The sequence below is a fragment of the Urocampus carinirostris genome, chromosome 4 (genome assembly GCF_059441175.1).
Source record: "Urocampus carinirostris isolate Australia breed hairy pipefish chromosome 4, RoL_Ucar_1.0, whole genome shotgun sequence".
Lineage (NCBI taxonomy): Eukaryota > Metazoa > Chordata > Actinopteri > Syngnathiformes > Syngnathidae > Urocampus > Urocampus carinirostris.
This window is the reverse complement of record NC_142352.1, coordinates 2,471,891-2,543,979: the sequence shown is the minus strand read 5'-3', so window position 1 is coordinate 2,543,979 and position 72,089 is coordinate 2,471,891. Positions and strand designations below refer to the sequence as shown.

The window sequence follows — 72,089 nt, the reverse complement described above, 5'->3', positions numbered from 1 at the left end:
TTGGGGGGAAGGTTTGGATGCTACTGATAGGCACAGGTGGGCATTCTCCAGCCACTCCCCTCAATGTGGCGCCCTCTAGGGGCAAAATGAAATGAAGGCACTTGACAATTCAGGTCAACTACACTCAGCTGATCGTCTTGTTTTTTTTCATGCCAGAAACATTTTCTATACAATAATCAACAATAGCGTCAATTGTTGCCTAGCAACCAGTGAATCGATAGCCTGCCCCCCCAAAAGGTCAATTCTGATTGGCCGCGTGATGATCTGAACAAACCGGCGTTGTAATTAATGACATTAAATGCTAAATCGTCTGCTTCTAATTCGATCAGAATCAATTAAAAATGATTCATTAAAAAAAGGGGAGGGCCTAGCCTGGCCACTCCCCCTATTTTGTGCGTTTTTTGCACATTCGTCAGATTTTTCGATTTTTTTTTTAAAATCAGTATATAATGTTTAGCAAAAGTGTTGCGAAATTTACCCGGAATATAAATTATTTTATTAAATAATTCACTCTATCTCTCATCTTATTAGCTACACCGCTTATCCTCAGTAGGGTCGCGGGAGTGCAGGAGCCCATCCCAGCAATTATCGGGCAGTGGGCAGGGGACACCCTGAACTGGTTGCCAGCCAATCGCAGGGCACAGACAACTCACTCGCTCATTCACACCTAGGGACAATTTGGACCGGCCAATTCACCTGAAACGCATGTTTTTTGGAATGTGGGCGGAAACCGGAGTGCCCGGAGGAAACCCACGCAAGCACGGGGAGAACATACAAACTCCGCGCAGGAAGTCTGGAGCTGGATTTGAAGCCACGCAGGAGGTTCCCATGACATGAACTGTGCCGCACATGCGCTAACCACTGCGCCGCCGTGCTGCCTAGATGTCAGCGAGTGTAATTATTAAAAACAACCGCTTGGTTTGGATTAGCTTGTGAAATAACAACCTTCCCCTGGCCAGCTGATAGGAGTTTAGATGTCAGGCCGACTTTGTGTAACTTTGGAGAATCGAAAGTGGACGAAAACCTTCTGAAAAAACATTGTCAATTCCCGGAAAGCATGCAAATTGAGAAAAAAACGAGTGCGTCATCACGAGGGGATGTGTTAAGTAACATGAGATGTTGTCTGAGGGTATAAAAAAGCTGATTGTCTCTTAGACGAATGAGAACTCTGTTTTGGACTCGGATGAAGGAAATAAACGGCTTCTCCCTCTCCCGCCAAGATCTCTTCGTATCTTGTTTCTATATTTCGAGGCAATAAGGTCTGCTCCGAAAGGTTATGGTTCAATGAAGGTTAAGTCCCAGTCTTAATGTCCTCTGCAGTCGAGCGGTGAGGAACTTTCAAGGCTGGAGACGCACTTAGGAAGAGGGCCACGAAATGCAGTGTGTTGGCTGCTGGTGGCTTCAGACACTCATTTAGCCTCTTGTAAGACCTCTTGTCCGCTCGCTGGCTTCTTTCAAACTGAATTGTGAGGTGTCTGGTACCTTGCTCACGGCTCCGGCCTACCAGGGGCATGAGCCTCCCACCCCTCTCACAGACCGGTTTAGTGTTTCCCACATGCAAGATAGCAAATATCCCGTGTTATCAGATGACTCGGTCACTGTGAATAATTGAATTAAAGGATAGTATTCAGTTCACATGTACTGACATTGTTTCAACATTTTTTCACATCAGCATTGTCGATGACAAATGAATATATGTTTAAAATATTTTATCGGCACCAAAACTATGAATTCATAGTACCAACATCAACGTATCGGGCTTTTTGTGTTTAATACCCCGCAGATTTTTTTAGAATGCAAAAAATGAATGTGAATAAGTTCTTTAAATTTGAATCATGTGCGCTTTGTCGTGCGGAATTTACGGTAATTGATGACATGAAAGGCTAATTGCCTGCTTCGAATTGGATCGATTCAAAAATATAAACCAAACGAAGGGGATGACCTAGCAAAGGGGAAGTCAGGGCGGGAGGAGATGGAAGCCCTCTAGAACGAAGCGTGGTCGGAGATCGGAACAAGTCGGGCAGCAGGGACGAAAGAACAGAGCATGGTCGGAGATTGGAACAAGTCAGGGATCGGGGATCGATACAGGAAACAGAATCAGGATACAGGTAGCCGGGACATGAGAACGGAGCTTGGATTGGGGATTGATACAGGAAACAAATCGGGATCAAAACGGAAGCCAGAGTCATAAGTGCTTGCCTTGTATGTGCTGAGGTTTGCTGACGGACTGACCAAGAGTGAACAAGAATGTTTAAATAGGGAGAGGACTAATTCGGGAACGAGTGGCAGCTGGGGCTGAACGAGTGAGCGCAGGTGAGCGTAATTGGCAAATCATGACAAAAACGTGGCACGTGTTACTTTTCTGTTCTGGACATTACCCTGCTGATTTTTTAAGAATGCAAGAAATCGATGTGAATGACTTCCTTGAAATTGCACATATGGCTTTTAATCAGGTGCTCACAGTTTCATGATTACTGATTCGGGGGCAACAGCCGCGGGACCTGATTGGCCGTTGGACTCTTTTTCAACTCCTGTTTTCCGGAAGGAACCCGTCAGACCGTCGGCGAACCTATGCTCTCAGCTAGGCAAGCTTTTGTACTCTCCGACAGGATCCTGCCCTGTTTCCTGTCTGATACCTGTTGCCGACCTCTTTTCTGGACCTGTTTCTGCTTTTGCTCCTCCGTCCCAGCCATCGACCTGTTTTGCCCTGTTTCCTGCCTGATACCTGTTGCCGACCTCTTTTCTGGACCTGTTTCTGCTTTTGCTCCTCCGCCCCGGCCATCGACCTGTTTTGCCCTGTTTCCTGCCTGATACCTGTTGCCGACCTCTTTTCTGGACCTGTTTCTGCTTTTGCTCCTCCGCCCCGGCCATCGACCTGTTTTGCCCTGTTTCCTGCCTGATACCTGTTGCCGAACTCTCTTCTGGACCTGTTTCTGCTTTTGCTCCTCCGTCCCAGCCATCGACCTGTTTTGCCCTGTTTCCTGCCTGATACCTGTTGCCGACCTCTTTTCTGGACCTGTTTCTGCTTTTGCTCCTCCGCCCCGGCCATCGACCTGTTTTGCCCTGTTTCCTGCCTGATACCTGTTGCCGACCTCTTTTCTGGACCTGTTTCTGCTTTTGCTCCTCCGCCCCGGCCATCGACCTGTTTTGCCCTGTTTCCTGCCTGATACCTGTTGCCGAACTCTCTTCTGGACCTGTTTCTGCTTTTGCTCCTCCGCCCCGGCCATCGACCTGTTTTGCCCTGTTTCCTGCCTGATACCTGTCGCCGACCTCTTTTCGGGACCTGTTTCTGCTTTTGCTCCTCCGCCCCGGCCATCGACCTGTTTTGCCCTGTTTCCTGCCTGATACCTGTTGCCGACCTCTTTTCTGGACCCGTTTCTGGACAGAGAGTGGGAGAAAAAGGGGTGAGAGAGAGAGAGAGAAAGAAAGAGAGAGAGAGAGAGAGAGAGAGAGAGAGAGAGAGAGAGAGAGAGAGAGAGAGAGAGAGAGAGAGAGAGAGACGGGGCGGGACAAAGAAAGAAAAAGAGAGAGAGGGCGGGAGAGCGTGAGAAACAAAAGAGATAAAAAGAGAAGTCATAAGAGGGGGGGAAAGAAAGGGAGAGGAAGAAATAAATCCAAAGAGAAATAGAAAGACAGAAGGAGAGAACAGAGAAAAGAAAGCGCAATGGGTAGGAAAAGAGAAAGAGAAAAGGAAAAAAGAAAGTTAGAGCAAAAAAGGTTAAAAAAAGAGACAAAAACAAAAAGGAAGACTAAGCCTATCCTGCTTACTTTCCTTTGAGCCAACTTTGCAAATTCATCAGCCCGGTTTTTTCAATTTTCTGCAGGAAAGCTTGTCATATTTCAAGCCAAACAAACGCCGCGTCAGCACGAATTCAAACCGGGTTCCGATAAGGGCGCGCTCGCCAGCCGTCGTTAGCTGTCTGGTCGCTAGCACGATAGCGCCTGCCGCGTTATGCAAATTGCTCATGTGACAGGGTCAGGACCAATGTTCCCTCTAAGCTGCGTGCGTTTGCAATTGCGCACTAGTTTTTTCCGCGCACAAGAAAATCTCGCCAGCTCACAAAAACCAGGGCCCAAAATTGCTAATTTAGAAGCAAATTAAGTCAAAGTTACAGTGCATGAAGGTCAAAATACACGGGTTCCCCTGACGTTGTGTCCTTAAAGCGGTATTTTGAAGTCGAGTCGAAGTAGAACGAAGTCGAGTCAAGTCAGTAGAGTTTTTCGAGAACCGGCTTCTTCGGCTCGGCTCACTAAAAAGAATCGGCTCTTTCGTGTCCCAAACGGCTCTTCAGGTTGTTTTTGCTTCTTTCATACCTACACGACCAAATATGCACAAAATGACAAAATGACTTAAAGGAAGGGTGGGGGGGAATAGAACAAAAAAGAAAAAGTAGTGAAACGCTGAGAAAAAAGAAACAGAAGGAAAAGAAAAAAAAAGAGCAGGAAAATTTCAGAAAAAAGAAAAGAAAGTAACAAAGGATGTCTTGTCCAGCATGGTTGCCGTGGCGACCGTCTGGCCCCGCCCCTTTGGCACTGGCCGTAGCAGATTTTCTAATTTGCGCGTGCGCTTCTTAAGGGGCGGGTTTGGGGGATTGCCGGTGGCGGTTTCATTGCATTACTTTGCATTATTCTGTTCTGTTTGACTTGAGGAAACTTGTACTTGCCCGTTCTGAGTAAAAGCCCAGTCTGAGTTCCTGTTTGCCTGTAAGCCTGTTTTTGTTTTTGTCCCCGAGTGTTGGACGACTTTTATTTCCTTAATAAAAGTAACTGATCGTTAACGCGAATGAGTTCCCCCTTCCTGCCTCCGATCTGGTCCGGTCCCGTGACAAAGGAAAAAAGTAAATAGAGAACAAAAAGAAAAAAGTAACAGCTAGGAAAAAATAAACACAATGAGATTTTTTTAAAGGAATTAAAAAAAATAGAAAAATCGCATATCGCCACTGTCACCGGCAAAAGACTTATCTTAACCAGTTTTTTCAGGGATCGGACGGGTGCTTGAAATCCTTGAAAATGCTTAAAGTGTTTTCAAGGTCAGGAAAATGCTTGAGATTGTTGCTAGTATTGCAATGTTTCTTGGCATTCTGACTATAGATTAAGCAATAAACGAAGAAGAAAAATGTTAAAAGCCTTGAAAGGCACCAGGTGACGTTGACCTGTTCTGAAAATGGCTCAGCAATGCTGGGTCATTGTAATTTTCGAGTAAACAAATTTTGGGGGGATTTAACGGAGTCTATCATAACATACTTCACACGGGTTTTCTCTTTCTTTTTCTTTTGTCATGTTTTTCTCTTGTTTTTTTCTTTCTCTTCATTCTTTTTTTCTTTCTTTTTTACTTCTTTTTCTTCTTTTCTTCCTCTCTCTCTCTCTCTCTCTCGATCTTTCTTTCACTCTTTTTGTCTCTTTCTTACTCCTTTTTGTCTTTCTTACTCTCCTTATTTCGTTTTTTTCTTTATCTCTTTCTCTATCTCTTTATCCTTTCCTCTCTCTTACTTTGTTTCTTTACTTTTTTCCTTCGCTCTCCCTTTCTCTTTCTTTCTTTCTTTCTTTTTTTTGTTTCTTTTTGCTTCCCTGTTTCTCTCTCTCTTTCTCCCCTTCATGATCATATTTTTTTAACTTTCTCCCTCTCTTTTTTCTCTGTCCTTTCTTTCTTTCTCTCTCTCTCTCTCTCTCTCTCTCTTTCTTCCTTTCATGAAATGAAATGATCTGCATTTATGATCATTATTTTTAACTTTCTCCCTCTCTTTTTTCTCTGTCCTTTCTTTCTTTCTTTCTTTCTCTCTTTCTCTCTTTCTTTCTTTCTTTCTTTTTCTTTCTTTCTTTTTGCTCACCTGTTTCTCTCTCTTTCTCCCTATCATGATCAATTTTCGTTAACTTTCTCCCTCTCCTTTTTCCCTTTCTTTCTTTTTTCTTTCTTTCTTTTTTCTTTGCTTTCTTTCTTTCTCTCTTTTTCTTTCTTTTTTTACTCTCTCACTCTCTCACGATCTTTCTTTCACACTTTTTGTCTCTTTCTTACTCATTTTTGACTTTCTTACGCTCCTTATTTCTTTTTTCTTTATCTCTTTCTCTATCTCTCTCTTTCTTTCTTTCTTTATCTTTCTTTTCTTGCTTTCCTTCTTTCCTTCTTTCTTTCTTTCTTTCATTAACCTGGCAATAACATAGCAACAACATAGTACGTAGTACAAGTTGTTATTTTAGAAATGCAACCCAAACAGTAAGTATCAAGAAGTAGCTCCTAGCTTGAAAATCGTAAGAGACCAATGCACCAGAAGAACCAGGATGAACATTCATTAGCAGGTGTCTACAAAGGAGAAGGAGGAACATGCTTCTCATTGAAACACAAAGGATTCCAATTCCAGGTTTTACGTGTGCGGGACGTATCGGAACGGGCGCTCCTATTGTGAGCTCCCCGTCGTCCCGCCGTCTGGCAAGAACGCGCAATTTGACACACAGGCGACGTGTAGAAAGACACAAACATGCCAACCTAAGACACAACACAAAAGAAAGCGCCTCCTTTCCCAACCTTCTCTCGCACCTCCGAAAAAAGACACAATGGAGATGTTAATCTCGGCCGTGTCAGAACCAGAACAGGAGGAGGACCCAGATGCGTGACGTTTTTAGACAAGCTTTATTTAAAGGGAAAGGGGCAGTCATGCACGTGAACTCAAACGGCGTGGAAAAACAAGAAGCCAGAAGCCGACGAGATCGATACCAGATACACGAGCAGATACCGGACAGGACGGGACAGACAGGATCGATTCCAGATACAGGAGACTGGAGTCAGATATAAGATAGGACAAGACAGACAGGATCAATACCGAATACTGGAGATTGTAGCAAGATATCAGAAAGGACGAGACCGACGGGTTCGATACCAGGAACACAAGCAGATACCGGACTGACGGGACTGATACCGGACAGGACGGAACAGACAGGATCGATTCCAGATACAGGAGACTGGAGTCAGATATAAGATAGGACAAGACAGACAGGATCAATACCGAATACTGGAGATTGTAGCAAGATATCAGACAGGATGAGACCGACGGGTTCGATACCAGGAACACAAGCAGATACCGGACTGACGGGACTGATACCGGACAGGACGGAACAGACAGGATCGATTCCAGATACAGGAGACTGGAGTCAGATATAAGATAGGACAAGACAGACAGGATCAATACCGGATACTGGAGATTGTAGCAAGATATCAGACAGGACGAGACCGACGGGTTCGATACCAGGAACACGAGCAGATACCGGACTGACGGGACTGATACCGGACAGGACGGAACAGACAGGATCGATTCCAGATACAGGAGACTGGAGTCAGATATAAGATAGGACAAGACAGACAGGATCAATACCGGATACTGGAGATTGTAGCAAGATATCAGACAGGACGAGACCGACGGGTTCGATACCAGGAACACGAGCAGATACCGGACTGACGGGACTGATACCGGGCAGGACAGAACAGACAGGATCGATTTCAGATACAGGAGACTGGAGTCAGATACAAGATAGGACAAGACAGACGGAATCGATACCAGATACTGGAGATTGTAGCAAGATATCAGACAGGACGAGACCGACGGGTTCAATACCAGATACACGAGCAGATACCGGACTGACGGGATTGATACCGGACAGGACGGGACAGACAGGATCGATTTCAGATACAGGAGACTGGAGTCAGATATCGAACATGACGAGACAGACGGGTTCAATACAAGATACACAAGCAGATACCGGACTGACGGGATCGATACCGGACAGGACAGACAGGATCAATTTCAGATATACAGGAGACTGGAGTCAGATTTAAGAGATCGATACCGGACGGGATCGATACCGGACGAGACGGACAGGTTCAATACCAGACACTGGAGACTGGAGTCCGATATCAAACAGGACGGCAGACAGAGGGGTTCAATACCAGATAAACGAGCAGATACCGGACTGACGGGATCGTTACCAGACAGGACGGAACAGACAGGATCAATTTCAGATACAGGAGACTGGAGTCAGAAATCAGGCAGGACGAGATAGACGGGATCGATACCTGATCAATACCCGATACTGGAGTTTCACTCAATGCTTTATTAAGGGATTGGCGAAGTTCGGGCGAGAGGAAAAAGACAGCGATCTGATCCCGGCTGGGCAGGAGGAGGGGAAGCCCTGGCGAACGAAGCGTGGTCAGAGATCAGAACAAGTCGGGCAGCCCGTACGGGAGACGGAGCGTGATCGGAACAAGTCAGGTAGCAGGGACGAGGGGGAAGTCTGGGATCGGTGATTGGTACAGGAAACAGAATCAGGATACGGGTTGCAGGGACAGGAGAACGGAGCTTGGATCGGGGATTGTAGGTTCGAAGACGGACTGACCATGAGTGAACACGGATGACGTGCTTGAATATGCACTTTCATGTACTCTCTCTCGTTTTTCTCTCTCTCCCTCTCTCTCTCTCTCTCTCTCTCTCTCTCTTGCGTTATATCATTCTTGTTCAATCTCTCTCATGTTTTCTTTATCTCTGTCGTTTTCTCTCTCTCTCATTTTCTCTTTCTCTCCTGTTTTCTCTCTTCTGTTTTGTCTGTCTTTCTCTGTATGTAAATACTGTAAATACTTGAAGACAGACGTACAGGAAACTCCATCACTATACATCTGTACTTAAACCTGACGGTATTCAACCTAAAATGTTTATCCGATGTTACATTTTGTGACTCGTAAATTGTGATTTACTTTAAGATAATGTGAGACAGACTGTAAAGTAAGCTTAAAAGTATTCGCTCAATGTGTGTATTTCTAATCAGCTTGATGTTCCCTTATGGTGTCAAAAGCAAACTCGTAACTTTCTCCATCAGTAATACCTCAGCACTCAGACAACTCATCATAAATTATATGTTGTATTTTATAAATTGGGATTAACTTCAAAATACTTTAGGTTGGATGTACAGCGAACTCCTAATGACATATCTGTACTCAAACCAGTTTGACGGTATTCAACCTAAAATGTTTATCCAATGATACATTTTGTGACTCGTAAATTGCGATTTACCTTGAAATAATGTAAGACGGACTGAAAAGTAGGCTTAAACGTTTTTGCTCAAGATGTGTATTTTTTATTAGTTTGATGTCCCCTTTTGGTGTCTTTTAGTCTTCCTGTCTTTGTTTGAAGGTGTTGGTAACTTTCCAGGGGGAAGGGGGTGATCTTTTATTTTTGTCTCCGTCTCAACATACCAGTACTATTCCATGTCTTGTGATCTCAATAAAACACAAAGGCAGGCTGGGGAAAGCCAGAAGGTTCGGGCCAGCGAGTAAATGATCCCCTCCTCCTGCTCTTTCTCCAACTGCAGTTGTAAAAATTGACAACGTCTACTCACCTCTGCTAGCTATCGACTCATTCCTGATCCCGACCACGTTTTTTGCTCTCATGTCCCGGCTACTGACCCGTTTTTTCCGTTCCCGACACCGCCATCGCTCGCCACGGAAGTCCCACTTCCGCGTTCAGGGCGACCTGCTCCCCGCGACCAGCGATCACCGGTTCGTGGGTTCAAAACCCTTTCCTTTCTTCCAATAAAACCGAGAGAAACGTCACGCAAGTGGATCCTGTGTCCGTTCTGGTCTTGACAAATATGTGAAATAACAATAATACCCAAGACTGTTTCCCCTATCAATAATAAACCACTTAAATATCTCTCACGGTTACTTTAAAGTATTTAGGCTCATTTGTGTCCTAAAAAATAGTTTTAAAACAAGGTGCAAGCAAAGTCCTTTTGTAAAAATGTCACAAAATTCTGCAAACAATAGGCCTATCATCAGATTTAGCTCCGGAGCAGACTGCACTGAACTAGAGAGAGAAGGGAGTGCCTTGGGTTGTGTACCCAATCAAATTGCTCTGAGTGGTTTTCTGGCATTTGCAGGTCATTGCAGTTTGTTAAGTGGGTTTTCATCATAAAGAGAAGCGCAACGCAAGTGGGTCCTGTCTCCGTTCTGGTCCTGACAATTTTCAAGTGGGTCCCTGCGTTGTTTTCAAAAAATGCATCGCGTATCATACTATCTGTTCGTATCGTTTCGTAATCAGAAAAGCTTCGTAACTTTATTGTTTCGAAGAAAAAAGGCACAAATCCAGATTGCAAAAAAACAGTTTCCCTTTTTAATACTTCAGTAAAAAAAGAAGGAGGTCGTTATAATCGTGATAATAACAATAACAACAACAATAGGAAGGTTTCATTGTCAAGTACAACATTGAGGGAAAAGAAAAGGGCGGCTCGTATGCGTTTGTGTGCTCTTTACATGCTTCACAATTTATATATTTTTTTCAGTTATTTACACGCCACTAGGGGGCGGGCTCGAAATTGTGGCATCCACAAGCCCCGCCCCCTCATCCACAAAGGTAAAGCTGCATTATGGCCGCGAGGCCGAGTCAAAAAGTAAATTATAGAGAAGAAAATTACAGGAAGCAATGTCGTTTATATTCATATTTAAAGTTATAGAAATACGAGTTTGTCGTTTTAACAAAGAGCGGTAACTCGCTACTTGAACAACACTTTCAGTATTCCACCCGAAAAATGTTACATTTTGTGACACATTTTGTGATACCTAGACCAAAAAATTAATGGTAAGTTACATTTAGTGACTCGTAAATTGTGATTTACTTCAAAATACTCGAAGACGGAAGTACAGCGAACTCGTAAGTTGCTCCATCAGTGATACCTCGGTACTCGGACAACTCTTTTGGTTTTCAACCCAAAAACTTCATAAATTATATGTTGTATCTTTTAAATTAGGATTAACTTCAAAATACTTTAAAACGGATTTACAGCGTACTCGTAAGTTGCTCCATCAGTGATACATCAGTACTGGGACAACTCTTTTGGTTTTTAACCCAAAAACTTCATAAATCATATGTTGTATCTTTTAAATTGGGATTAACTTCAAAATATTTTAAGACGGATGTACAGCGAACTCGTAAGTTGCTCCATCAGTGATACCTCGGTATTCTGAAAACTCTGTTGGTATTCAACCCGAAAACTCATCATAAATTATATGTTTTATCTTGTAAATTGGGATTAACTTTAAAATACTTTGAGACGGATGTACAACAAACTCGTAAGTTGCTTCATCAATGATACATCTGTACTCAAACCATTCTGAGAGCATTCAACCCAAAAAATGATCACCAGTTACATTTCGTGACTCGTAAATTGTGATTTACTCCAAAATACTCGAAGACGGACGTACAGCGAACTCATAAGTTGCTCCATCAGTGATACCTCGGTACTCGGACAACTCTGATGGTATTCAACCCAAAATGTTTATCATAAGTTACATTTCGTGACTCGTAAATTGTGATTCACTTAAAAATACTTCAAGAAGGATTCACACCGTACTCGTAAGTTTAAGACGGACTGTAAAGTAGGCTTGAACGTATTTGCTCAAGGTGTGTATTTTTTATTAGTTTGATGTTCCCTTTTGGTGTCTTTTAGTCTTCCTGTCTTTGTTTGAAGGTGTTGGTAACTTTCCAGGGCGAGGGTGGTGATCTTTTATCTTTGTCTCTGTCTCAACATACCAGTACTACTCCATGTCTTGTGATCTCAATAAATCATAAAGGCAGGCTGGGGGGAAGCCAGAAGGAGCATGGCCAGCGAGTACATTTTCCGCTCCTCCCGGTCCTTCTCCAACTGCAGTTGTAAAATTACAAAACAAGTCTTTGCCTGAATTTCCTCTTACGGTTAGCCAATAAATTTTTTTAGCTCTCCCGTATATGTGTGGAATTTTCAAATGTGGACTGTATTTCAAATATAAATAATAAAAAAAACAAATCATTTGCGTACGTTCTTTTTGATTAAATACGATTTAAAAAAAAGTCATGTGCAAAAAAAATTCTTTACCTTTAACCAGTAGTTTGTTCCTTCCTCTTTTTTCTCAACATTAAATTCAAAATATAGAAACAATGTATAATGTACTCCGGAATGAATAGTTCAAGGTTTTTTAACTTTATATATATATATGTATATATATATATATATTTACATATTGTACATGAATAAAACAAAGTCCCTGAATAAACACACGCATTTTTTTTTTCCCAAAAGAGAAAAAACATAAAATGATGTAAAACAATTGCATCGGAAGTGCTTTTTGCGTATTTGGAGCAAGATGGCCGCTCTGATGGATTTTTATCACTCGAAAATTACATTTAAAAATTAATATTTAAAAGAAAATGATAGAAAACTAGGAATTTTATGACTTTATTTTGAAATAACTTAAATAAAATAACAAAAACATTGACCTGACAAATTTGCATCATTTAAGGATGAAATTTAAATTAAAAAAAATTAAAAAAATGTGACCTGATAAAATGGATTGACTTGAACATTACATTTAAAAAATAATATTTTAAAAAATGATGAATTTCATGCTTTTTTTTTAAATAACTAAAAATAATAATAAAAACGTTGACCTGACAAATTTGCATCATTTAAGGATTACATTTGAATTAAAAAATATTTTTAAAAATGTGACCCAATAAAATAAAATGAGTTGAAATAGAAATATAATTAAAAAATACATAAATAAAATAATAACAAATTTGATCCGACACATTTGCATCCCTTAAAAACTGAATTTCAATAAAAATAGAAAATGTGACCTGATAAAAATGTTGTGACTTAAAAATGAAATTTCAAAAAAAGAAAATAAATAAAATAAAAGAAAATGTCACCTGACAAATTTGTATCACTTAAGGATTAAATAAAAAAATAAAAAAATACAAAAAAGTGACCTGATAAAATGGAATGACTAAAAAATCAAATTTAAAAATTAATATTGAAAAAATATAGAAAATATCGCATGATGAATGTTTATGACTGGAAATAAAAATATGATAAAAAATACATAAATTTGCATCACTTAAAAATTGAATTTAAATGAAAAATAGAAAATGTGATAAAAAAGTTGCGACTTAAAAATTAAATATAAAAAAAAAACATAAATAAAAAAATCGAAAATATCACCTGACAAATTTGCATCACTAAAAATTAAATTAGAATTTTTTTTTTGATGATGCTTTTTAATCCCTTGAAAATGAAATATTAAAAAACATAAATAGAAGAAAATGTTCCATGTCTGAATTTTATCTCTTGAAATATTAAATTTAAAAATAAAATAGAAATTGTATTTACTCAAAATTTAAATTAAAACATCTTCGGAATAAAATGAAAAAAATATTGTAACTGTTTTAAAGTTTTCTAAATAATAATACAATTTAACTTTGATTGTATCGCGGAAAAATACATAAAAAAATAAAAAATAAAATATCGAAAAAGGTGACCTTGCAGATTTTTATTGCTTTGGAAATAAAATAAAATAAAAAAACACAAAGGAGGTCAAAATCACTTTTAAATAAAACTGAAAAAATAAACCAATAATAGGAGATGTGCAACTATGGAATTGAAACCATCAGGAATTTCATAAATTACATTTAAGAAAATGACATAAAATGTGACCTAATGAATTTTTTTCATTAGATACATAAATAAAAAGCATAATGGAAAACGTGACTTGGTGGATTTTTAATCACTTGGAAAATTGGAAAAAAAAAAACAGTTAAGTATCATGCAACTCCAATTTAAAAAAGATCTAAAAATGGATGCAAACGTCAAGTGAAATCCAACAGTAAATTTTGGGATTTTTCATTTGTTATAGTTTCATATTTACTCCTTAAATCCTGCTTCATTGGAACTCAACATATAGGTTTGATATACAGGGTTGGGTAGGGTTACTTTAACTGGATTACTTTCATCGACTTTTGATTTACTCCAATAGCAAATATGCTAATAAAGACAAAATAAACTAAATATGAATAAAATGATCACTCACAACACGTGGTAAGCTTTCTCTCCTGGCTTTGATCTATTTGATCTTCGGCAAAACCAGGGTTGGGTAGGGTTACTTTAACTGGATTACTTTCAATGACTTTTGGATGACTCCAATAGCAAATATGCTAATAAAAAACAAAAGAAAGTAAATATGAATAAAATGATGACTCACAACACGTGGTAAGCTTTCTCTCCTGGCTTTGATCTCTTTGATCTCCGGCAAAACGAACATCAAACGCCACAGAAACAAAACGAAAATCAATCCAAACATTTTATTCCTATTTAGTTTCTTTTGTCTTTTATTAGCATATTTGGTATTGGAGTCATCCAAAAGTCATTGAAAGTAATCAAGTTAAAGTAACCCTACCCAACCCTGGTTATTAAATCTGCTGTATTTAGTAGTTAATTGGTTATCAACGAAGTCATTGAGTCATTCAGTTATTGAGTCTGTTAGTTTACAAATCAGTTAAGTGGTTAGCAGGGTTGGGTAGGGTTACTTTAACTTGATAGGTTGGTTGGTTGATGGCTTGGTTTGTGGGTTAGTATCAATTATTTAGTTGCCATCTCAATTATTTATTCATTTAGTTATTTAGTCGTCCAGTCAGTCTCTTAGTTAGTGAGAAGATTTTGTGATCAGAAACAAAGTCAAACCTACTTAGTTTTTGAATTATTGAGTCAGTAAATCATTGACTTAGTTAGACAGAGTTAGTAAGTTGTTGCGTTACTAAGTTAGTTAGTTCCCTCTGTTGGTTAGTTACTTGGTTGCATATCCAATGCCTAGTTAATTGATTAATTAGTTACCTCACAGGTAATTAAAAGTAATCATGTTAAAGTAACCCTACCCAACCCTGGTTATTACATCTGCTGTATTTAGTAGTTAATTGGTTATCAACGAAGTCATTGACTCATTCAGTTATTGAGTCTGTTAGTTTACAAATCAGTTAAGTGGTTAGCAGGGTTGGGTAGGGTTACTTTAACTTGATAAGTTTGTTTACGGCTTGGTTTGTTGGTTAGTATCAATTATATAGTCAATTATTTATTTCGTTTTTTTAGTCGTCCAGTCAGTCTGTTAGTTAGTGAGAAGATTTTGTGATCAGAAACAAAGTCAAACCTACTTAGTTTTTGAATTATTGAGTCGGTAAATCATTGACTTAGTTAGTAAGTTGTTGCGTTACTAAGTTAGTTGGTTCCCTCAGTTGGTTAGTTACTTGGTTGCTTATCCAATACCTAGTTAATTGATTAATTAGTTACCTCGCAGGTAATTGAAAGTAATCAAGTTAAAGTAACCCTACCCAACCCTGGTTATTAAATCTGCTGTATTTAGTAGTTAATTGGTTATCAACGAAGTTATTGAGTCATTCAGTTATTGAGTCTGTTAGTTTACAAATCAGTTAAGTGCTTAGCAGGGTTGGGTAGGGTTACTTTAACTTGATAGGTTGGTTGGTTGATGGCTTGGTTTGTGGGTTAGTATCAATTATTTAGTTGCCATCTCAATTATTTATTCATTATTTAGTCGTCCAGTCAGTCCCTTAGTTAGTGAGAAGATTTTGTGATCAGAAACAAAGTCAAACCTACTTAGTTTTTGAATTATTGAGTCAGTAAATCATTGACTTAGTTAGACAGAGTTAGTAAGTTGTTGCGATACTAAGTTAATTAGTTCCCTCTGTTGGTTAGTTACTTGGTTGCATATCCAATACCTAGTTAATTGATTAATTAGTTACCTCGCAGGTAATTGAAAGTAATCAAGTTAAAGTAACCCTACCCAACCCTGGTTATGAAATCTGCTGTATTTAGTAGTTAATTGGTTATCAACGAAGTCATTGAGTCATTCAGTTATTGAGTCTGTTAGTTTACAAATCAGTTAAGTGCTTAGCAGGGTTTGGTAGGGTTACTTTAACTTGATAGGTTGGTTGGTTGATGGCTTGGTTTGTTGGTTAGTATCAATTATTTAGTTGAAGACTCAATTATTTATTCATTGAGTTATTTAGTCGTCCAGTCAGTCTGTTAGTTAGTGAGAAGATTTTGTGATCAGAAACAAAGTCAAACCTACTTAGTAACGCAACAACTTACTAACTCTGTCTAACTAAGTCAATGATTTACTGACTCAATCATTCAAAAACTCAGTTAGTTCCCTCTGTTGGTTAGTTACTTGGTTGCATATCCAATACCTAGTTAACTGATTAATTAGTTACCTCACAGGTAATTGAAAGTAATCAAGTTAAAGTAACCCTACCCAACCCTGTTGATATGCTGTATGTATGTATTTTTTGCTTTTCAGTGCGGCCAGATCTGAATGCACACAGAGAAAAGTCAAAATGAAAAAAAAACCATAACCCCCAGCAATCTCCAGCCAATCCCACCCCATGCATGAGTTTCATTGACACAAAATCCGTACTCCATTCGTAGGATCAGTTTGTTATTTTTTTTAAAACCTTCGCAGTTTTTTACATGTCCTTAGCCTCCAAAAAAGAGATTTTAAAAAAGGGAAACAGAATCAGAAGTCATTCGTCGGGCGGAATGGTGTCAGGTCCCATAATCCGCGGGACTATTTGTCCAGCTCGCAAACGTACACCAGGTGGTCCTCCGGGGACTTGCCGTGAGTCTTGCTGAGGTGAAGCTTGACGGCGTGCTTGCTGGCAAAAGTCCGGTTGCAAAGTTTACACTGCTGGGCGGCGGCCCCGCCGCCCTCGTCCTCGTCGGGGGACGCCGCCGCCGAGTCGGGGGTCGGCAAGGACGAGGGCAGCGCCACCGGGAAAGACGGCAGGGACGAGGGTAAAGGACGGCTGGACGGGTGCAGGTGAGCCAGGAGTTTTTCCGAGAGTCCTTTGTGGAGGCGCTGCTGGGTGACGTGACCCAGGAAGTGCTCGGCGGAGAGCTTGGCGAGATCTCGGAGACGGAAACCCAGGTGCGCCTCCAGGTGGCTGACGTAGGTGGACGGGGATCGGATTTGCGAGGCGCAGTCGCTGCAGAAAAACACCGGGTGGCCCGAGTCCAGGTTTTTGAGGAACTTGGTGCCGCCGGTCCTGCGGAGCTGGTACTTGACATTGGCCAGCCAATGGGAGATGGTGGTCATAGAAAGGCCGGTGAACCGAGAGATATGCATCCTCTCCTGCGGGCTCAGGTCCGACATCATGTACTTGCCGTCGGTGGTTTGCCTCAGGCTGGAAGCAAACTGGGCCTGCAGGATGAGGAGGTGCTGGGGATTCCAGTTGGATTGCCTGCCTTTGCGTTTCTGGGCGGGTGACACCTCCTCCGTCTCCTCCTGGGTGGCCCCCTCTACGTCGGAGCGCTCCGACAGGGTGGTGGGTGTGGTGGCCTTGTAGATGGCCTGGCTTTCTGTAAGGTTTCTAAGCATGTCAGAGATGTCAGAGAGGGCGTTTTCTTTCAAGGGCGACGAGGACATGAAAGAAGCCACCGCGGCAGAAGCTTTGGTCACGCCTTTCGTGGGGGATGGCGACACGGTCTTGTCGGCATGCTTTCCTTTGGTGAGATCCATCGGTTGGTCGTTGCCGCTGAGATTGGGCTGGTACAAGTAGCGGTCCAGGTGCTCTCCACTGGATTTCTTGACATGGACCGGTGGCGTGGAAGCTGCTACCGCTGCCTTTTCGGCCAGGCTGTTGCTCATCTTAAACAGCATGCTCATGGGGTCCAAGGATGGCAGGGCGGGTTTGGCGGCCTTACCCAGGTGGGCGTTCATGACCGACTGCAGGGCGCTAAGCGGGTTGACAAAGGGCTGTTCTGGGAGAGGGTGGTCTGTGATGATGGCTGTGCTGCCACATAGGGACACTGGCTGAGGCGGGATCATGGAGGACTCCATACCGTTTTCAGGAGGTTCAGTCAATAGACTGTCCCCGTTTGTCTTCGGGCCGCTCATCACGTTGTCGGAAGCTTTAGAGTTTGGCATTTTGGTGTCCTTCGGTAAATCTCCTTGCTGGGAGTTGTCCTCCTCAGTTTGGCACGGGGAAGGTGTAGTCCTCATTGGGGAAGACCTTCCGTTGGCATTCGGCTCCCTCGTGTTCTCCTCTACTTTGGTCACCTTTTCCGTCACCTTTTTTACGAGCTCCTCCATCGCATGGAAGTTGTTTTTGGAGAGAGGGGAAGTTTGGCGACCAGGTGGAGACCCCAGGGAATTTTTTCCAGTCGGGAACAGGATCTCCGCCCCGGGGAACATGTACTTGAGTGGGGAGCGTTTCCCTGAGTTCCCGAGTGAAAGCTTCATGATGTTGGGTAGTTGGTAGGCTGCGTGGATGCTGGGGTAGCCCCCCCAGCTCGGAGCTCCGTTCTGGGCTTTGTTGATGGCAGAGGTCACGGTGTTCTCCAAGGATTTGAGAATGTCCAGACCTCCTTTAGGACTTGCGTCCAGGTCTTCCTCCGTCAGATAGGTGTACTTGGACGAGATATCAAACTTCTCCTCGGTTTCCTCGTCGGACATCTTGTTCGAGTGGCTGTTGACAATTAACTCTTTTGTACACTCCTCTTCCTTCTCTTCTTTTTTGATTTCCACAATCATGGCATTCGGAGATAAACTGGCCGTAGGCGGAACCGGGGCAGGTGGGGGTGAGAAAGTGGTGGCGGCCAGGGGGACCGACTGAATCTTCTCTTCAAAGGTCGGCGTTGGCGTCGGACTGGGCGTGTCCAGGATGGGTTTTCCCCTCTTGATGGCCGAGTTGGTGACTTTAATAAAGTGTCCGGTCACCATCATGTGGGCAGTGAGCTCCTGCAGGGTGTCGTGTGAGCTGCCGCACTCCATGCACTTGAGGATCTGTGACTTCCGGGACTCGAACTGCCACGCGTAGCTGGCGCCGTTCTGGTGGCCGTAGCGGTTGTTGGGTGTGATATACGGGTGGGCCGTTCTCTGGATGAGCTCGCTTGCATCGGTCAGGTGAGTCGGTTTCGGCGTGGCCCTTCCGTTGGAGTCTGGCGAGCTGGGAAGTTCCAGTTCCAAGGGGGCTCGCTTTCGGGCCGAAATGATCTTAGCTGCCACTGGAGTCACAGGCTCCTTCAGAGGCACTTTTTGGTAGTGTTTTGTCTTGATCATGTGGACGCTTAGGTCCTGGAGAGACTCAAAGGAATGTCCGCAGTACATGCACTTGAGAACTTTCTGCGCATCCTCCTTGCCTTCCATCTCCAGCAAGGAACGTTTCCTAGGTTTGGACCAGCGCTTGGTACCTTCGCTGTCCACTTCGTGGTTATCGTCCCGGTAGTGTCCGGTTTCGTTCATGTGGACCGTGAGCTCCACCAGGGTGTCGTAGGCCGCACTGCAGTCTTTGCAGCGGAATTTGCTGGCGCCGGTGAAAATGGAGCCGTAGAGTTTGGAGCTCTGGCGGTAGAGCTGCACGGTGCTAAAGAGGCTTGGCTCCACCGAGGGCGCCGATACAATCCCCGTGGGGTGCTGGGCCAGGGCCAGTCGGTTTGTGTGGTTATGTGACGGCTGTTGGAGTGTTTTTGCAACGGCTGTCTGGTGCCAGTCATAACCGGCGCTACCGCAGCTACTGCTACTACTGCTGCTACTGCTGCTACTGTGGCTGCGAGGGGGCTTCTCCTGAGGTGGCTGGCTCAGGTTTAGGTTTAGGGTAGACCAGTAGGAGTTGGTCAGGAACGACGTGTATATGGCTTTCATCTTCTCTAGACTGTCAGTCACGGAGGCAGAGCTAGCCAGCACGGAGCCCGAGAGCACAGCTTCGTCACCGCTCCCCGGCGTGGCGGCATTGTCTTCTGCCATCATGGCCGCAGAGGTTAGCGACAAAACACTTGCCGGATCCTTAAAAAGGAGAACGTCCTCCTCTGTTTTCATCGCCGGGCTCTCAAAATCGGACATTCCGTCACTCGATTCGCTGAGGTGGGACTCACTGTCCATCTCCTGGCTGGAGAAGTCGCCTGCTGGAGAGTCACGGAGGTCGGGTCCGGAACCCGGCCCATCCTGGCACAGGAACTTGGAGGCTGGTTCTTCTGCTTCCTGTGCTGAGTCCTCTCCGTCCAGATCTTCTTCCAGTAACGCCGCTTCCTTTTCATCTTCAGGGACGTACGCTAGGAGGAAACGGAGAGAAACCTTGTTAGAAAATATGCTCGATGGTGATTGTCCTGTTCTAGAAGACTAAAGTCTATCCCAATTCGATGTGGACCGGACAAAAAAAACTTTGAGAACCTGTTGCTCCATTAGCCAGAATCCCGTCTTTGTTCTGCACTACCAATCGTTAGCGCCGAGAGAAGCTAGCTGTCAAACATCAGACGCCACCTTCTTCTCCCTCTCAAGGGGAAACAGCTTGAAATTAAAAGTAAATTTGAAATTAATGAAGCACGTTGCGGCGCTTTCAGAAGTCATAAATTACTTGTATCAACCTCGGAGACGGCGCTTCCTGTCTGTCAATTAATAGCGAGCGCCGCTAATACCTCGGCGAACAGACACCCTCGCCGTTTCAATTAAGCTAGCCTCCTCACTCATTACGCCTCTCAGCCCGCCTCGTAAATAAAAATCAAGGCTACGTGCGACAAATCTCCAAGCCGACGCCGACGCTACGCTAAGAGCTATTTGCTTCAATTACGAGAGATTAGAAAACTTTGCTGTTATTATTTACAGTTTAGCCGGCGGCTCCGGGCTTTCGATTCGGATTAAATATGGCCGGTTAAGGGAGAGCTACGAGTAAAAATCAAGACGAATGGAAGCGCAGCGAAGATTGCCGGCATCCGGGATTAGAGAAGTTTTTGTGAGGTAGAACACGCCGCGATATCGTTTCATTGTTTGCTACATTCATTTACATGCGGTGACGATTAGCATTAGCATTGGGAATAGTCTAAGGAAGAACACGCTGTGATAATAAGTTATTATTTGCCTGAGCTGCATTAATTCAGCTTGTCCGATATGGAAATCAAGACAATTAGCATTAGCATTATGCATTTTATTAGAAGGAACACACCGTGATAATATTTTGTTTGACTTAGTTGCATTAACTTGTTCTGGACCAGAAATACAAGACTGTGACAATTAGCATTAGCATTAGCATCAGCATGGAATATATTATGAGGAAGAACCATGCCGTGGTATTATTTTATTGTTAGCTTAATTCCGCTTTGTGTGCTATAGAAATGCAGGGCGTTAGCAAGATGAATATTTAATTTTTTTCTCTTAGCTGCATTAGCTCTGCTTCTCCGCTATGGAAACAAGACAGCCACAATTAGCATAAGCAATAGCATCAGCATTATGACTATTGTGCGAAAGAAAACGCCACATTATTTGAATGGTTGCTTAAGTTGCCATTAGCTCAGCTGGTCTGATATGGAAATACAAGACTGTGACAATTAGCATTAGCATTAGCATCAGCATGGAATATATTATGAGGAAGAACCATGCCATAGTATTATTTTATGGTTAGCTTAATTCAGCTTTGTGTGCTATAGAAATGCAGGGCATTAGCAAGATGAATATTTAATTTTTTGTCCTAGCTGCATTAGCTCTGCTTCTCCGCTATGGAAATACAAGACCGCCACAATTAGCATAAGCAATAGCATTAGCATTATGACTATTTTGAGAAAGAAAACACCATATATTTTGATATTGTGGGAAAGAAGACACTGTGAAATTTGATACATCCTTTATCTGCATTTGCTGGTCCCGGAGGTCTTCAGTGACTTGAAAATTGCATGGAGACCATTGTCACGGTTGCCATGGCGCCCAATCGGCCCGGCCCGTGCGCCGCCAGCAGCAGCTTGTTGACAGATTAGCTCCCTGTCAGTAATTAAACTCTGTCCTGTCAGTCCCCTTTTGTCGGTCCGTCTGCGAATCTCTGTTTTTACACGTCAAGCCCTTTTTCGTTTTTTGCTCTTGTTTGTCTCCCGTTACGATCTGTTTTGATCTCGACCACGTCTGCGAATCCGTCCCAAATGACGACCTGTTTTGATCTCGACCACGTCTACTCTCCCGTCCCGATTAACGATCTGTTTGGATCTCGACCACGTCTGCGAATCCGTCCCAAATGACGACCTGTTGTGATCTCGACCACGTCTACTCTCCCGTCCCGATTAACGATCTGTTTTTGATCTCGACCACGTCTACTCTCCTCGCCTGGTTTTCGACTTGTTTCCGATCCGATCACGTTTTTGCTCTTCTATCCCGGCTACTTACCCGTTTTTTCCGTTCCCGACACCGCGACCACCAATCACCGGATCCTATGCGCAATCCTTTCCCTTCTTCCCAATAAAACTGTGAGAAACGTTACGCCAGTGGGTCTTGTTTCCCTTCTGGTCCCTGACAGACCATTTACAATTTATTCACTATTTCAAGCACCCAAACGAACCCTGTTAAAACCATATTGAGTATCGCACAGAGACAACCCGGGGAAAATACCAATCGGCTAGTTAGCGCTCATCTATTAGCGCTCGGTTGCTAGGTGATAGCGGGAGAAAGCCGATAGCTTAGACGGGGACGGAGGGTCCCTCACTCTACGCTTTTTCACCTGCGACCCGATAATTTATCAAACGGCAAAATAAGAAAGATCATTAAAAAGATAGCCGGGCTACGTTGGGTTTGTGGTGGCTAGCGCCGACTATAAAAGAGCTAGCGTTTGCCACATAATAAAGTGGATATTTCTTAAATACATTTACGTTGACGTGGGCTCACAAAAACTGTTTAAATCAAGGCTACGATAAGACAATAAAACCCCCATTCTTTATCCTCGCCTATGAACCCAAAACACATAATACAGACATAAAACAAAATCGACAGGAATAGAAATTAATAGTGATTATGACCTAGCACAGACTAACCATCTAAGGAAATGGATGTGAGGGAGGGTTATCCACACTGATAGGGATGGCAGCAGATGGCCTCAGGATTTTCAGCCATTGAACCCCACCCTACCAGTGTGGAGTTCCAAAATGAGGAAACGATGAAATATACAAATGTAAATAAGCAAAACTGCAGAACAAACCATAAACATCCAAAGTCAAAGTCAAAAAGTATAAAAATGATCGGTTCAAGACCATATTAAAAAAAACTGGGTCTTGAGCCTACACTTGAAAAAGAAAGCAAATCAGACGGATCGGATGCCAGGAACCAGAACAGGATCAGGACCCAATCGCGTGACGTTCTCACACAAGCCTTTTATTTTACGGGAAATGGGGAGTCATGCATGTTCGGTAGCGGTTTGGCGTGGAAAGACAGGAAGCCAGAGACCGGCAAGATCGATTCCAATTACCCGAGATGATATCGGACAAATGGGGTCGATACCGGACAGGACAGGACAGCCAGGATAGATAATGAATCAGGATATCAGAAATAAACAGGACAAACTAGACAGGAACGAACACTGGAGAAAATAATAAACAGGACAAAAATAGACGGAAACAAAACTGGAAACCAAAATTAAACAGGACAAACATAAACGGGAACAATACCGGACATGAAATACCAACAGGAACAAGACCGAGTCAAAACCCACAGCTTGGGGCAGAGGTTCCTCGACGGACTGACAAAGGAAGCGTAAGAGCGCCGAGCTTAAACGGACAGAAAGCCAATCTCTTAAGGCAGCTGGCGCCATATGGGCGGGGCCAATTGGGCCCCATGGCAACCGTGACATCTGATGGCCCAGGACCGTTAAGACCTTCAAAATCTAGCAAAATCCCTTTAAACCTGACCCTCAAACTTACAGAGAACCAATGCAGCGATTTTAAAACTGGTGTCATGTGACCCCAGGAATCACACATGCTGCTGAATCTTGTAGCAGCTGAAAACTGGGTATGTTTTTCAAGGGAAGACCAGAGAGCTTGGCATTACAATATGACTGGGAAGCTATAAGAGCATATAGGCGGACCTGAGCTATACTCTTAAGATAATAAAGCCAATAGTTTGTTATATTTTCGATATGTGGAATAAAATTGAAAGCAGAGTCAAAAATAACTGCCACGTTTTTAACGCAATCTCAAGGTATTACATTTTGTAGTTTTGGTAAAAGTTTCTCTCTCTGACTTTCAATGACTTCGTCCTGGTTTCTTTTTAGGAAGTTCTCTGCCATCCATGACTTAAACTCTAAAATGCATTTTAAAAGGATATCTAAAAGAGGACACGGCAATGTGGAGCTGGGTGTCGTCAGGGTAACTATGGAAATTGACTTTGTGTCTGATGACATCTCCAAGGGGAAGCATATACAGATTAAAACATACCGGGCCTAGAACAGAACCTTGGGGGATGCCCCAAGGGATACATGATAAGCGTATATACCTTGTTTGATATTATCTTGGAATAGAATAGAATAGAATCTGAGGTTTAAACAATTTTTCTCGACAATTTTAACAGCAATTAAGCATATTCACAATTTCGTTATATCTGACAATATGACGTTTTAACAATTTTTTCCCACAGAGTGTCAATAAAATTCTTCAAACCAAAAAAACAAAAAGAATAGAATAGAATAGAATGCCTTTATTGTCATTACACAGAGTTTCACGAAACTCAAAGTTTACACGGACAGTGCACATAATATTCCCCTGATCTACAACCTACATGAGGGCAAGGAAACACTCAAAACCTCAAGTCAAATCAGCCATGTTTATTTGTGACACCCTTAATCACAAAGAGTCTCAAAGTGCTGCACAGACCACAGACTATTACAAACTACAGACTATTGTGACACCATCCCCTGATCTAAAACCTACATGAGGGCAAGGAAAAACTCAAAAACCTCAAGTTAAATCAGCCATGTTTATTTGTTTTGCCCTTAATCACAAAGAGTCTCAAAGTGCTGCACAGACCACAGACTATTACAGACTACAGACTATTATGACACCATCCCCTGATCTAAAACCTACATGAGGGCAAGGAAAAACTCAAAAACCTCAAGTTAAATCAGCCATGTTTATTTGTTTTGCCCTTAATCACAAAGAGTCTCAAAGTGCTGCACAGACCACAGACTATTACAGACTACAGACTATTATGACACCATCCCCTGATCTAACACCCACACGAGGGCAAGGAAAACTCAAAAACCTCAAGTCAAGTCATGTTTATTTGTTTTGCTCTTCATCACAAGGGGTCTCAAAGTGCTGCACAGACCACAGACTATTACAAACTACAGACTATTACGACACCATCCCCTGATCTAAAAAGGAAAATCTCAAAAACCTCAAGTCAAATCAGCCACCTTTATTTGTATAGCCCTTAATCACAAAGAGTCTCAAAGTGCTGCACAGACCACAGACTATTACAAACTACAGACTATTGTGACACCATCCCCTGATCTAAAACCTACATGAGGGCAAGGAAAAACTCAAAAACCTCAAGTCAAATCAGCCACCTTTATTTGTATAGCCCTTAATCACAAAGAGTCTCAAAGTGCTGCACAGACCACAGACTATTACAAACTACAGACTATTATGACACCATCCCCTGATCCAAAACCTACATGAGGGCAAGGAAAAACTCAAAAACCTCATGTCAAATCAGCCATGTTTATTTGTTTGGCCCTTAATCACAAAGAGTCTCAAAGTGCTGCTCAGACCACAGACTATTACTGACTACAGACTATTATGACTCCATCCCCTGATCTAAAACCTACATGAGGGCAAGGAAAAACTCAAAAACCTCAAGTCAAATCAGCCATGTCTATTTGTGATGCCCTTCATCACAATGAATCTCAGAGTGCTGCACAGACCACAGATTATTGGAAACCACAGACTATTATGACACCATCCCCTGATCTAAAACCTACATAAGGGCAAGGAAAAATTCAAAAACCTCAAGTCAAGTCATGTTTATTTGTTTGGCCCTTAATCACAAAGAGTCTCAAAGGGCTGCACAGACTACAGACTATTATGACACCATCCCCTGATCTACAACCTACATGAGGGCATGGGAAATCTCAAAAACCTCAAGTCAAATCAGCCATGTTTATTTGTGACACCCTTAATCACAAAGAGTCTCAAAGTGCTGCACAGACCACAGACTATTACAAACTACAGACTATTGTGACACCATCCCCTGATCTAAAACCTACATGAGGGCAAGGAAAAACTCAAAAACCTCAAGTTAAATCAGCCATGTTTATTTGTTTTGCCCTTAATCACAAAGAGTCTCAAAGTGCTGCACAGACCACAGACTATTACAGACTACAGACTATTATGACACCATCCCCTGATCTAACACCCACATGAGGGCAAGGAAAACTCAAAAACCTCAAGTCAAGTCATGTTTATTTGTTTTGCTCTTCATCACAAGGAGTCTCAAAGTGCTGCACAGACCACAGACTATTACAAACTACAGACTATTACGACCCCATCCCCTGATCTAAAAAGGAAAATCTCAAAAACCTCAAGTCAAATCAGCCACCTTTATTTGTATAGCCCTCAATCACAAAGAGTCTCAAAGTGCTGCACAGACCACAGCCTATTACTGACTATAGACTATTATGACACCATCCCCTGATCCAAAACCTACATGAGGGCAAGGAAAAACTCAAAAACCTCATGTCAAATCAGCCATGTTTATTTATTTGGCCCTTAATCACAAAGAGTCTCAAAGTGCTGCTCAGACCACAGACTATTACTGACTACAGACTATTATGACACCATCCCCTGATCTAAAACCTACATGAGGGCAAGGAAAAACTCAAAAACCTCAAGTCAAATCAGCCATGTTTATTTGTGACACCCTTCATCACAATGAGTCTCAAAGTGCTGCACAGACCACAGATTATTGGAAACCACAGACTATTATGACACCATCCCCTGATCTAAAACCTACATAAGGGCAAGGAAAAATTCAAAAACCTCAAGTCAAGTCATATTTATTTGTTTGGCCCTTAATCACAAAGAGTCTCAAAGGGCTGCACAGACTACAGACTATTATGACACCATCCCCTGATCTACAACCTACATGAGGGCATGGGAAATCTCAAAAACCTCAAGTCAAATCAGCCATGTTTATTTGTGACACCCTTCATCACAAAGAGTCTCAAAGTGCTGCACAGACCACAGACTATTACAGACTACAGACTATTACAGACTACTGACTATGATGACACCATCCCCTGATCTAAAACCTACATGAGGGCAAGGACAAACTCTTTAACCTCAAGTCATGTTTATTTGTGACACCCTCAATCACAAAGAGTCTCAAAGTGCTGCTCAGACCACAGACTATTACTGACTACAGACTATTATGACACCATCCCCTGATCTAAAACCTCCATGAGGGCCAGGAAGAACCCTTGAAAAGGGTCACTGGGGTGCTGAAGCCCATCCCAGTCATTTTCTGGCAGTAATATCATATTCAGTTTTTTATTTTCTGATTGAGTAGTAGTTAGACCTCAGCGACCTTGTCCCCACAAAAAGAGAGACCACGTTATTGATCCTCGCAACGGCATTTCCCATTTGTGTGTCAAGTGCATCTTTTTTTATGATTATTATTATTTTTTTACGAGCTTAATAAATCACCTTTGTTGTCAATCAAGCGGCAGTGAATAATTGGATGCGGCCGGCAGGCCCAGCGTGATGGATTATAAATCATTCCAGATGAAATTAAAAGATAATGCGCAAACTTAATGGTTTGTGTTTAGCATTCTAAATTGCCTCCCAGCGCCCGGCCTTTATTGCCCTTTTCTTCCCCCCTTTATTGCCCGCTTTCTCCGCTCCGGCGCTTTTAGAGACCTCGGCCGAGGCACAGTAGTCTTGTCGGAATTTCCTTCGTGATTTGTCTACTGTGCCAGGCTTTGTCGGTTTTCTCTTGAAACAGTCTTTCCAGAAGTATATGGAACTCATCGCCAAAGAATGTATAGAGAGTCTGAAGAGACCCCCGGCGAGGCACAGTAGTCTTGTCAGTATCTCCCCCTTCGTATTTTATCTACTGTGCCAGGCTTTGTCGGTTTTCTCTTGAAACAGTCTTTCCAGAAGTATATGGAACTCATCGCCAAAGAATGTATAGAGAGTCTAAAAGAGGGTTCCGGTGAGGCAGAGTAGTCTTGTCAGAATCTCCCCCTTCGTATTTTATCTACTGTGCCAGGCTTTGTCGGTTTTCTCTTGAAACAGTCTTTCCAGAAGTATATGGAACTCATCGCCAAAGAATGTATAGAGAGTCTAAAAGAGAGTTCCGGTGAGGCAGAGTAGTCTTGTCAGAAACTCCCTCTTTGTATTTTGTCTACTGTGCCAGGCTTTGTCGGTTTTCTCTTGAAACAGTCTTTCCAGAAGTATATGGAACTCATCGCCAAAGAATGTATAGAGAGTCTGAAGAGACCCCCGGCGAGGCACAGTAGTCTTGTCAGTATCTCCCCCTTCGTATTTTATCTACTGTGCCAGGCTTTGTCGGTTTTCTCTTGAAACAGTCTTTCCAGAAGTATATGGAACTCATCGCCAAAGAATGTATAGAGAGTCTAAAAGAGAGTTCCGGTGAGGCAGAGTAGTCTTGTCAGAATCTCCCCCTTCGTATTTTATCTACTGTGCCAGGCTTTGTCGGTTTTCTCTTGAAACAGTCTTTCCAGAAGTATATGGAACTCATCGCCAAAGAATGTATAGAGAGTCTAAAAGAGAGTTCCGGTGAGGCAGAGTAGTCTTGTCAGAAACTCCCTCTTTGTATTTTGTCTACTGTGCCAGGCTTTGTCGGTTTTCTCTTGAAACAGTCTTTCCAGAAGTATATGGAACTCATCGCCAAAGAATGTATAGAGAGTCTGAAGAGACCCCCGGCGAGGCACAGTAGTCTTGTCAGTATCTCCCCCTTCGTATTTTATCTACTGTGCCAGGCTTTGTCGGTTTTCTCTTGAAACAGTCTTTCCAGAAGTATATGGAACTCATCGCCAAAGAATGTATAGAGAGTCTAAAAGAGGGTTCCGGTGAGGCAGAGTAGTCTTGTCAGAATCTCCCCCTTCGTATTTTATCTACTGTGCCAGGCTTTGTCGGTTTTCTCTTGAAACAGTCTTTCCAGAAGTATATGGAACTCATCGCCAAAGAATGTATAGAGAGTCTAAAAGAGAGTTCCGGTGAGGCAGAGTAGTCTTGTCAGAAACTCCCTCTTTGTATTTTGTCTACTGTGCCAGGCTTTGTCGGTTTTCTCTTGAAACAGTCTTTCCAGAAGTATATGGAACTCATCGCCAAAGAATGTATAGAGAGTCTGAAGAGACCCCCGGCGAGGCACAGTAGTCTTGTCAGTATCTCCCCCTTCGTATTTTATCTACTGTGCCAGGCTTTGTCGGTTTTCTCTTGAAACAGTCTTTCCAGAAGTATATGGAACTCATCGCCAAAGAATGTATAGAGAGTCTAAAATAGAGTTCCGGTGAGGCAGAGTAGTCTTGTCAGAATCTCCCCCTTCGTATTTTATCTACTGTGCCAGGCTTTGTCGGTTTTCTCTTGAAACAGTCTTTCCAGAAGTATATGGAACTCATCGCCAAAGAATGTATAGAGAGTCTAAAAGAGAGTTCCGGTGAGGCAGAGTAGTCTTGTCAGAAACTCCCTCTTTGTATTTTGTCTACTGTGCCAGGCTTTGTCGGTTTTCTCTTGAAACAGTCTTTCCAGAAGTATATGGAACTCATCGCCAAAGAATGTATAGAGAGTCTGAAGAGACCCCCGGCGAGGCACAGTAGTCTTGTCAGTATCTCCCCCTTCGTATTTTATCTACTGTGCCAGGCTTTGTCGGTTTTCTCTTGAAACAGTCTTTCCAGAAGTATATGGAACTCATCGCCAAAGAATGTATAGAGAGTCTAAAAGAGGGTTCCGGTGAGGCAGAGTAGTCTTGTCAGAATCTCCCCCTTCGTATTTTATCTACTGTGCCAGGCTTTGTCGGTTTTCTCTTGAAACAGTCTTTCCAGAAGTATATGGAACTCATCGCCAAAGAATGTATAGAGAGTCTAAAAGAGAGTTCCGGTGAGGCAGAGTAGTCTTGTCAGAAACTCCCTCTTTGTATTTTGTCTACTGTGCCAGGCTTTGTCGGTTTTCTCTTGAAACAGTCTTTCCAGAAGTATATGGAACTCATCGCCAAAGAATGTATAGAGAGTCTGAAGAGACCCCCGGCGAGGCACAGTAGTCTTGTCAGTATCTCCCCCTTCGTATTTTATCTACTGTGCCAGGCTTTGTCGGTTTTCTCTTGAAACAGTCTTTCCAGAAGTATATGGAACTCATCGCCAAAGAATGTATAGAGAGTCTAAAAGAGAGTTCCGGTGAGGCAGAGTAGTCTTGTCAGAATCTCCCCCTTCGTATTTTATCTACTGTGCCAGGCTTTGTCGGTTTTCTCTTGAAACAGTCTTTCCAGAAGTATATGGAACTCATCGCCAAAGAATGTATAGAGAGTCTAAAAGAGAGTTCCGGTGAGGCAGAGTAGTCTTGTCAGAAACTCCCTCTTTGTATTTTGTCTACTGTGCCAGGCTTTGTCGGTTTTCTCTTGAAACAGTCTTTCCAGAAGTATATGGAACTCATCGCCAAAGAATGTATAGAGAGTCTGAAGAGACCCCCGGCGAGGCACAGTAGTCTTGTCAGTATCTCCCCCTTCGTATTTTATCTACTGTGCCAGGCTTTGTCGGTTTTCTCTTGAAACAGTCTTTCCAGAAGTATATGGAACTCATCGCCAAAGAATGTATAGAGAGTCTAAAAGAGAGTTCCGGTGAGGCAGAGTAGTCTTGTCAGAATCTCCCCCTTCGTATTTTATCTACTGTGCCAGGCTTTGTCGGTTTTCTCTTGAAACAGTCTTTCCAGAAGTATATGGAACTCATCGCCAAAGAATGTATAGAGAGTCTAAAAGAGAGTTCCGGTGAGGCAGAGTAGTCTTGTCAGAATCTCCCTCTTTGTATTTTGTCTACTGTGCCAGGCTTTGTCGGTTTTCTCTTGAAACAGTCTTTCCAGAAGTATATGGAACTCATCGCCAAAGAATGTATAGAGAGTCTAAAGAGACCCCCGGCGAGGCACAGTAGTCTTGTCAGTATCTCCCCCTTCGTATTTTATCTACTGTGCCAGGCTTTGTCGGTTTTCTCTTGAAACAGTCTTTCCAGAAGTATATGGAACTCATCGCCAAAGAATGTATAGAGAGTCTAAAAGAGACTTCCGGTGAGGCAGAGTAGTCTTGTCAGAATCTCCCTCTTTGTATTTTGTCTACTGTGCCAGGCTTTGCTGGTTTTCTCTTGAAACAGTCTTTCCAGAAGTATATGTAACTCATCGCCAAGGAATGTATAGAGAGTCTAAAGAGACCCCCGGCGAGGCACAGTAGTCTTGTCAGTATCTCCCCCTTCGTATTTTATCTACTGTGCCAGGCTTTGTCGGTTTTCTCTTGAAACAGTCTTTCCAGAAGTATATGGAACTCATCACTAAAGAATGTATAGAGAGTCTAAAAGAGACTTCCGGTGAGGCAGAGTAGTCCTGGTGGAATCGTGTCATTTGTATTGTGTCTACTGTGCCAGGCTAGTTAGCTGTTATGTCAGTTTCTTTGTTAAATAATTGTTTGGAAGTATATGGATATTTGGCAAAACCTGTATTGGAATCTCTGCCAAGGCATTGTTGTCATGTTGGAATCTCGTCATTTTTATTTTGTCTACTGTGCAAGGCTATTTAGCTGTTATGTCATTTTTTTTTTAATAATCTTTTCAAAGTAAATAGAAATAATCATCAGAAAATGTGTAAAGAGGAAAGATAGACCTCTCCCAAAGAAAAGGTTTGAATATTTTCATTTGTATTGTGTCTACTGTGCCAGCTTACCTGACCGTTATGTCAGTTTTAGTATTAAATCATCTTTTCAATGTATATGGGAAGAATTGTCAAAAAAAAAGAGGAAAAAGGGAAAAAGGGACCCCGGCAAGGCATAGTGGTCTTGTCAGAATCATGTAATTTGAATTGTGTCTACTGTGCCAGGATAGTTAGCTGTTATGTCAGTTTTTTTGTTAAATAATTGTTTAAAAGAATACAAATATTCGTCAAAACGTATAAAGAGAGGAAAAAAATACCTCTGCCAAGGCACAGTAGTCCTGTCAGAATCACCTCTTTCGTATTTTGTCTACTGTGCTAGGCTAACTGGTCGTCATGTCGGGTTTCTCTTTAAACAGTGTTTCCAGAAGTATATGGAACTCATCACTACAGAATATATAGAGTCAAAAAATACTTCTGCCAAGGCACAGTAGTCCTGTCAGAATCACCTCGTTCGTATTTTGCCTACTGTGCCAGGCTAACTGGCCGTTATGTCGGTTTTCTCTTTAAGCAGTCTTTCCAGAAGTATACAGTATGGAACTCATCACTAAAGAATGGATTGAGAGTCAAAAGAGACCCCCGGCGAGGCTCAGTAGTCATGCCGGAATCGTGTCATTTGTATTGTGTCTACTGTGCCAGGTTAGCTAGCTGTTATGTCAGTTTCTTTGTTAAAAAATTGTTTTGAAGTATACGGATATTCGTCAAAACGTGTAAAGGGAGGGAAAAAAAGACCCCTGCCAAGGCACAGTAGTCATGTTGAAATCTCGTGATTTTTTTTTTTCTATTGTGCCAGGCTAGCTCGCTGTTATGTCAGTTTTATAAGTATATTGACCTTATAGATTGTATATTGTATATAAATACATTGACCTTATCGCCAAAGAATGTATAGGGAGTCAAAAGAGACCTCCGGCAAGGCACAGTAGTCCTGTCGGAATCGTATCATTTGTATTGTGGCTTCTGTGCCAGGCTAGCTCGCTGTTATGTCAGTTTCTTTGTTAAATAATCGTTTGGGAATATACATGTATGGATATTTGGCAAAACGTGTATTGGAAGGAAAAAAAGAACTCTGCCAAGGCACAGTAGTCTTATTGGAATCTCCTTGTTCGTATTTTGTCTACTGTGCCAGGCTGTCTAGCTGTTATGTCAGGTTTTTTTTAAACAATCTTTTCAGAAGTATATTGACCTTATCGCCAAAGAATGTATAGGGAGTCAAAGGAGACCTCCCGGAAGGCATAGTGGTCTTGTCAGAATCATGTCATTTGAATTGTGTCTACTGTGCCGGGCTAGCTAGCTGTTATGTGAGTTTCTTTGTTAAACAATCGTTTGGAAGTATACGGATATTTTTTAAATCGTGTACAGAGAGGAAAAAAAAGACTTCTGCCAAGGCACAGGTGTCCTTTCAAAATCTCGTCATTTGTATTGTGTCCACTGTGCCAGGCTAGCTCGCCGTTATGTCAATTTTTTGTTTTGTTTTTAAAAATATATTTATATATATTTTCGAAGTATATGGAAATAAACGTCACAGGTGTATTAAGAGGAAAAAAGACATACGGTTCCTATGTTACTAAGGTCATTAAGTCAGGTTAATTCATTTGGCCCCATGCTGTCTGCTGCCGACATTTTTGACATAGCAAACATAACGTTCTTTGCTCGTCTCCCTCCACGGTTGCAGTGAAGTGCTATCGGAGGAGACTTTTGTCTCTTCACCGTGTCTCTCTTCACAGTCTACACTTGCTTATACTCTGTGCTATATGAACTGCGTGGAGACCGAATGTAAACAACTGCCACTGAGAACGCCACTGCCCCCTAATGGAGTGGAATTGCAATTGCACTTTATTCCGGGAAAGTTTTAAAAAAAAAAAGTTCCCCAAAGTAGCCCACCTTGTTGGAGCCTGTCACCCTCCCAAGGGGCCCGCCCCACCATTTGAGAACCACTGGAGTAATCCAATCAGGTTCCATTACTCCAATATTATGTCACTGGTTACATTCTTCATCAGTAACCGTCCCAACCCTGTTCATCAATGACGTTTAAGACAACTCAATTCACAATAAATGCTGCCCAGATATTTATAATTTCGCTTTTATTTTGAAGGGCTGGCAACAGAACTGAAAGCAGATCCCCGAAACATGTGCTAAAGGTCGACCGAGCACAAATATTTCAGAATTTAAAGGAAATCGGTATCAGCATTTTTTTTCACAATGCAGCCGAGGCTTTTTCTGATTATTATTGTGAATCAAAACTCATCAATCAACAGATTTTAAATAGTCTGTCCTAAACAAGACAGTTCTTGAATAATATATCTATATACTGAAGCCATATCCCTCTAGTGACTAGTCAAAAACACACTCACCTCCACCAACCATTCGTTCCACTTCGCTCTTCCCAACCTAACACTGAACATGAGGCCCACAGGACAATAAGGGGTGAGTTACTGTGCCATGCAACCTTTCATTAGCAGAGAAACTCAACAGCATACACTGGTTTATGTCATGATTACCAATGTAAATCCCCTGTTGTCAGTCCGTCTGCGAACCTCTGTTTGTACAAGGCGAGCCTTTTTCGACCCTGACTCCCGCCTGTCCCGTTTTTGCTCCGGTTTTTGCCCGCTCCTTGGGTGCCAACTGCCTTGGACTCTGATTGGCTCCCTGTCCCTATCTGTCCCCTTTGTCAGGCCGTCTGCGAATCTCTGTTTCTACACAGCAAGCCCTTTTTCGACCCTGACTCCCGCCTGTCCCGTATTTGCTCCCGTTTGTCTCCGCCAACGACCTGTTTTGATCCCGACCACATCTTCTCCCCCGTCCTGGCTTACGACTCGTTTCCGACCCCGACCACGCTTTGCTCTCCAGTCCTGGCTTACAACCCATTTTTGATCCCGACTACGTCTACTCTCCCGTCCTGGCTTACGACTCGTTTCCGACCCCGACCACGCTTTGCTCTCCACTCCTGGCTCCCGACTAGTTTTTCTGTCCCTGACATGCCATCGCTCGCTACGGAAGATCCACTTCTGTGTTCGGATGACAGTCCAAGTGCGAGAGCGACTTGCTTCCCGTGTCAAGCGAACACCTGATCGCGGACGCAGCCCTTCCTCTTTCTTTCAACAAAACTTGTGGTAAACGTTACGCGATTGGGTCTACCCTTTGTGCTGATCAGACAGTTTCATGCTCTGAATTTGTTAACATGTTTTTATGGAAACATGTTCAAGTGGAGACTGATTCTCTATATTAGCTCTTATCATAACATGAGCTCATCAATCAAGCTTGTATGTTTGTGATTGAGATAGAGCATAAAAAGTGAGCCAAAGAGCACGGTAGTCCAACAGGTGGCCCGCAGGCCAAATCAGGCCCGCTAAGGGATTGAATCCGGCCCGCGAGGCAACACTCAGAGAAGCGCAAGAGAAAATCGAGCTGCAGGTTGAAATATGTCAACTTGATGTTGCCAAAGCCAGGTGCCTCGAACAAAGACACTGTCACATGCAACTCTCTCTCTCTCTCTCTCTCTCTTTCTTTTTTTCCCATCCCTTTTGTCCCACTCTCTGTCTCTTTCACTCTCTGTGTCTCTCTTTTTCTCTTCCTTTGTTGCTCTTTGTCTCTTTCTCTCTCTGTGTCTTTTTAACTTGTTTTGCTCTCACTTCCTTTTTTCCTTTTCTCACTTTTCTCTTTCTCTCTTCCTACCCTTTGCGCTTTCTTTTCTCTTTTCTCTCCTTCTGTCTTTCTATTTCTCTTTGGATTTCTTTCTTCCTCTCCCTTTCTTTTCCCCCTCTCTCATGACTTTTTATCTCTTTTGTTTCTCACGCTCCCTCCCTCTCTCTCTTTTTCTTTCTTTGTCCCGCCCTCTCTCCTTTTCCCTCCCTCTTTCTGTTATTTCTTTATCCTTTTTTTTCTTTCTCTTTAATCTACTAGTCCGGCCCCCGACAGAATGTTTGTTCTATCGTGTGGCCCCCGAGTTAAAATGAGTTTGACACCCCTGCCAAAGAGGAAGGTTGGGTGATTAGCTGTTACCATAACATTAGTTTAGCAATCTGTCTCTAAAACAAGAGGCCGATAATACTAATAATTGATACCGGTCCCGAGAAAAATCCATATCGGTCGACTTCGAGCTTGTACACACGTGCAGAAGCAGGAAACGAGGAGAGACCGTTTCGGGACAAAGGCAGGAAGCAAAGGGTCAGAGTCAATCGGGGAGACCCAGAAAAAAAAGGACTTTGCAAATAAAAGACCTCATCCAAAGCTGACGGTTGCATTCCGAAATTGTTTTCGTACAATGGGGGGCCAAAAAAAAGCCCCCCTGCCAGACTTTGATCCGCGTTGTTTTTGGAGCTTCAAAAGATTTAAATAAACAACTGTTTAAGTTGGGTAGAAGTGTCAGCAAGACTTTGTATGTTACTGAAGAATCCAATGCTAGTTTTTCCCCGGGGTAGGGTATTACTTCTATGTATGTAATATTTTTGGATAGAATGAATTATTTTATCACATTTCTTGCCATAATTGCAAAAAAACTGCCTCTGGGCCTGTCCTGATAATAGCTCAGCGGTGATGGATCATTGTGATTTTCTAGTATAATTATTGTTTTTGTTTTTAACTCAGTATATCTTAACCTATTTCACACTTGTTTTCTCTTTCTTTCTCTTTTGTTGTGTTTTTCTCTTGTTTCTTCTTTCTTTCTTTCTTTCTTTTTTTTTACTTCTTTCGTTTGCTTTCTCTCTCTCTATTTTCTAGTTCTTTCTCTCTCCCTCTCAGTCTTTCTCTCTCTCGTTCTTTCTCTCTCTCTCATTTCTTCTTTCTTTCTTTCTTCCCTTCTTCCGTTTGCTTGCTCTCTCTCTCTTCTCTATTTCCTTCTCTCTACCTCTCAGTCTTTCTCTCTCTCTCGTTCTTTCTCTCTCTCAGTCTTTCTCTCTCTTGTTCTTTCTTACTTTCTCTCTTTCTTTCTTTCTTTCTTTCTTTCTTTCTTTCTCTTTCTTTCTTTCTTTCCTTCTTCTGTTTGCTTGCTCTCTCTCTCTTCTCTATTTCCTTCTCTCTACCTCTCAGTCTTTCTCTCTCTCTCTCGTTCTTTCTCTCTCTCAGTCTTTCTCTCTCTCGTTCTTTCTTACTTTCTCTCTTTCTTTCTTTCTTTCTTTTTTCTTTCTTTCCTTCTTTCCTTCTTTCCTTCTTTTGTTTGCTTGCTCTCTCTCTCTCTCTCTTCTCTCTCTAGTTTTTTCTCTTTCCCTCTAAATATTTCTCTCTCTCTCTAGTTCTTTCTCTCTCTCTCGTTCTTTCTCTCTCTCTTGTTCCTTCTTTCTTTCTTTCTTTCTTTCTTTTTTTTCTTTCTTTCTTTTCTTTGTTTGCTTGCTCTCTCTCTTTTCTCTCTCTAGTTCTTTCTCTCTCCCTCTCATTCTTTTTCCCTCTCTCGTTTGATCTCTCTCTCATTCTTCCTCCCTCTCTCTCTCTCGTTGACAATTATCAAGCTAAATTTGGGGCTTTTTTAGCTTTCTATCTGGCTATTTAGTTGACTCTTTACTTTTTTAGCTATCCATCTACCTCTCTTATATTTTTGTACCTATTTACCTTTCTAGCTAACTATGAAGCAAAATTTGGGCTGTTTAGCAAGCCATCTAGTTAAGTTAAGTGACATCAAAATGGATTTCCTTCGGGCTAATTGGTAACAGATATTAGCTTAACGCTTAACGGTACAAAAACAAAAAAGCCAAAATAGAGTTATGTTTTTACCAGTTAAGTGTCTTGATACACGGCAACAACCGTGGGCTCGCCCCCGGCTAATGAAGGTATCGCCGCGGGTGCTCCCTGTTTTTGATGTCTGCGTCCGATAAGCGCTAAGCTAACGAGCTGGCGGACGGGAATGTCGGGCGGATGCAATTATTGACAGATGCCTTTCCTTCCTTTTGCGCCGCCGCCGCATCCATCGCGGCTGGCTAATGAGCTTGAGAAGTGCCAGCGTGACAGTCGGCTAATGAAACTGACGGGGGAGGGGGCCCGCGCTTAGCTAGCGCTACATTATTTTCCCTCTTCAACTGCTCACTGCAGATGTTAGCCCGGTCGGTGCTAGCTAACGGACAGACTTCGGTTTTTCAGCACCGGAAAATTAGGACGGGGGGTGAGAAATGTTGGAGTGGGGGCCGGATTAGAGTGGGGCCCCCCAAGGGGGATTTTGCCGGTTCTTACCATGCTAAATGTTCAAACCTTAAAGAGCAAAAGTCATTTGCTGTTGAAAATACCATACTAGGATTTTCATTTTATGTCTGGTCTCAGGGGCGTATATCGGGGATGGGGCAGAGGTCCATCTGTGGACACGTTCTGCCCACCCCAAAAAATTTGATGTGGTGTTGTGGGCCGTCTGAAAAATAATAAGAAGAAGAAAGAAGGAGAAAAAAAAGATACAAGCAGGAAAAAACAATAAAAGATCATTAAAAAGCTAGAGACTGACTCCAACCTGTTTTTTGCTCCTGTCCGTCCCCCAGCTTTGACCCGTTTTGGATCTTGACCACGTCTACTCTCCCGTCCCAGCTTTCGACCTTTTTCGTTCCCGACCACCTCTACTCTCCTTTCCTGGCTTACGACTCGCTTCTGACCCCGACCACGTTTTTGCTCTCCTGTCTCAGCTAATGACCCGTTTGTCCGTTCCCGACACTGCCATCGCTTGCCACGGAAGTTTCCACTTCTGCGTTCAGAGCAACCTGCTTCCTGCGCCCAGCGATCACCGGATCCTTTCTTCCAATAAAATTAAGAGAAACGTAACGCAAGTGGGTCCTGTCTCCGTTCTGGTTCTGACATTAGGGTGAAAAAAACAAGTAATAAGTGAGGGGGGAAAGAAAGAAAAGAAGAAAAAAGAAAAAAAGAAAAACAAGGAAAAAAGACTGAATTGAGAGGATCCCGTAGTTCATTATTTTACTACTAATAATAATGCAATACTATGCACAAAATAAACGGGTGTGTTTTAAAAATATCAATACTTTATTCTAGTAAATTATAATAAAAAATATGTTTCACCCCGTTGTGAACTTTTAACTCATTTCAACTTTTTGATACAATAAAAGATAATTAAAAAGTTAGAAAAAAAAAGAAGAGAAAAAGAAAATACAAAAGAAAATGGAGAAAAATTTAAATAAATTAGGGTGAAAAAAACAAGTAATAAGTGAGGGGGAGAAAAAAACAAAAGAAGAAAAAAGATAAAAGAAAAATAAGGAAAAGAAGAGACAAAGACTGGACTGAGAGGGTCCCTTTGTTCATCATTTTACTTATAATAATAATGCACAAAATAAACTGATGTTTTAAAAATATCAATACTTTATTCTAGTAAATTATAACAAAAAATATTTTTCACCCTGTTGTGAACTTTTAAGAGGATTTCAACTTTTTTATACATCATTAAAAGCTAGAAAAAAAAAGAAACCGAAGAAGAGAAAAAGAAAATATAAAAGGAAATGGAGAAAAAAATGAAAAAAATTAGGGTGAAAAAAACAAGTAATAAGAGAGGGGGTAAGAAACAAAAGAAGAAAATAGATAACAGAAAAAAAGAAAAAGAAGGAAAAAAGACTGGATTGAGAGGATCCATTTGTTCATTATTTTACTAATAATTATAATAATGCAATACTATGCACAAAATAAATATCAATACTTTATTCTAGTAAATTATAATAAAAAATATTTTCACACTGTTGTGAACTTTTAACTATTTCAACTTTTTTTATACAACAATAAAATATCATTAATTATCTAGGAAAAACATAAACCAAAGAAGAGAAAAAGAAAATATAAAAGAAAATGGAGAACAAAATTGGAAAAATTCGGGTGAAAAAAAACAAGTAATAAGAGAGGGGGGGAAAGAAACAAAAGAAGAAAAAGGACAAAGAAGGAAAAAAGACTGGATTGAGAGGGTCCCTTTGTTCATCATTTTACTAATAACAATAACACTATGCACAAAATGTCATGGTTGCCACGGTGGCCAATTGGCCCCGCCCATGGACACCAGCTGAGACTTGTTGACAGATTGCTCCCTGTCACTACTTAAACGCTGTCCTGTGAGTCGCCTTTTTTTAGAGCGACTAACTCCGTTTTTCTTGTGTTTTTGCTCCTGTTTTGCCCTCGCCACCATCTGTTTGATTTTGAACACTTCTGCGTTCCGAGCAATCTATTCCCCGTGACCAACGATCTCCGGATCGAGTGTGCGCTCCTTTCTCTTCTCCCCAATAAACTGTGAATAACGTTACGCGAGTGGGTTCTGCTTCCTGTTTCCTCTTCTGGTCCCGACACAAAATAAATTGATGTGTTTTAAAAATATCAATACTTTATTCTAGTAAATTATAAATATTTTTCACCCTGTTGTGAACTTTTAACTCATTTCAACTTGTTTAAACAAAATTTAAACTGGAATCCCTGCATGTAGCAACAAAATTGGTTGTCTTATTTCTTTCATTTCATTTTTTTCTGTCCTTTTTTCCTCTTTTTTTTTCTCCTTGTGATTTGGTCACTTTGAGTCTCCGTATTTTGTCTTCCTTGTTTGTGCTTTTCGCACTTTTTTTTCGGTGGCACGACAAAATACGGCGACATCTAGTGGGAATATAATACGCACTGTCCCTTTAACTTTCATATGACGCCGGGGACCTCAAACTGTCATCCTAGGGTCCGCAATTGGCCCCCGTGCCGCGGCTTGGAGACCCTTGCTCTAAAAACATTTTGAAACTACCCAATCCAAAAGGAAAGGAAATCCAACCTCTACGAAAATGAACCCAGAATTTGACTCGCGTTGGTGAGACATAAACACACAATAAAATTCAGCGGAATGGTTAAATATTCAGCCAATTTAAGGAATAAGCGCCGATGTGTCAGCCATTGACTGTCGGCGCTGATGGAAACGGCGCCCGGGGCCAAAGCGGGGCCCCCTGACAGCATCAAGCGGCGCCCATAACGTGGAAAACGTGGAAAGCGGGCACACCAAGGCGCCCCTAATTGACAGCTGTCAACATAATGGGCCTTGTCGCCCCGACATTTCCAGCCGGGGGGCGCTTAGGAACCCCTCAGACACTTCTCCTGAAGGAAGCGCCCGGGGGGGCTGGGGGTGGGGCTTCCTCAACAAATGGCGCACAACTGATAATTTATTTTTTTTTTTCAGGGCAGTAAATCTATTTAACCCCTTTCTGTAAAATTTGCCCAAAATCCCAATCCAAGACTGAAATATTTACTTTTATCGACCCCCTTTTACTGAGTTAATAGAAGTAGAAATAGAAGGTGAGACAGTGGCCCGAAGACCTGGTCCCTTGTCAAATTTGATAACAATCCGAAAAACTTTTTAACACCTTTACAAAAGTGGCCATTTGGAGACCACCAGTTCGCACCCCTTCAAATATTTTTTTGACATTGTGAAAGAGTTGTAAATGTTTGACTTCTCTTTACAGTTATTAATCAATGATTGAGCACACTTGCGCAGAACAATGTTTTGTAAAAATGAAGCCCGAGTTGCACACATTTATTTTGGGGTCTAATGTATATCTACAGTGTGTATTTTCCTTAGCACTATTTAAATACTCTATATCAATATATCGTTATGTTGAGTATTTCTATATTTCTGTATTCTATTTCTTTTCTTTTATTGTTTTATTTTTCAATACAAGGATACTGCTGGAAGTGTAAATTTCCCTACGGGAATGAATAAAGTATCTATCTATCTATCTATCTATCTATCTATCTATCTATCTATCTATCTATCTATGGAATTCCTATCTGTCTATCTATCTATCTATTTATCTATCTATCGATCTATCGATCTATCGATCTATCGATCTATGGAATTTCTATCTATCTATCTATCTATCTATCTATCTATCTATCTATCTATCTATCTATGGAATTCCTATCTGTCTATCTATCTATCTATCTATTTATTTATCTATCTATGTATCGATCTATCGATCTATCGATCTATGGAATTTCTATCTATCTATCTATCTATCTATCTATCTATCTATCTATCTATCTATCTATCTATCTATCTATATCTATCTATCTATCTATCTATCTATCTATCTATGGAATTCCTATCTGTCTATCTATTTAGCTATCTATTTATTTATCTATCTATCGATCTATCGATCTATCGATCTTTGGAATTTCTATCCATCCATCCTTCCATCTATCTATCTATCTATCTATCTATCTATCTATCTATCTATCTATCTATCTATCTATCTATCTATCTATCGATCTATTGATCTATGAAATTTCTATCCATCTATCTATCTGTCTATCTGTCTATATCTATGTTTCTATGTTTCTATCTATCTATCTATCTATCTATCTATCTATCTATCTATGGAATTCATATCTATCTATCTATCTATCTATCTATCTATCTATCTATCTATCTATCTATCTATCTATCGATCTATTGATCTATGGAATTTCTATCCATCTATCTATCTGTCTATCTGTCTATATCTATGTTTCTATGTTTCTATCTATCTATCTATCTATCCATCTATCTATCTATCTATCTATCTATCTATCTATCTATCTATCTATCTATCTATCTATCTATCTATCTATGGAATTCATATCTATCTATCTATCTATCTATCCATCTATCTATCTATCTATCTATCGATCTATTGATCTATGGAATTTCTATCCATCTATCTATCTGTCTATATCTATGTTTCTATGTTTCTATCTATCTATCTATCTATCTATCTATCTATCTATCTATCTATCTATCTATCTATCTATCTATCTATCTATCACGTTGGAGACCCCTGATCTGATGATGATTAGCAGTCAATACCGAGGTCGGACTCATCCCTAAAGAGCCAAATGACACTTTACATTGAAAAACAACGGCGAACAGATGAAAGTGCTGTATCTGAGTCAGATCAGGATGGAACCAGTACCATCTGTTTAATGTGGAAGAGCAAACCCCTAACAAAAAAAAAAACGCTCTGAGAGGAATGAGTGCACTACCCAAAATAGTCATATGGTTATCATGCATCAGGCGCACTGTACTATAAGAAGCATGGAATTAAGACGAAAAAAGATTGTATGCAACGGAAATCGAACACGGGTCACAGAGTTGGTAGCGCGGACGCTTGATCACTGGACTTCCGGTGAAGTATATGACAGGGGCATTGGAGCTCATTGTCACATTTATGACTCATGGTGCCAGAAATCCCGCCCAAAACACATAAAATGTACATAAACACACACAAAAACATATGTAAACACACAAAACCTACGTAATGACATAAATCATACGTAAATACACACAAAAATGTATGTAAACACGCAAAAAATCATACATCAACATTCACAAAAATGTACGTAAACACACAAAATGTACATTAACACTTAAAACGTAGGCAAACAAATAGAACTTATGTAAATATACGCAAAAATGTATATAACACGCACAAAATCATACATAAACGTGCAAAAAATCGTACATCAAAATGCACAAAAATGTACGTAAACACACAAAAATGTATGTAAACACACAGAATCTACATGAACACATACAACATAGGTAAACACATAGAATTTGTGTAAATATACACAAAAATGTATGTAAACATGCACAAAATCATACGTAAACATGCAAAAAATCGTACATCAACGTGCACAAAAATGCACGTAAACACACAAAAACGTACATTAACACATAAAACGTCGGTAAACACATAGAACTTATGTAAATGCACATAAAAATGTATGTAAACACGCACAAAAACATATGGAAACGCACAAAACGTACGTAATCACATAAATCATATGTAAATGCACACAAAAATGTATGTAAACACTCAAATCGTACAACAACATTCAGAAAAATGTACGTAAACACACAAAATGTACATTAACACATAAAACGTAAGCAAACAAAAAGAACTTATGTAAACATACACAAAAATGTATGTAAACATGCACAAAATCATATGTAAACATGCAAAAAAATCGCACATCAACATGCACAAAAATATACGTAAACACACAAAAATGTATGTAAACAGACAGAATGTACATGAACACATAAAACGTAGGTAAACACATAGACTTATGTCGATACACACAAAAATGTATGTAAACACGCACAAAATCTACATGAACACACAAAAAAATTGTACATAAACATGCACAAAAACGTACGTAAACACACACAGATTGTAGATAAACACATAGAACGTACGTAAATACACACAAAAGCTGACGTAAACATGCACAAAAGCGTACCTAAACACACACAATAATGCAGGTAAAAACACGAAACGTACGTAAACACACCCATAACATGCAACATCACAAACATAAACATACATATACACATAAAACTTACTTAAAAACCCACGAAAACGTATGTAAACATGCACAAAAACGTATGTAAAAATGCACAAATTGTAGGTAAACACACAGAACGTACGTAAACACATAGAACGTAAATAAACACACACAAAAGCATACATAAACATGCACAAAAACGTTCCTAAACACACACAAAAATGTAGGTAAACACACAAAACGTACGTAAACACGTCCACAACATACATCACCACACACAAAAACATACATAAACACACAAAACGTACATAAACACATACAACTTACGAAAATACACACAAAAACGTACATAAACATGCACAAAAACATATGTAAATAGGCACAAATTGTAGGTAAACACACAAAACGTACATAAAAACACAGAAAATATGTGAATACTGTCATGATTACCGATGTGAATCAACTGTGCCCGCTCCATGGGTGCCAACTGCCTTGGACTCTGATTGGCTCCCTGTCCCTATCTGTCCCCTTTGTCAGTCCGCCTGCGAATCTCTGTTTCTACACAGCAAGCCCTTTTTAGACCCTGACTCCCGCCTGTCCCGTTTTTGCTCCCATTTGTCTCCGGCCTCGACCCGTTTTGATCCCGACCACCTCTGCTCGCCTGTCACAACTTACGACCTATTTTTGTTCCTGACTACGTCTACTCTCCCGTCCCGACTTACGACCTGTTTCCGACCCCGACCACGTCTTGCTCTCCCAGTCCCGGCTACCGACAAGTTTCCCGCCCCTGACACCGCCATTGCTTGCTACGGAAGATCCACTTCAGTGTTCGGATCACAAGCCGAGTACGAGAGCGAACACCGGATCCTGGGCGCACCCCTTCCTCGTTCCTTCAATAAAACTTGTGGTAAACGTTACGCGACTGGGTTCTGTTCCCGTTCTGGTCCTGACAAATACACACAAAAATGTAGTTAACACGCTCCAGAAAAAAGTCACCACACACAAGAATATTCGTAAACATACACAAAAATGTAGGTAAACACTTAGAACGTACTTAAACATAAGACCATACGTTAGTACACACAAAACACGCCAAAAAACTGATACCACTCACGGATCCTGATTGGCTGTTGGACTCTTTTTAAACTCCCGCCTTCCTGAAAACAGTAGTCAGACCGTCTGCGAACCTATGCTACCTGCTAGGCAAGCTTTTGTGACTCTGCGACCCTAACCTGCCCTGTGCAGACGGACTGACAAAAAGCGACAGAAAGGAGTGGGTTCAAATAAGGACAGGGAGCCAATCAGAGTCCGAGGCAGTTGGCGCCAAAGGGTCGGGGTCGTAAGCGAGTTGTAAGCCAGGACGGGAGAACAGACATGGTCGAGATCAAAAAACGGGTGGAAGCCAAAGACAGACGGGAGCAAAAACAGGACAGTTGGGAGTCAGGGTTGAAAAAGGCTTGCCTAGTGTTAACTGAGGTTCGCAGACGGACTGACAACAGGGGACAGATAGGAGTGGGTTTAAATAGGGACAGGGAGCCAATCAGGGTCCGAGGCAGTTGGTGCCAAAGGGTCGGGGTCGGAAGCGAGTCGTAAGCCAGGACGGGAGAACAGACGTGGTCGAGATCAAAAAACAGGTCGTAAGTCGGGACTGGAGAGCAGACGTGGTCAAGATCAAAACGGATGGAAGCCAAAGACAGACGGGAGCAAAAACAGGACAGGTGGGAGTCAGGGTCGAAAAAGGCTTGCCTAGTGTTAACTGAGGTTCGCAGACGGACTGACCACAGGGGACAGAAGGGGTTAGGTTTAAATAGGGACAGGGAGCCAATCAGAGTCCTTGGCAGTTGGCACCAAAGGGTCAGGGTTGGAAGCGAGTCGCAAGCCAGGACAGGAGAACAGACGTGGTCGAGATCAAAAACGGGTCGTAAGTCGGGACTAGAGAGCAGACGTGGTCAAGATCAAAACGGGTGGAAGCCAAAGACAGACGGGAGCAAAACCAGGACAGGTGGGAGTCAGGGTCGAAAAAGGCTTGCCTAGTGTTAACTGAGGTTTGCAGACGGACTGACCACAGGGGACAGAAGGGATTGGGTTTAAATAGGGACAGGGAGCCAATCAGTCCTTGGCAGTTGGCACCAAAGGGTCAGGGTTGGAAGCGAGTCGCAAGCCAGGACAGGAGAACAGACGTGGTCGAGATCAAAAACGGGTCGTAAGTCGGGACTAGAGAGCAGATGTGGTCAAGATCAAAACGGGTGAAAGCCAAAGACAGACGGGAGCAAAAACAGGACAGGTGGGAGTCAGGGTCGAAAAAGGCTTGCCTACTGTTCACTGAGGTTCGCAGACGGACTGACCACAGGGGACAGAAAGGAGTGGGTTCAAATAGGGACAGGGAGCCAATCAGAGTCCGAGGCAGTTGGCGCCAAAAGAGCTTCACAACAGTAATCATGAAACGTTCTTCCGCACACTGCTAGAGAGTAAGGACAGGAACGGAACAGAAAGACTACAAAACGTGGTCATAACCAGGACGACGGGAACGCTAATTGCTATACGAGCGCTAGTTCAAGAAAAAGCTACGCCATCCTTAATTAAGACAATAATGATCCCGAGCCGCTTCAAACAAGGTTAATTAGCTCCATTATGTTTACGTGTTTCATTAGCCGACGCAAATTAAAGGGCACGTTCGTAGGAAGAGGAGGCTTTATTTTTTTGTATCCGTACCACTTTGAAACGGGCCACTGCGTCTCTCGTCCCATACGCATGTAGCGTGATTAATCTCTTGCTGCTGCGCTTTGCACTAGTCAACAAATCGGAGGAATCAGATGCTTCTCCGATGCTAGCTATCTCCCGTTAAGCTAGCGCCGAGAACCTTGGACCAGGGGTCTCAAAATCCATCTATGGTCTAGATCACGGGTGTCAAGCAGGCGGCCTGCGGGCCGGACCAGGCCCGCTAAGGGGTTGAATCCGGCCCGCGAGACAACACTCATAAGAAGCGCAAGAGAAAAACGAGCTGCAGGTTGAAATAGGTCAACTTGATGTTGCCAAAGCCAGGTGCCTCTCACAAAGACACTGTACTTGTATTTATTTCTCTCTCTCTCTCTCTCTCTCTCTCTCTCTCTCTCTCTCTCTTACTCTCTCTCTCTCTCTCTCTCTGTCTCGCTCTCTTTTCCACCCCTTTTCTCCCACTCTGTCTTTGTCTCTTTCTCTCTCTGTGTCTTTATAACTTCTTTTGCTCTAACTTCCTTTTTTCCTTTTCTCTCTTTTCTCTATGTCTCTTCCTACCCTTCACGGGTCAAAAACGGGTCGAAGCCGGGAAACAGACGGGAGCCAAAACAGTCAGGGTCAAAAAGCTTGCCTAGAGTAAACTGAAGTTCGCAGACGGACTGACAACAGGTGACAGATATTTAAATAGTGACAGATAGACGAGGGTTTAAATAGGGACTGAATACGGCCTGCGAGACAACACTCAGAGGAGCGCAAGAGAAAAACGAGCTGCAGGTTGAAATAGGTCAACTTGATGTCGCCAAAGAAAGGTGCCTCGAAGACACTGTACTTGTATTTATTTCTCTCTCTCTCTCTTTCTTTCTCTCTCTCTCTCTCTCTCAGGACGGTAGAGTAGAATGTTCAGGATCAAAAACGGGTCGAAGCCAGGAAACAGACGGGAGCCAAAACAAGAGTTAGTCAGGGTCAAAAAGCTTGCCTAGAGTAAACTGAGGTTCGCAGACGGACTGACAACAGGTGACATATTTAAATAGTGACAGATAGACGAGGGTTTAAATAGTATAGTTACTAAAACACAGGTGTCAAACAGGCGGCCCGTGGGCCAGATCAGGCCCGCTAAGGGATTGAATCCGGCCTGCGAGACAACACTCAGAGAAGCGCAAGAGAAAAACGAGCTGCAGGTTGAAATATGTCAACTTGATGTTGCCAAAGCCAGGTGCCTCTCACAAAGACACTGTACTTGTATTTCTCTCTGTCTCTCTCCCTTTTCCACCCCTTTTCTCCCACCCTCTGTCTCTGTCTCTTTCACTCTCTGTGTCTCTCTTTTTTTCTTCTTTTGTTGCTCTTTGTCTCTCTCTGTGTCTTTTTAACCTCTTTTGCTCTAACTTCCTTTTTTCCTTTTCTCTCTTTTCTCTTTCTCTCTTCCTAACCTTTGTGCTTTCTTTTCCCTTTTCTCTCCTTCTGTCTTTCTATTTTTCTTTGGATTTCTTTTTTCCTCTCCCTTTCTTTTCCCCCTCTCTCACGACTTTTTATCTTTTGCTTCTCACGCTCTCTCCCTCTCTTTCTTTTTCTTTCTTTGTCCCGCCCTCTCTCCTTTTCCCTCCCTCTTTCTCTTATTTCTTTATCTCTCTTTTCTCTTTCTCTCTTCCTAACCTTTGTGCTTTCTTTTCCCTTTTCTCTCCTTCTGTCTTTCTATTTTTCTTTGGATTTCTTTCTTCCTCTCCCTTTCTTTTCCCCCTCTCTCACGACTTTTTATCTTTTGCTTCTCACGCTCTCTCCCTCTCTTTCTTTTTCTTTCTTTGTCCCGCCCTCTCTCCTTTTCCCTCCCTCTTTCTCTTATTTCTTTAATCGCTCTTTTTCTTTGTCTTTAATCTACTAGTCCGGCGTCAACAGAATGTTTGTTCCCTTGTCAATCAGGTCCCTCATTGGCTCAGTTCTTGTCAGGTTTTCAAATCCCTGTTATTGTGTTCTGATCCTGGTCTATGGTTTACGCTAAATAATTGGACTGCTTGCTAGCTATCATTTTGTTGGTCTGGTTGGGGGTAAGTTTGTCACGGTTGCCATGGCGCCCAATTGGCCCGGCTCGTTAACAGATTAGCTTTCTGTCTATTTTAAGTTCAGTGCTGTCACGATTCTGTTGTCAGCCCGTTAATGAAATCCTGCCCCGTTTTGACAAGGTCCTGTCCCTGTTGTTATTTCCTGTCCGGTATTGTTCCCGTTTATTTTAACCTGTTTAATTTCAGTTTCCAGTCTTGTTTACGTCTATTTTTTCCTGTTTCTTATTTTCTCCAGTTTTCATACCCATCTAGTTTCTCCTGTTTATTCATTATCTATCCTGTCTGTCCCGTCCCGTCCCGTCTCGTCCGGTATCAACCTCAAACAAACTAAATCCCAATTTACCGGTTTTATAGCTTTTTGGCTATGTAGCTATTTATCTTCTTTTAGCTAGTTTGCATACTATGTAGCTAGCTTTTTACATTTTTTGAATGTGGGTTTTGACTCGGTCCCGTTTCCTGTTGGTATTTCCTGTCCGGTATTGTTCCCGTTTATTTTTGTCCGGTTTAATATCGGTTTCCAGTTGAGTTAACGTCTTTTTTTGTCCTGTTTATTATTCTCTCCAGTTTTCGTTCCCATCTAGTTTGTCCTATTTATTTTCAATATCCTGTTTCGTTATCTATCCTGTCTGTCCCGTCCTGTCCGGTATCGACCCCATCTGTCCGATATCAACTCGGGCAATTGGAATGGATCTTGTCGGTCTCTGGCTTCCTGTCTTCCCACGCCAGACCGGCTACCTAGTGTGTATGACTCCCGATCCTCCGTAAAATGAAAGGCTTGTGAGAGTAACGTCGCGCGTTTTGGTCCTGATCCTGTTCCGGTTCTTGACATCTACCTTCTTTTTATTTTTGTACCAGTTTACCTTTATAGCTAACGATAAAGCTACATTTGGGCTGTTTAATTTCCAGTTTTGTTTCCGTCTATTTTTGTCCTGTTTATTATTTTCTCCAGTTTCCATTCCCGTCTAGTTTCTCCTGTTTATTTATTATCTATCCTGTCCGTCCCGTCCCGTCCGGTATCGACCCCCAAGCAAACTAAATTCCAATTTACGGGTTTTATAGCTTTTTGGCTATGTAGCGAGCTATCTTCCTGTCTTTTTAGCTAGTTTGCATACTGTGCAGCTAGCTTTTAAACATTTTTTGTATGTGGGTTTCGACTCGGTCCTGTTTCCTGTTGGTATTCCCTGTCCGGTATTGTTCCCGTTGGTTTTTGTCCGGTTTAATATCAGTTTCCGGTTTCGTTCCCATCTATTTTTTTCCCGTTTATTATTCTCTCCAGTTTTCGTTCCCGTCCCGTCCGGTATCTAACCTATCCGTCCGATATCCACTCGAGCAATTGGAATCGATCTCGTCGGTCTCTGGTTTCCTGTCTTTCCACGCTAGACCGGCTGCCTAATGTGCATTTCCCCGTAAAATAAAAGGCTTGTGTGAGAACGTCACGCGTTTGGGTCCTGATCCTGTTCTGGTTCTTGACACATCGGAATGGTCTAGTGGCCAATTTCGGTTCATCTAATTTTGCTATTTGCAGTGTTTTCTGGTCCCTAATAAAAAACGACCGGGAACCTTCTAGAAAACGACATAAATAATAACATTGGTAATAGGGAATATCAGCGGTGGCATCTAACGTAAGCTAGGGGAGCGAGGAATTGCGGAGCATCAAGGTGATGACAAATCAGTGGAGCTAATTGGCAAGCGTGGCAGCATGCTAGCTTGTCACCGATCATCCCGGCGTTGCGGAGATGTCAGATGCTAATTAGCCTCACGCTAATGAGGCTAGTACAACAACCCCGTGTCACTCGCCGTGATCAAAATATCGGAAGGTTAAAAGGGATACTGGAAACAGGAAACGGGTGTCGGTTCAAGACTGGGGGAATTGAAGCACTTTTCAAGCACTTTCAAGGCAAATTTTTCCAGTACTTTCGAAGGAAGAGAAATCCAGCACCGATCGATATATTTTTTTTTAACATAATAAGGTTGCTAGCACAATTTGTGCTATTTTGAGTTTTTGCTATCTATTATATACAATGGGCTGCTGTAAACTGAGATGAATTCTGCCGTTCTGCTTCAACAGGCTTCAATTCGTCACACTTGTTTACAAACATGGATAGGTCTCTCTCTTTAGGAGCTAAGTAATGATTTAATAAAAGTTTGGACTCATTTTAATGCTATTGATTGCTCCTAAGCAGAGAGCATTCGGTCTTTCTGTCAGGACCAGAACAGAGACGGGACCCACTCGCGTAACGTTTCTCACAGTTTTATTGGGAAGAAGGGAAAGGATTGCACACACGATCCGGTGATCGCTGGTCGCGGGAAGCGGGTTGCTCAAACGAGGAAATGGGACTTCCGTGGCGAGCGATGGCGGTGTTGGGAACAAAAAAAAACGGGTCGGTAGCGGTGATAGAAGAGCAAAAACGTTATCGGAAACAAGTCGAAAGCCAGGGGAGGAGAGTAGACGTGGTGTATATGAAAAATGGATCGTTATTTGGGGCGGGAGAACAGACGTGGTCGATATTAAAACAGGTCGTAGCGGGAGACAAACAGGAGCAAAAAACAGGACAGGCGAAAAAGGGCTTGCCGTGTAAAAACAGAGATGCAAAGACAGCACGACATAAAGGGGACTGACAGGACAGAATTTAAATACTGACAGGGATCCAATCTGTCAACAAGCTGCAGCGGGCGCCACACAGGCAGGGCCAATTGGTCGCCCTGGCAACCGTGACACTTTTAATCTTATGGGACTGCTTATCGTTTACTTATTTTAATTTATACTGTGTGTTTTTCTGTGTTTAATTTAGTTTAAAAAGTATTGTAAATGATTTGTTTTGCATTTCATCATTTATTTATAGCACTTAATGTTTTGGATTTATATTACTGTTACATTATTTTGTGTTGTTGTTCAATTTTAAACAGTTAAGTAAAAATCTAGTATTGTTTGGTATTGTACATTTTTTTAAACTCTTTAAATATTTTAATATCTACTTTATGTGTTTTTCGGGGATCCCAGCAAAATATATCAAATGACTCATTACTAAATTATTTGGTGCATACTGTTTTATAATTATTGTTAATATATCCAAAAAATAAATGAAAAAATCTGAGGGTCTGTTAGGGATCCATTTTGGAGCCTGTCTTCTCAGTGAGTCGAGCCAAAAGAGCCAGTCTTCTAAATAGAGTTGTCCTCTTGGGTGTGACCAGTAGGGGGAGGTATCATTTCATGTGACGCTGCTAAAATGACAAGCCACCATGGCACTCTTTTAAAAATGTTCTGCATTTTTTGCGTTGTCTATAGTCAGATTGCCCAGAAACATGGCCATGGCAACAATCTCAAGCATTTCCAAGTACTTCACCTGACTTTGAAAACTCAACATTAAAATCCAAGCATATCCGAGTCAGACTGACAAGAAACATGGCCATGGCAACAATCTCAAGCATTTCCAAGTACTTCACCAGACTTTGAAAACTCAACATTGAAATTCAAGCATCTTTGAGTCAGACTGCCAAGAAACATGGCCATGGCAACAATCTCAAGCATTTCCAAGCACTTCACCTGACTTTGAAAACTCAACATTGAAATCCAGGCCTATCCGGTGATTTCAAGCACCCGTACGAACCCTGTTCTCAACTTTCTCCCGCCCCCGACTCGTACACGGCTAACAAGACAAAGACCTTGATTGTCCCGGCCGACCCGGAAACCCGTTTTCCGTCCCGTCTCCCGTTGATGGTTGACTGCAGCCGTTGCGCTCATCATAGCATTTTGCAATCAAGGACAATAAGTCCACCGTCCTCGGCTAACTCCCGGACGCCGCAATCAACCCTCTTGATTTCCGTCATTGGCAGCTGCAGGACGGCGTCGGGATCTCGTAAAAAGACGTTTAAGAACGGAACAAACAAGCAAAAACCAACCGGGACGAAAATAAACAATGATTTGTTTACGTGTAGGCAATAATCCGAGTAGAAAGGGAATAATGGATTTCTCGAACAATCCGAAAGAATAGTTTACGGGCGTGGTGACAATCGTGTAACACGCTATAAATGACGATTAAGATTCGCCGAAACCAAGGAATCTAAGCCTTAGACTTACACTATATATGAATGGACACAAATGTGGCACACGCTTTCCATAATACCATGCTTTTTTGCTCTTTCTCCAAAATTAAGCTCTGTCGCTGCATCTCTGTGTTTAAAAGACATGCCCATACAAAGCATGTCAAAAATGTAGACTTACAGTATATATTAATGGATACAACGGTGGCATCCACTATCTATAGTATAACATTCGTTTGTTTTCGCTCCAAAAGTGAGCTTCATTGCTGCATCTGGCTCTCATATGTGGGTAGCCGAAAGCATAAAGTCTAAGCCTTAGACTTACACTATATATGAATGGACACAAATGTGGCACCCACTATCTATAGTGCCATGCTTGTTTGCTCTTTCTCCAAAAGTTAGCTCTGTTGCTGCATCTCTGTGTTTAAAAGACATGCCCGTACAAGCTATGCCAAAAATGTAGACTTACAATATATATATATGGATACAACGGTGGCATCCACTATTTATAGTATAATGCTCAATGGTTCTCGCTCCAAAAGTGAGCTTCATTGCTGTGCCTGGTCATATGTGGTTAGCCGAAAGCATAGAGTATAAGCCTTAGACTTACACTATATAGGAATGGACACAAAATGTGGCACCCACTATGTATAGTACTGTGCTTTTTGCTCTTTTACAAAAGTAAGCTCTGTTGCTGCATCTCTGTGTTTAAAAGACATGCCCGTACAAGGTATGTCAAAAATGTAGACTTACAATATATATAAATGGATACAACGGTGGCATCCACTATCTATAGTATAATGCTTGTTGGCTCTCGCTCCAAAAGTGAGCTTCATTGCTGTGCCTAGTCATGTGTGGTTAGCCGAAAGCATAGAGTATAAGCCTTAGATTTACACTATATAGGAATGGACACAAATGTGGCACCCACTATGTATAGTACTGTGCTTGTTGCTCTTTTTCCAAAAGTAAGCTCTGTTGCTGCATCTCTGTGTTTAAAAGACATGCCCAAACAAGGCATGCCAAAAATATAGACTTACAATATATATAAACGGATACAAAAGTGACATCGTTTATCTATAGCTTTCTCCGAAAGTGAGCAATGTTAGTGCAAGACATGCTCATCCACGGCTAGCCAAAAGTGTAGATGTGCACTATAAGTGGATGGATACAACTGTGGCATCCACGATTTATAGTGCAATGCTTGTTTGCTCTTACTTCAAAAGTGACCTCCATTGTTGGTGTGTTAACAAGATTTGCTTGTATGCCAAAAGCATAGACTTACACTAAATATGGATGGATCCAACTGCGGCTCTTTGGGCACGGGGATATCAAGTTAGCTTTTTGGCTATTTAGCGAGCCATCGAGCTAGTTTTGAGATAAATTGCTATCTTAGAAATTCAACTCAAAGCGCTAATATGTAAAAAAAAAAAAAAAGTCCTTCCCAGCTTGAAAACAAACGGGAACCAAAACATTAGCGAACGCTGTTTATATCTTTGTCAAACAAAGCAGACGTTTTTAGCGATAGCCACCGTACAATAACGACACCATGAAGTCAAAAACGAAGTCAAACAAAACAAAGACATACTTCGGATAGCTAACGTAGGACAACAACTCCCCGTCCTGCCAAAACATTAGCGGATGGCGTATATATCTTTGTCAAACAAGACTCCTTTTTGTCACCTGTTGTCAGTCCGTCTGCAAACCTCAGTTCACACTAGGCAAGCTTTTTCGACCCTGACTCTCACCTGTCTGTTTCCCGGCTTCGACCTGTTTTTTTTTATCCTGACCACGTCTAATCTCCTCTCCTGGCCTTCGACTTGTTACCGACCCCGACCACGTGGGTCCTGTTTCCGTTCTGGTCCTGACCGTATACACTTTCAAAATAAACACAAATAATATTCACCAACCGTCTTCACCCCGAGAGCTATTTTTTTTTAAAATGTATACGTGAATGTAAATGGTCACGTTTTTTGCTCTCCTGTCCCGGCTTTCAACATTTTTCGTCCTCTCTCCTTTTCTGGCTTCCGACCTCGTTTTCGCTCTCCTGTCACGGCGACTGACCCGTTTCTCTGTTCCCGACACCGCCTTCGCTCGCCTCGGAAGTTCCACTTCCGCGTTCAGAGCGACCCACTTCCTGCATCCAGCGATTGTGGGTGCAACCTTTCCCTCCCAACAAAACTGGGAGAAATGTAACGCAAGTGGGTCCTGTCTCCGTTCTGGTCCTGACATCATAGGCGGGGCGGTAACATTTTCAACCCAAAGAGCTATAATAGCAAAATATTTTGAGTTTTTTTGGGGGGAGAGAGAGCGGTAGTATAAATTTTAAAAAAATATCAGTGACAATCCCACTTTCAACACAAAAGCAAATTTTCAGCGCAATTTTTGTCACTGTAAAACGTTAGATGATTTACGAAAATCTACAAAAAATACGATAATGCCTGTGTCCCATTTCTACAAATTTACCCCTGTAAATGTGCCTCCCTCCCACAGATACTCCAAATAAATGAGACTCATTTAGACCCTCATTTTTTTTCATAAATAATGATTTCAAACCAAGGTGCTAGCAAAGTTCTCTTGTAAAAATGTCACGCATTTCTGTAAATGAGGATACTGGCGTATTTATTTGTTGAGTGAATAGCTCTGCCCACAACTATTCTTTGCCAATCAAATTGCTCGATGTTCATGGCTGTTGTTTTTTTGAGGGGGAGTGGGTGTTTGTAGTTTGTTCTGTGGGTTTTAATCCTAAACTGTCTCAACAGCCAATATAACGTAATTATTTTCTGTAAATGAGGATACTGGCGTATTTATTTGTTGAATGAATAGCTCTGCCCACAACTATTCTTCGCCAATCAAATTGCTCGATGTTCATGGCTGTTGTTTTTTGGGGGGATGGGATGTTTATAGTTTGTTCTGTGGGTTTTAATCCTAAACTCTCTCATCAGTCAATATAACTTAATTATTTTCTGTAAATGAGGATACTGGCGTATTTATTTGTTGAGTGAATAGCTCTGCCTACAACTTTTCTTCGCCAATCAAATTGCTCGATGTTCATGGCTGTTGTTTTTTTGAGGGGGAGTGGGTGTTTGTAGTTTGTTCTGTGGGTTTTAATCCTAAACTGTCTCAACAGTCAATATAACGTAATTTTTTTCTGTAAATGAGGATACTGGCGTATTTATTTGTTGAGTGAATAGCTCTGCTCACAACTATTCTTCGCCAATCAAATTGCTCGATGTTCATGGCTGTTGTTTTTTTTGGGGGGGGGAGGGAGGGGGTGTTTATAGTTTGTTCTGTGGGTTTTAATCCTAAAATGTCTCAACAGTCAATATAAGGTAATTATTTTCTGTAAATGAGGATACTGGCGTATTTATTTGTTGAGTGAATAGCTCTGCCCACAACTATTCTTCGCCAATCAAATTGCTCGATGCTCATGGCTGTTGTTGTTTTTGGGGGGAGGGGGTGTTTATAGTTTCTTCTGTGGGTTTTAATTCTAAACTGTCTCAACAGTCAATATAAGGTAAGTATTTTCTGTAAATGAGGATACTGGCGTATTTATTTGTTGAGTGAATAGCTCTGCCCACAACTTTTCTTCGCCAATCAAATTGCTCGATGCTCATGGCTGTTGTTTTTTGGGGGGGAGGTGGGTGTTTATAGTTTGTTCTGTGGGTTTTAATCCTAAACTGTCTCAACAGTCAATATAACGTAATTATTTTGCAAACTATAGCCAAAACGAGGTCTGTTGGTGTTACACTTTGACTGAAAACTGTATTTGGGACTGTGCTCTTGAAATACAGGACCGTAACCTTGGTTTTTCACGCACCAAACATAACTCTGTCGAAGAAATTTGATCTCGGAGCCATACGTGCACATGACAAGAGTAATATCTGGCCCGCCAGCCATAGTTTCCAAACCCCTGCCGTCCAGTCACGAACCAAAACCGGCAAACCGAACATTATTAGCCATAGCGGAACGACAACGGCAAACGAAAACAAACGAGAAGCAGGCGGTTCGCCGCGGAGTCACGTGACCATTAGCGCCATTGATGAATGCGGCTGTCGCAGGACAATTAAATCCCAAAAAGAAACAAAGTCTGTGCAACGGAGCGAGCCAGGGTTCCGCCTAACCATTAGCTTAATACTCGATATGATAGCGCTCTGCCTTTTCGTGCGTTTTCTGCGTTTGTGTGTGTCTGCGCTTGGGTACGTGTAGTGTAAAATCACTGCAGCGAGACGTGTGTACTTGCACCGCTGCACATATGTAATTACGTGGATTATCGTCTGCACGTGGCACACGGCTTTTACAAAATATATTTTATATTCAAGCTAAATAAAGAGATCTACTGTATATATATATATATATATATATATATATATATATATATATATATATATATATATATATATATATATATATATATATATATATATATATATATATATATATATATGCTCATTTGTCACCAAAATTGCTCTGACTAAAGCACTCATTTGTGTTCTGAGAACAATAAGTGCATGCATAACATATAAATATTTTATGCATTAGTTCCTTTAATAGGCTAATACAGCTAGCTAGTAACCCAAAAACATAGCATGATATCAAATGGAAAAAAACTTTTTTTTAAAAACAAACAAATAAATAAGACTTTTAGCCCAGTGCAACATAAAAATAAAAAAGTGAAAAATACAGTTCATAGATTCATTATTTTTAATTAGCTGAAACACTTAGCTAACTTGTTAGCTAGTGGAAAAATAACAGACACAGCAAAAGAAAAAAAGCTGATTTATAGAAAATATATAAATAAAAATATGAGAACCGTGTGCAACGTGATAAAAAAATTGAAATGATTTCATTCATTTTTAATCATCTGAAAAAAATGGAAAAGACAAAAAGCAAACAAAAATGAATGCAATGCCATCAAAAATGCAAAATATTACAGTTCACAAATTAATCATTTGTAATTAGCTGAAATTCATAAAAGATAGCTCGCAGAAAAATACTGAATTAGGAAAATTTACATTTTCATGAACCGGAACAGGATCAGGACCCAAACGCGTGACGTTTCTCACACAAGCCTTCATTTTACGGGAAATGGGGAGTCATACACATTAGGCAGGCAGTCTGGCGTGAAATGATAGAAAGCTAGAGGCCGACGAAATCGATACCAATTGCCCGAGTCGATATCGGACAGATGTGGTGGATACCGGACAGGACGGGACAGACAGGATTGATAATGAAACAGGATATCGAAATTAAACAGGACAAACTAGACGGGAACAAAAACTGGAGAGAATAATAAACAGGACAAAAATAGATGGGAACGAAACTGGAAACAGATATTAGACAGGACAAAATAAACAGGAACAATGCCGGACAGGAAATACCAACAGGAAACCGGGACCAAGTCAGAACCCACGTCTTCCAGGGCAGAGGTTCGTTGACGGACTGACATAGGAAAAGTGAGAGCGCTGAGCTTAAATAGACAGAAAGCCAATCTGTCAACAAGCTGCAGCTGGCACCACATGGGCGGGGCCAATTGGGCGCCATGGCAACCGTGGCAGGGCATTCCCCTTGAGGAAGGTTGTTGGGGCCGTGGTTTATTGTAAAAGCGCCGGGGAGCCACTAGGGGGTGCCAAATGGCCACATGGCCGCATGCAGCTCCAAAGCCGCTTGAACACCAAAACAAATGTTTCTCAAATTTTGGGGTGTCCTTGACACCAAATCCATTTTAAAAAAACTCCAAGAGACCTAAAGTACAACTGTGTAACCTTCACAAAAACTGGTTTCGCTGTTTCGGAGCCTGTAAGCCACGTACTAACACGTAGACTTACACTAAATATGGATGGATACAACTGCGACCCACATCCGTATTCACATAATAGATAATAAGACACTAAGGACAGTACAACGGAATGAAAAAGTCAATTATTAAAATTAATTTTCATTGGCTGAAATACACAGAAGCAAAATAATTGACACAATATCAAATGAAAAAAAATAATTATAAAAAAGAAACAAATAAATAAGACACTTCGAACAATGCGACCTCATGAAAATGCTAAGTTACAATCCGTGCATTCATTATTTTTAATTAGCCGAAATGCTCGATGAACTCAAATAGAAATTAGAACGATATCAAACGAAAAAAAAACGAAAAAACGGATTCAATAAAAGATGCAACGTGATGAAAAAAATGGAAGGATTACTATTCACGCATAAATTAATTTTAATGAGGTGAAATACATAAAAGCTTCCTTTGTTATTTTGGTTTATGTAGTTTCCCCATTTATTTCCAACGGCCTCGGACTCTGATTGGCTCCCTGTCCCTATTTAAACCCACTCCTGTCTGTCCCCTTTTGTCAGTCCGTCTGCGAACCTCAGTTTAAACTAGGCAAGCCTTTTTTTCGACCCTGACTCCCACCTGTTTTTTGCTCCCGTCTGTCCCCCGGCTTCGACCTGTTTTTGATCCTGACCACGTCTACTCAACCGTCCCAGCTTTTGACTTCCTTTTGTCCCTGACCACGTCTACTCTCCTTTCCTGGCTTACGACTCGCTTCCGACCCCGACCACGTTTTTGCTCTCCTGTCCCGGCTACTGACTCGTTTTTCCGTTCCCGACACTGCCATCGCTCGCCACGAAAGTCCCGCGTTCAGAGCGACCTATCTCCGTTCTGGTCCTGACACAGGGAGCCTAACTTGGAATACATATTTGAAATTAATGACAACAGTAATAATACAAAAATACTCGAAAAAATACTACAAAAACACTCTAATAAAAATGTCCCAAAATCGTAATAACACATTAACACAAGAGCTAAATTACAAAAGAAATACGACAAAAATACGATGACAGAAGTATTACGAAGGAAATACTACAAAATTATTTCTGCAGTGATATTACAAAAATACTCAAAAAAATACTCAAAAAATACTCTAATAAAAATGTCCCAAAACCGTAATAACATATAAACTCAAGAGCTAAATTATGAAAGAAATACAACAAAAATACAACGACAGAAGTATTACGAAGGAAATACTACAAAATTATTTCTGCAGTGATATTACAAAAATACTCAAAAAAATACTCAAAAAATACTCTAATAAAAATGTCCCAAAACCGTAATAACATATTAACTCAAGAGCTAAATTATGAAAGAAATACAACAAAAATACCACGACAGAAGTATTACGAAGGGAAAACTACAAAATTATTTCTGCAGTGATATTACAAAAATACTCAAAAAAATACTCAAAAAATACTCTAATAAAAATGTCCCAAAATCGTAATAACACATTAACACAAGAGCTAAATTACAAAAGAAATACGACAAAAATACGATGACAGAAGTATTACGAAGGAAATACTACAAAATTATTTCTGCAGTGATATTACAAAAATACTCAAAAAAATACTCAAAAAATACTCTAATAAAAATGTCCCAAAACCGTAATAACATATTAACTCAAGAGCTAAATTATGAAAGAAATACAACAAAAATACCACGACAGAAGTATTACGAAGGGAAAACTACAAAATTATTTCTGCAGTGATATTACAAAAATACTCAAAAAAATACTCAAAAAATACTCAGATAAAAATGTCCCAAAACCGTAATAACATATTAACTCAAGAGCTAAATTACAAAAAAAATACGACAAAAATACGACGACAGAAGTATTACCAAGGAAATACTACAAAATTATTACTGCAGTTATATTACAAAAATACTTAAAATAAATGCCACAAAAATGCTACTCCAAAAATATCCCAAAACATTAATAATATAATAACACTAGAGCTAAATTACAAAAGAAATACAACAAAAATATCACGACAGAAGTATCATGAAGGAAATACTACAAAATTATTACTGCAGTGATATTACAAAAATACTCAAAATAAATACCACAAAAATACTACGACGAAAAAATCCCTAAACAGTAATATAATAACAATCGAGCTTAATTACGAAAGAAATATGAAAAAAATACGATGACTGAAGTATTACGAAGGAAATACTACAAAATTATTACTGAAGTGATATTCCAAAAATACTCAAAAAAATTCTACAAAAACACTACTCCGAAAATATCCCAAAACAGTAATAATATAATAACAGTAGAGCTAAATTACGAAAGAAATACAACAAATATATCATGACAGAAGTATTACGAAGGAAATACTACAAAATTATTACTGCAGTGATATTCCAAAAATACTCAAAAAAATTCTACAAAAACACTACTCCGAAAATATCCCAAAACAGTAATAATATAATAACACTAGATCTAAATTACGAAAGAAATACAACAAATATATCATGACAGAAGTATTACGATGGAAATAATACAAAATTATTACTGCAGTGATATTACAAAAATACTCAAAATAAATACCACAAAAATACTACGACAAAAAAATCCCTAAACAGTAATATAATAACAATCGAGCTTAATTACGAAAGAAATATGAAAAAAATACGATGACAGAAGTATTACGAAGGAAATACTACAAAATTATTACTGCAGTGATATTCCAAAAATACTCAAAAAAATTCTACAAAAACACTACTCCGAAAATATCCCAAAACAGTAATAATATAATAACACTAGAGCTAAATTACGAAAGAAACACAACAAATATATCATGACAGAAGTATTACGAAGGAAATACTACAAAATTATCACTGCAGTGATATTCCAAAAATACTCAAAGAAATACTACAAAAATACTACTCTGAAAATATCCCAAAACAGTAATAATATAAAAACACTAGAGCTAAATTACGAAAGAAATACAACAAAAATATCACGACAGAACTATTACGAAGGAAATACTACAAAATTATTACTGCAGTTACAAAAGAATTACTGCAATGATATTAAAAAATACAACAGGTATTCTAGAACAATCTATTATGAAAATACTACAAAATAATACAGAAATATTATAAATACTATAATGATTATACATATATCTATAACACAAATTTCTCTTCATTGCTATGATAGTTCAAGTATTTTTGCCTTGTATTAAAATCAATGTTTATTTGTTTTTTTATCACTAAGAGTTTCGTCATCTTACACACTGTCCCTTTAACTTTTTAGATCTTCTATTGTGTCAATCTTTTAAAAGTATATTTCAGAAACATGGAATTTTTTTATCCGAGGTTTTCTTCTGGAAAACCTGGTTGGGCCAGACCCTAATACTGGCGGTCCCCAAGTAAATTGAGTTGGGGACCCCTGGTCTAGAAAAACAAAAAAAAAGCGGGAAAAATAAGAAGCAAACGAAAAGGTTGCTAGCAAGGATTGGAAAAAAAAAAAGTCAGCGAAGTAAAACGCAAGGTTGAGCAGCGGGTCAGTAGCCGGGACAGGAGAGCAAAACACGTGGTCGGGATCGGAAACAAGTCGAAAGCCAGGAGAGGAGAGTATCAAAAAACGGGTCGAAGCCGGGAAACAGACGGGAGCAAAAACAGGAGTGAGTCAGGGTCGAAAAGGCTGACGGACTGACAAAAGGCGACAGATAGGAGTGGTGGTAAGGTCGAGCACAGAATACCTCGGAAAAAAAACAAAAACAAACTTGACGTTCTCAAGATCATCGAAACCAAAATCAATTCGAAAAAACATCAAAACAGACGTCTTCATCGCAAAACCTTTAAATAAGGATCGCGGTTTGTCAAAGATGGCCGACCCGACCTAACCTCGGCCGTTCCCACTCCTTTACGATAATTGGTCCTGTAGCGCTAATGCGACTTTTACGAGCGAGGACCAGACGTGGTCCAGGATGACCAATCGATAGCAGAGTTAAAGATCTCTGTGATGTCAGCTGGGGGGGCGGGGAGGAGACGGGGGACCAGGGCGGGGACGGGAAAGCGTCGGTCCTAAGAATGGAATTGCGACGGTACGATCAATCGGGATACGGGCAAAGCGTAAAGCATGCTTCGTGTCTCTCTCTCCCTCTCTCTTTCTCTCTCTCTCTCTCTCTCTCTCTCTCTCTTTCTCCCTCTCTCTCTTCCATCCATCCTTCCTCCATCCAGACCTAGGAAGGGACTTCATAGAAAATGAATGGGAATAGAGTAATCAATCTACATCAGGGGTGTCAAACTCATTTTAACTCGGGGGCCACACGATTGAATAAACATTCTCTCGGGGGCCGAACTCGTAGGTTTTAAAGAAAGAAGAAATAAAGAGAGAGCAGTAAAGAGAGAGATGAAAAGAAAGAGAAGAAGGGAGACAGAGTAAAAGGGAGAAAGTAAGAGAGACATGAAAATGGAGAAAGAGTGAGAAAAATAGAGAAAGCACAATAGAAAGAGGGGGGAGGGAAAGAGAAAGAGACAGAAAAAGAAAGATGCATAAATAAAAATAGAGATAAAAAGGGAAAGAGAGAGAGAGAAAAATCAGAAGAATGAGAGAAAAAAGACAAAGAGAGAAAGAGAGAGAAAAAGAGTGAGCATGAGAAACAGGCAGAAAAAGAAAGGGAGTGAGAATGACAGGGAAAAAGTGCGAGAAAAAAAGGAAATAACCAAAGAGAAAAAGGACAGAGAGAAAAATGGAAAAACGGCAGAGGAAGATAGAGTGAGGGTGAGAAAGGAAAATGATAAATAGAAAACAGGAGAGAAAGAGAGATAGAAAGGGTGAGTAAGAAAGAGAAAAGAGAGAGGAAGAGAGAGAGAGAGAGAAAGAGAGGAGAGAAGAGAGAGAGAGAGAGAGAGAGAGAGAGAGAGAGAGAGAGAGAGAGAGAGAGAGAGAGAGAGAGAGAGAGAGAGAGAGAAAAATACAACAACTGTTGCTTGCTACATTTTGCATCCGTGTATGTATGTCTATATATGTATGTAATGGTTGCCGCGGCGCCCAATCGGGCCCCGCCGTGTGGCCCCAGGTTCTGTCATGGTTGCCACGGCGCCCAATTGGCCCCGCCCATGGACACCAGCTGAAACGCGTTGACAGATTGCTTCCTGTCACTACTTAAACGCTGTTCTGTGAGTCGCCTTTTGTCGGAGTGTCTGCGAATATCCGTTTTAATACGTCTAGCCCTGAGAATCCTCGTTTTTGCCTGTGTTTTGATCCTGTTTTGTTCTTGGCCCAATCTGTTTGATTTTGACCACTAAATATGAATAAAATGACTCAATTTTGTGCAGGCTTGGGGAGTAACGGAATACATGGAAGGGCAAAAATTATGTTGGCAAGCTGTTTGGATTTCTTTTCATGTTGTTTCTGTCGCATTTGACGTTAGTTTTGCCGGAGATCAAAGAGATCAAAGCCAGGAGAGAAAGCTAACCACGTGTTGTGAGTCATCATTTGATTCCTATTTAGTTTATTTTGTCTTGTATTAGCATATTTGGTATTGGAGTAATCCAAAAGTCATTGAAAGTAATCCAGTAAAAGTAACCCGACCCAACCCTGTATGCCTGTATATAAATATATTCATCTTTGTTTAAATCCGAGTTATTTAATCGCTTATAATTCCAAAAAGATGAAAATATTTCCATATTTCTTATGATGTTTCTAATCGACTTATATTTATGAACAACAGCACGGCGGCGCAGTGGTTAGCGCATGTGCGGCACAGTTCATGTCTTGGGAACCTCCTGCGTGGGTTCAAATCCAGCTCCAGACTTTCTGTGCGGAGTTTGTATGTTCTCCCCGTGCTTGCGTGGGTTTCCTCCGGGCACTCCGGTTTCCTCCCACGTTCCAAAAACATGCGTTTCAGGTGAATCGGCCGGTCCAAATTGTCCTTAAGTCTGAATGAGCGATTGAGTTGTCTGTCCCCGTGTGCCCTGCGATTGGCTGGCAACCCGTTCAGGGTGTCCCCTGCCCACTGCCCGATGATTGCTGGGATGGGCTCCAGCACCCCCGCGACCCTACTGAGGATAAGCAGTGCAGCTAACGAGATGAGAGAAGATAATGCTAATGCTTCTTATAAACATCGCCTATCCATCTAAATATTCTTTTGATTTCATGATTCTCTTAGATCCTTGTATTAAATGTTCGGAGTGCCGCGTCTAATCTCATAAACAATGGACACTACATTGTAATCAATAGCAAAAAACACACTTATATTCTTATCTCCAAACCAGAAAATTCAACAAAATAGTGACACCAAACGGCTTCATGATGAGGAAAAATGACAAACTACCGAGAGACAATTCTATTTTTAGTTATATTGTGCGATGGATGCTAAAATAGAAGACAAACTCAAATATAACTAAACTTATTTCATTAAACTCAGACTTATTAAAGGGGCAACGTGGTTTAAAACAAAAAACACAGTCTCTTAAAGTGAAATCCGGTTCGATGATTGCGGGAGTTGTACCGGGAGAGGTAGGCTTTCTCAACAGACCCGCAAAAAAATCCAATTTCCTTGATATTTGGTTTTTGCTGTGTTTCAAACCAAATCCGAGGCTTCATTGCCGTTCGAAGACGGACAAAACAGCAAAGAAGTCATTCTACATCGCACGTTCATCCATAATTTTCAAATTTTACCGATATCACATATCCAGGTTTTGATAGTTTTGTCAAACAGTGAGACTGAACAACCCAAAAAAGACCGCACTATCCAATAGCATCATTTTGGTCTAACACTTTAAAATTAAATGATAGCTTTTCAACGAGACATTCACTGACAATTCGAAAAGACGACGTCCGGAAGCTCAACCGGAAAACCTCGGTGGATCCGGACTGCTTTGTTTTGCATTTTGAAGCTTTTTACAATCTTATTTAACAAAAATAAAATAGTATATTTAAGAACTGCCTCCAGATTTGTTTACACATATGTAACAGGGACAGGGTTGGTTAAGCGCAGAGAAATCATGGCTTTTTTTTTTGTCAATACGCGATCACAATCGATTTTTAACTTGAAAAATCATCGTTTTGACAACTGTAAACATGTATTTAAGGCAAGAAGTATACAAAAGTAACATCATGGTCCGATCAACACTCAACAGTGTTAAAAATAGTCTGTGTCATGATTGTAAAGATAAGAAGAAACTGAGAACCTAGACCGATCCCAGCTGCTTTGTTTTGGAATTTGAGGCTTTTTTGGGGGGGTCAAAGTTGTCAGTTTATGATCAAAATTGATATTACCAGAAAGCAAATCGTTTTAACAATTGCATCTGTTTTTTTGGTTTTTTTGTTTTTGTTTTTTTTGGTTTTTTTTTTCATATCCGTGTTCTAGATGGAAAGGTCAGTTAAGAGAAACTGAGACCCCCGTCTGACCTGGACTGCTTCGTATTGGAATTTGAGGCTTTTTTAAGCCAAAGTTTTCAGTTTATGATCAAAATCCATATTAACATAAATCAAATTGTCATAACAACTGCAACTGAGTTTTTTTAACCCGTGTTCAAGAAGGAAAGGTCAGTTAGGAGGAACCAAGACCCCCGTCTGATATGGACTGCTTCGTTTTGGAATTTGAGGCTTTTTCTTAGTCAAAGATTTCAGTTTATGATCAAAATCGACATTACCATGAAGCAAATCAGTTTAACAACTGAATATGTTTTTTTTTAATCCGTATTCAAGAGGGAAAAGTCAGTTAAGAGGAACCGAGACCCCCCGCCTGATCTGGACTGCTTCGTTTTGAAATTTGAGACTTTTTTTAAGTCAAAGTAGTCAGTTTATGATCAAAATCGTTATTTCCAGAAAGCAAATCGTTTTGACAACTGCATCTGGGGTTTTTTTCAATCTGTGTTCAAGAGGGAAAGGTCAGTTGAGAGGAACCGAGACCCCCGTCTGATATGGACTGCTTCGTTTTGGAATTTGAGGCTTTTTCTTAGTCAAAGATTTCAGTTTATGATCAAAATCGACATTAACAGAAAGCAAATAAGTTTAACAACTGAATCTGGGGTTTTTTTTTAAATCCGTATTCAAGAGGGAAAAGTCAGTTAAGAGGAATCGAGACCCCCGTCTGATCTGGACTGCTTCGTTTTGGAATTTGAGGCTTTTTTTAAGTCAAAGTTGTCAGTTTATGATCAAAATCATTATTACCAGAAAGCAAATCGTTTTAACAACTGCAACTGAGTTTTTTTTAAATCCGTGTTCAAGAAGGAAAGGTCAATTAAGAGGAACCGAGACCCCCGTCTGATATGGACTGCTTCGTTTTGGAATTTGAGGCTTTTTCTTAGTCAAATATTTCAGTTTATGATCAAAATCGATATTACCAGAAAGCAAATTGTTTTCACAACTGCATCTGTGTTTTTTTAAATCTGTGTTCAAGAGGGAAAGGTCAGTTGAGAGGAACTGAGACCCCCGTCTGATCTGGACTGCTTTGTTTTGGAATTTGAGGAGGAATTATGAGTCAAAATAGGATTATAATCCATTCTTAACGTTAAAATTGTAATCTATTAATTATATCAAGATTTTTGAACACAGGTTCTGTTTCAACAAATTAAGGAGAACTGAGAACCTCGACTTATCTGGACTACTTTGTCTTTTAAGTTATCAATATCCAAGCGATTTGTGTCAATATCCTGATTTAAAACTTAAAGAATTTGACTTACCGATTCCAGATTTAGTTATTTAGAATTAAAGTTGTCTTTATTGTAACTAAAGTGAAAGAGAGCAGTCGTGGCAATCCAGGATAAGCATGTCATAAAAGGCTTAAATGAGAAAAATAACAAAAAAGGATCAAGTACAGCAAGGATAAATAGGAGGGAAACCATCTCCACACATAAGCGTTAAAACAATCCGTTTTATGAGAAAACTAAAATGAAAACGTGTTTTAATATCACGGGAACGGCCTTGCGACGTAAACGAAGCGATATTCCTGAAAAGTGGAGCTGCAAAAGAAGCCCGGCGAACGGAGACGGAGATCCGGGCCGGCTTACCTGCAGCGCGTCGCGGAGCTTGCTGCTTCCTCCGCGGCATGTCAGCGCGTCTGGCCCCGCTGATGCGAGGCTGCCTGCGGGCTGCGTCTTCCCCCCAGTCGCCGGATCAGGACTCACGCATGGATGGAGCGTGCACGCGCAGGTCCAGAGACCACAAAAATAGAGAAGGGTCGACCGGGGTGGGTGTCAGCGTCCTTCCCTCTCTTCCCTCCCCGGGCTGGCGACGCTCTCGCTCGGCTCGGCGCGGCTTGGTTGGCCGCGGGCTGGATGGAGGTTAAACGCTTTCCCCCTTGTCCGCGTGCGCGCGCGCGGCACTGCGTGCGCGCTCTCCTGCAACAGGCTCGCTTGAGGGGACACAAAACGACGGGCGTCAGTCAAAAGTGTGCGGGGGGGACCGGGAGGGGGGTGTAAACATAAAACACGGGAGGGGGTGGCGAGGCAGGAGTGCGTGCAGCCTCCCCGACACTTGAACCGATGATGGGCGGCACGTAAGGCAGTTCCGTCCCCCTTTCCTCCCCTGTCACTCACCCCACCTCACGCCCCCCTACCGTTTATCACAACACGCGCACGCGCACTTACTTGAACCGCTTCCTCTCTGCGCGTAATTGTGCGCGTAAAGCGTGAAGACGCGTACAAACGCGTGCGTATTTCCAGTTGTTTGCGTCCCCCCCTTCTTTGAGACGCCCCCCACGTGAAAAAAAAAATCCCCAAAAGATGAAGAGGAGGTTATATGAGGCGTTCAAGGGGTCTGTTCATGTTCTCTGTGCACGGGCCTCCCCCCCCCTCTCTTTTCGTAGTTGTTATAATTCGATGAGATTCGCGCTTGATTGGAAGGAAGGAAAAGGAGGTGGCACGGGGGTTCTTCTTTTTCCTCTTTTGAAGGGGTGGGGGGTATTCAAATGAGCCACGCAGGGATAAAAAGTTCTTTGGTCGGGGACTCTATATTCCCACTTTTCCCTGAAAAAGTTGCGCGTGGAAGTATAATCCGATAAAAGCCAAGCGGAGCGCGCACAGGTATTTTTTTTTCTTATCTTCTTTTCCTCCTTCTTGTTCTTTGTCCTCCGCACCACGCGTGGACCTCACGGAAGATGCGTGGAAGGTGCCGCGATGCTCCGCGGTGCTCCGGCGATGTTTTCCCGGCAGATCTCGCCGCGAGTGTGCGCGCGTCCGCAGCGGTGCGCGCGGTTAGATCCGCCCCAGCATCTGTCCGTCTCTCCATTGGCGCATCCATCATCGGTGGCTGGCGTGCGTGCGCGCGTGCGTGCACGGGGTACAATCTCGCACCCCCACTCTACCACCCCCCCCCCCCCCGCCCCCGGGTTGGGTATCGCGTCACTGTCTCGCAAGACGCAAAACGCTTTGCTGCAGCGTGACTGACACGTCCGCGTGCACACGCATGCAGAAGAGAGAGAGAGGGAGAGAGTGGCAGCGGGCGCGCGCATCGGGAAAGACTCGCCATTCAAAATGGACATTTTATATTTTTATTTCTTTTAACGGAATAACAAACCACAATGGAAAATAACAGGTAAATTAAAGATTATATTTATGATTGACCTAAATTAAATGCTTCATTTTTTTAAGTTAAATGTTTTCTAAAACAAGTCTTTTTTTAATTAAATTTTTGTTTTTTTTAATAATTATATGTTGGACTGAATACTTTTCAATTAAATGCATTTCAAGCGTGTTCAAGTCTATTTATGTGTATTAAAATAGTATTTAAATGAATACATCCGTTGCGTATTTTTATAGATGGCAACATGTTAAAGACTTGTCCAAATAACTTTATTAAACATAATTTGTTTTACTCTATTGTTTCGGTGGGGTGGTTTAAGCATATATATATATTTTTTTTTAATTCTTTTGCACTTCGACTTGGTGCACGTCTGGAAAATAACGGAAAAATAAAATGTCACGCACCATGAAAATTACGTTAATATTTGATAATTTTATAATATATATTATATGCACGATATTATTGTTATATTATACTATTATTCATGTCACTTTTGGGGGTTTAAAAGTCACCAAAAATTGAGTTTTCTCGTTTACAATCACATCGCAAAGTGAACCTTTTTCAAATGAGAAATCCAAACTTTATTTTGGAATATATTTAAAGCATTGATTCAATTATTTGATGATTTGATGGATGTCTTTTGAAAAGAAAACGGCATTAAACGTTCCACGGAACTCATTTAAAAAGCGAGATATATTGGACTAAACTCAAATTCTATACGAGGTTTTAGTCATTTGGGAATATTTTAATTGATTGAAGTTGTACGGCTCAATTGATTTGTTTTTATACACACATCAAATAAAAATACATACCAAGTGTGTGCAGCAAACGTACTTGAATTATTTCATCTGAGGAAAAATTAATTCCAAAAATGGAATACAAATGATCTTGAAACTTAAACGTGAGTCTTTTTAATGATGTAGATGTTTGAAATGTTTTATCGCTATTGTTTTATTTTATTCAAAGGCGATTTAAAATTGCAAAGCAAGATGCGAAGGAAGGTACAGAAGGAGGGGAAAAATAGGGAGGGGGTCGTGCATAACGGGAAGGGGGCATCTCTCCGTGCATAGATCTGCAGCTGGCCAGATTAAAAATCCTCATTTTTGTGTGTTTGAACCATTTTTATTGACACTTTTAACAGCAAATAAACAATGTGAGGTTTGAACAAAAATCCTTATTTATACATTTAGGAAATGTTGTCCAGCTATTGAAAGAAGTGAAATCTTGAGTCGAGACGTCAAAAGGAAGCAACATTAAATACGTTGATGATGTCAATTCCCTTTAAAGTTTCTGAAACATAGTCCAGTAATTGCAGGATGTCTGCAAAAAAATGCGTGTGTGAGTGAATCTGTCCTTAGGAAGCTAACAGCACGGATTATTTATCTTTAGTTATTTTAACTTCCAGTAAGAAAAAAAGTTAAGCTTTTTAAATGTAACGTCCCCAATTATCTTTGACAAAAATACATTTCAAAAATAACAATTCAGCCCCTTTTTATCCTCCAAAAACGTGGAATTAGAACCATACACAGGGTAGGATATCGAGATCATACTTGTATTTTATTCCTGCAGTCCAAATTATTAAAATTGGATGATTTTGTAAACTTTTTCACTGCACAACTGCTATATAAGGTCAACAAAAACAGTGCCAGAAAACATCAAAAAATGATTCATTGGGAAAGAGGGAAATTATAACTTAAGGGGCTGTAGTAAATTCTGGTCTCAAAGGTGAGAACCACCAGGAAAAGTATGTGTGTGTCTGTATGTGGAGTCAAACTTTGGAACAATTTGCAAGACGAGATCAAACAATGTCCAACCATTCGCTTCTACAAATTTAAATACAAAAAAAATAAATACATTTCTGGCGGAATACAGAGATGAAGAAAATGGGGTATGAGTGATGCTAAAGATTGGAAATACTGCGTTTACAACTATGGTTAACTTTGTTGTTATTGTTGCGATTGTTATATCATAACTGTTATTATTAATATTATTAATATTGTTGGTTTATTTAATAGGAAAGATGAAGGGGAAGGGGATATAAGCATTTGCTTCTTCCTACCCCTTTTCGAACATATTATGTCATATTATTTTGTCGTTGAGTTATTGTTTTTGTTAAATTTTTATTTTGATGTTCGAAATAAAGTTTTCATTCATTCATTCAATTATTTTAGACAAAAATAAATTGAAAAAATAATAATTGCAACTCAAAGTGCTGCACAACTAACATTTAATCTGCAATATATGGGATATATATTGTAAAAAGTGGGAACAGTGCCCCCCACCCAAACTAACAGCATAGGAGGGAAAATACACAGGAAAAATACACCAAAATTAAAATAAACAGAGAATAAAAATATACTATAAGAATCCCCCCCGTTAACCCACCCAACAATGAGAACATAAAACGACCCCCACCCCCTTTTTCCCTACCCAACAAGCCAGAACGCCAAATACACATCACACACACAACATTTCAATCAAGTTAACATACAATTTAATAACACAAAATACCCACGTATAAATACACAAATACTTCCACAACAGTTAAAAAGACACAAGAATCAAATAAATGATAGAAAAAAAATATTGGGAAAACAAAATTCAGCCCACACTTGTAGAGTTGTGCTTCATTTTTGTATTGCTTTAATTTGTAGCGACACGACACGACACTCTCCCCTCCCCCAAAATTATAATATCACAATTGTCATGTACAGTAAAAATACAGTCATCCCTCTGAATAAAAATACATTTAGATTACAAAATATTAATTTTACGTCCAGCCGAAGTGAAGGTTTCCAATGTGACGTCACAAAATGCTGCAAATGCATTATGCACTTGCAAACTACAGACTCTTATGACACCATCCCCTGATCTAAAACCGACATGAGGGCAAGGTAAAACTCAAAAACCTCAACATGAGGAAAATGAAGAAACCTTGAGAAAGGACTGCACCAGGATGACCAGACAGATATTGCATTAACTAACAATACAATTAAAATAATTAGGTCTAAAATTAAATATACGTGTCCCGAATGAATCACATTGTGTATGAAGATTTTCAAAAAACACATTCATTTCTATATTTTTGTATTAAATTCATTATTTATTGCTATACTTTTTTTATTATTTCGACAATTGATTAGTTAATCAGCTGGGATGGGCTCCAGCACCCCCGCGATCCTAC

The 72,089-nt window shown here is 41.0% G+C and overlaps 1 protein-coding gene across 1 annotated transcript; it reads right to left on the bottom strand.

Annotated features, from left to right (window-relative positions):
- Positions 1-16,298: 16,298 nt before the first annotated feature.
- tshz3b (teashirt zinc finger homeobox 3b) lies at positions 16,299-67,488 on the bottom strand. Its single transcript, XM_088333465.1, has 2 exons — positions 67,393-67,488; positions 16,299-19,905 (listed from the first exon to the last, which is right to left on the bottom strand). The coding sequence occupies exons 1-2, from the start codon at positions 67,430-67,432 to the stop codon at positions 16,424-16,426; spliced, it is 3,522 nt and encodes a 1,173-aa protein (XP_088189591.1). The 5' UTR covers positions 67,433-67,488; the 3' UTR covers positions 16,299-16,423.
- Positions 67,489-72,089: the final 4,601 nt, after the last annotated feature.

Excerpts from the sequence above, each read along its gene's own strand:
- tshz3b (XM_088333465.1), bottom strand. The coding sequence starts at position 67,432 with ATGCCGCGGAGGAAGCAGCAAGCTCCGCGACGCGCTGCAG. Across the intron at positions 19,906-67,392 it reads AGCTCCGCGACGCGCTGCAG|CGTACGTCCCTGAAGATGAA; the intron begins GTAAGCCGGCCC and ends GTTTCCTCCTAG.